This window comes from Coregonus lavaretus (assembly GCF_964263955.1).
Source record: "Coregonus lavaretus genome assembly, chromosome: 8".
Classification (NCBI taxonomy): domain Eukaryota; kingdom Metazoa; phylum Chordata; class Actinopteri; order Salmoniformes; family Salmonidae; genus Coregonus; species Coregonus lavaretus.
The window spans coordinates 31,431,088-31,502,433 of NC_139995.1; the positions used below are offsets into that span (position 1 = coordinate 31,431,088).

Sequence of the window (71,346 nt, forward strand, 5' to 3'; positions counted from 1 at the left end):
GTTCAGAAAGTGAAGCTTTACATTGCATAATTCTTATTGACTAAAATGATATTGTATTTAGTTGCTACAGTATTGCTAGCTGGTAGTGTTGGCTAGCTAGCAATGGCTGCGGTGTTGACTTTGTTTGAAAAACGGTGTCGCTGCGAACCAATGTAGTTGGCTAAAATGATATTGTATTTAGTTGCTACAGTACTGCTAGCTGGTAGTGTTGGCTAGCTAGCAATGGCTGCGGTGTTGACTTTGTTTGAAAAACGTTGTCGCTGCGAACGAATGTAGCTGCCTAGCTAACCTCGATAGTTTCTCTATACTACACCTTTATCTCTGATACAAAAACAACTATGTAGCTGTCCAACATTACACTAATCAAATCATTCCATTGTAATGTAATGTGTGTCATATTACCTGCGGAGCGAAGTACAGCATGACTACTCACTCCAACTCCAACTCCACAGACTTATTGAAAGTGACAGAGCCGAGCTTTAAGTTTATTGCTAACATGACTCACAAAATCCTGGGGCTCCTCTACCCTCCTAAGAAGTTAATGCAGTCTGAAGCTACTGATCCACACACCGGTATAAAACTTGTTCGCAGTACGTATGGGTGCGTTGAAAAACTGCGATGTGATGCTAAATTTGAAAAGCTTTGGGAGGCATGCCAGGAGGGCACGAGCACACCAGCTCCAAGCAAACGACGGAGACTCATGAGTAAAACTCTGCAAGAGTATGTAGTTGAAAGCACAGTGGGTCAGCATGATGATGGAGACAATTTTCAGCACTTTGGATGCTGTGCTGGGGGAAATGTCATCACGATTTAGCGAAGGAAATATTCAACTGGTGGAAGCTCTGTGTGCCATGGATCCCGAGAGCCCAGAATTTTTGGATGTGAACAAGGTCAAGCCATTGTTGGATCTAACCAAAACTGAACCAGTGGAAGCTGAGTTTATTGTGGCTCGCACATTCTTGAAAAGTGAAATCGCAACCACAGCCAGCAACAACAAATGGACCCCACTCAGTGTTCTTCAAAGATACGGTGGGCCTTTGTCAGCAATGCCGACTGTGCTGTTGGCACTGAAACATGGATTAACATTTGGGGCATCTACAAAAATTCCTTCTCCACCCTGAAGAACGTATTCAGTGAACACAGACAGACCATGTTACATCAACGAAAAGCCCAGCTTGTCCAGCTGGCATTTGAGAGGGACCTGAAAAGTAAATTTTGCCAGGAAGGAGAATGGAATCAGAAACTTCTCATGAGGTTCAGCACGTCATCAAGGAGGCTGCAGCTCTTCCTTGGTTTTCCCTCATGTAACCCTGGTTGTTTGGCTTAATGTATAGTTACTTTAGACCTTTGCTTCTTACTTCCATGCATGTTAAATTGATTTGGGATTCTTAAGGTCATTGCTTGCTTTTGCGGGTCTAATTGCTATTGATAGATATACAGCTTTGCATTATGTTATGGTATAGGGACAATAACCAATGTAACCTATTGGTTGTGCTCTGAGGTGAGGCCTAGTGCAGTGCTCCTATTGTCCTAGCTGTCCACTTTAGTGGGGCTGAAATTGGCAGAGCATCCTTTCATCGTGCTGACTGGCGGTAGCCTTCTGTCCATGGTCCTGAATCGATGGTTACGGTGTGTGCTGTTTTAATGAGTGCATCTTGGGCTACCAGTCTCCATGGGGCTTCTCTTCAACATCCCGTGCTTTCTTGTGTGCAAAATGACAGTTGTTGTGTATATGGCTGCATTTCAGATAGGCCTACATTTTGTGTGTCGCAGTAGTATAGGACCATTTAGTTTGCTTTTCTGAAACTCTCCCACAGAACATATTGCGCGCCTGGAGAAGTGGCGGCTTGGCTTACTGTAGGTTACGCTCATTGCATAGTGTCACAAATTAGACAGAAATGTAGCATATACAGTGGCGACTTTAGCATATAAATCTTGGTGGGGCAAAAAAAATTATGCATGCCAGCAAAGCCACTACACAACACAACACTAAACAAAACATTTATTACACTATAATGGTGACAAACGGTGCCCACAAACTGTTAGGGCCTACATAAAGCTGTACCAACAGCAGAGCTTTCCTTTCAGCACCATGGAGTGAATCCTTACCACCGCTACACCTGGCTATCAGCGGTGCCTTGTCTGGCAGCAAAACATAGCTGATATGGCTGACTTGCTTAAATAAATGTGGTTACTACTGACTCCTTGTGGATTTGTGTAAGTGGATAAGAACCGCATTCTCCTTCAATAATAACGAACGGCAAAATTAGTTTTGAGTTTTGAACCATACACAAACATTATTACATTTATTTTCCGTAAATTCATAATGTTTATTCTCATATCATTAACACTTAGATCTAAGTATAATTAAGTGCAAGCAAAGGAGCTGTGATGAGGTAGGCCTATTCGTTCAGCACTTTCAAAATGGACACCAACAGAAATTCAGATAAATGTTAGTTCAGATAAATTCAGCAAGATGTTGAGGCCTTAACTTTACTTAGGGTCGTTGTCCTGTTGGAAGGTGAACCTTTGCCCCAGTCTGAGGTCCTGAGTGCTCTGGAACAGGTCTTCATCAAGTATCTCTCTGTACTTTGCTCCGTTCATCTTTCCCTCGATCCTGACTAGTCTCCCAGTCCCTGCTGCTGAAAAAACATCCCCACAGCATGATGGTGCCACCACCATGCTTCACAGTAGGGATGGTGCCAGGTTTCCTCCAGACGTGACGCTTGGCATTCAGGCCAAAGAGTTCAATCTTGGTTTCATCAGACTAGAGAACCTTGTTTCTCATGGTCTGAGAGTCTTTAGGTGTCTTTTGGCAAACTCCAAGCAGGCTGTCAGGTGCCTTTTACTGAGGAGTGGCTTCCGTCTGGCCACTCTGCCATAAAAGCCTGATTGGTGGAGTGCTGCAGAGATGGTTGTCCTTCTGATAGGTTCTCCCATCTCCACAGAGGAACTCTGAAGCTCTGTCAGAGTGACCATCGGGTTCTTGGTCACCTCCCTGCCCAAGGCCCTTCTCCCTCGATTGCTGAGTTTGGCCGGGCGGCCAGCTCTAGGAAGAGTCTTGGTGGTTCCAAACTTCTTCCATTTAAGAAAAATGTTTGGTACCCTTCCCCAGATCTGTGCCTCGACACAATCCTGTCTCAGAGCTCTACAGACAATTCCTTCGACCTCATGGCTTGGTTTTTGCTCTGACATGCACTAACTGTGGGACCTTATAGAGACAGGTGTGTGCCTTTCCAAATCATGTCCAATCAGTTGATTTTACCACAGGTGGACTCCATTCGAGTTGTAGAATTATCTCAAGGATGATCAATGGAAACAGGATGCACCTGACCTCAATTTTCGAGTCTCATCGCAAAGGTTCTGAATACTTATGTAAATAAGGTATTTCTGTGTTTTATTTTTAATACATTTGCAATAAAAAAAAGTAGCTTTGTCATTATGGGGTATTGTGTGTAGATTTATGAGAATTTAATTTAATTTTAATCCATTTTAGAATAAGGCTGTAACGTAACCAAATGTGGAAACAGTCAACGGGTCTGAATATTTTCCGAATGCACTGTACATCATTTATGCAGCAGCATACAATGCATTTTGGACTCACTGTTGTTGTGCTGTCCTCACTTGAACAGGAAGGTGGTGAGGTGGTCCTTCTTGTGGGCAAATTTTGTCATCAAATTTTGTCATCAAGTCTTGCATTCTCTGGATTTATGGTGCTTTCAAGACAACTGGGAACTTGGAAAAAAAACAAGGTAGAATCATGACATCATTGCTCTTCAGGTCGGAGCTCTAGAAAGAGGCCTGAGTTCCCGACTTGGAATTCCGAGTTGGATGACCGTTCAAAACGTTTTTTTCAGAGGTCTTGAACTTGAACAGAGGTATTGAACTCACTGAAGTCTGAGATTTCAGAGTTTCCAGTTGTTTTGAATAAAATAAAATAAAATAAAATCAACGTGACAGAAGTCATGCTGGATTGACAGCATGGCCAACGTATTCAACCTTTTCTGGCCCATGTTGTTGCGTGTGAATGTGTATCCTTTTAAGCTGGGAAAGAGACCCTTTCAGACAGATGTTTTAAATCCTTAAACCCAGTCTTCACACCCTCTCCACCGAATAGCAGGCAGGGGAAGCAAAATAGTGATTGCTTTGCAACGCTTGCAGTTAGCCACTGATTCCTTCCAAACCACTCATTGTTAAATTTGCGATTTCTGACTTGTTGTGCAATGTTTATGCCCAATGGCCGATGAGCACCGATACGTTGTATCTATAATTTCTCTTCATATGACAAGGATTGAAAAGGGTTTGCCAGTAAATTGTCAACGTGATTCATGATGATGACTGCTTGTCTAGCTTGCTAGCTAAGATTTTGAAAGTATGATGTTGACATGTTCAGTCCAATCAAAGCTACGGTAGATACTGTATAACGTGATTTGACGTCATTTTATCTGTGGCCAATGACTTGAGCCTTCTTGGATGGGCACTTCTAATGTTAATCTATGGCAGCATCCAATGGAGCTTGAACTGCCTAGCTCTCCCTGTAGATTCTGCGGTGACGTAGTGTCCCCATGAGTGACAGAACACTTAGCCAATCACGGTGGAACTAGAGAAGATTACCAACACCTAAACTCTGTATTTTCCACTGGCTGCCCCTCCACCACAGAAAGCACTGTGCTAGGCTGAAACACCTCCATTTTGGAGCTGCCTTACTCAAGAAAGCAAGAAAGAGACCATGTTTGTATGCAGCGTTATTCACTCAATATATTTGTTTTTACATTGTTTGCAAACGGATATGTCACGAATTAATGCCAAAATAACATGCAAAACAGGTTCTGCCCCACCTGCCCTGAATGACGGGTCGCCACTGAGCCTACAGTTCTAATTATTGAAGTTTAAGCTATGAAGCCTGTAAGAATCTTTAATAGCCTAGTAGTGCTCATCCTGTCCATCTGATCTGTGCATGTTGGTAGGCGCAAATTATGTGTAGCACACTTAAGTAGTAGTGGGGCGCATATCTTGTGTTATTATATAAAACAACGATTGTTGATTTGTAAGTCGCTCTGGATAAGAGCGTCTGCTAAATGACTTAAATGTTAAATGTACGGCTACATTTCAGATAAATTTTTGTACATTTGAACAGCAGTAGGACCAATCTACCTTATTTTATTAGGGCTCTAAAGCAATACTAGTTGTTCCCCCCATGGATTTAAAATGCCCCCTCAGGCATGTCATCCTGGAGCCGTGCCTGTGTCCATACATAGTTACAATTAGTTTTAGAAACATCTACCCAATATATTTCATCTTCTTTATTACTATAACAAACATATCATGACATTAGTGATAGTCAAAATGTGTTACATTTGTGAACGTCTAAATAAATGTTGGCCATTTAAACAGCATGCGTCCTCCGTATCGACAAGGGGAGAAGGGCTGCAAAAATAGCTATTTTTCTTCTTTCTGTGCCATGTTTCTGCCTCTGACGTAAAACAATTTTTTTTGGGGGGGCTTTCACACAAAATTACTTCTTTACTTATTATAGGTTTAAGGAAGTCTGGGTCTCATTCTTTATCGCAGCCCATGAGCAGGTATTTTCTAAGCACCGCCCATTTGAGAATTCTGTTCGGTAACGTCATTTTAGAGGGTGTAATGACGAAGCCGACCACCTGAGGGAGACAACATTACATTTATTCAACAGAAGGGCTTTATTCAACAGAAGGGCTTTATAAACATAATATCAGTAGCCTACAGGTTTTAATAAAACATCCCCTCCTCCCTCTCCTTTCCCCTCAGACTTTCACTGGCTGTTGCAAACAGTTGTGCCTCCTCCTCCTAATCCCCCACCACCTCCCCCTCCTAATCCCCCACCACCTCCCCCTCCTCCCTCCTCTCCCTCGGCTGCCCCAGCAGCAGGTCTCTTGCGTCGCTTGTTGAGCAGTGGGTTATTGGACGTGTCCAGATCTTTGATCTTCACCTGGTCATAGTCCACACGCATGGTGGCCAGAGCACTGGTCATCTCCTCCTGGATCCAGACAGTACAGATACAGTGCCTTCAGAAAGTAATCATATCCCTTGACTTATTCCACATTTTGTTGTGTTACAGCCTGAATCCAAAATGGATTAAATAAATAAAAAATCTCACCCATCTACACACAGTAGCCCATAATGACAGTGAAAATATGTTTTTAGAAATGTGTGCAAATTTCTTGAAAATGAAATACAGAAATATCTAATTTACATACCGTACCAGTCAAAAGTTTAGACACACTCATTCCAGGGTTTTTCTTTATTTTTACTATTTTCTACATTGTAGAATAATAGTGAAGACATCAAAACTATGAAATACCACATATGGAATCATGTAGTAACCAAAAAAGTGTTAAACAAATAAAAATATATTTTAGATTCTTCAAAGTAGCCACCCTTTGCCTTGATGACAGCTTTGCACACTCTTGGCATTCCCTCAACCAGCTTCATGAGGTAGTCACCTGGAATGCATTTCAATTAACAGGTGTGCCTTGTTAAAAGATAATTTGTGAAATTAGAAGATAGCCCTATTTGGTAAAATACCAAGTCCATATTATGGCAAGAACAGCTCAAATAAGCAAAGAGAAACGACAGTCCATCATTACTTTAAAGACATGAAGGTCAGTCAATACGGAACATTTCAATAACTTTGAAAGATTCTTCAAGTGCAGTCACAAAAACCGTCAAGCGCTATGATGAAATTGGCTCTCATGGAGGAAGACCCAGAGTCACCTCTGCTGCAGAGGATAAGTTCATTAGAGTTACCAGCCTCAGAAATTGCAGCCCAAATAAATGCTTCACAGAGTTCAAGAAACAGACACATCTCAAAATCAACTGTTCAAAGGAGACTGCGTGAATCAGGCCTTCATGGTCAAATTACTCCAAAGAAACCACTACTAAAGGACACCAATAATAAGAAACTTGCTTGGGCCAAGAAACACGAACAATGGACATTAGACCGGTAGAAATCTGTCCTTTTGAGATGGTTTGGGATGAGTTGGACTGCAGATTGAAGGGAAAGCAGCCAACAAGTGCTCAGCATATGTGGGAACTCCTTCAAGACTGTTGGAAAATCATTCCAGGTGAAGCTGGTTGAGAGAATGCCAAGTGAGCAAAGCTGTCATCAAGGCAAAGGGTGGCTACTTTGAAGAATCTCAAATATAAAATATATTTTGATTTGTTTAACACTTTTTTGGTTACTACATGATTCCATATGGGTTATTTCATAGTTTTGATGTCTTCACTATTATTCTACAATGTAGAAAATAGTAAAAAGAAAGAAAAACCCTTGAATGAGTAGGCGTGTCCAAACTTTTGACTGGTACTGTAAGTATTCACACCCCTGAGTCAATACTTTGTAGAAGCACCTTTGGCGGGGATTACAGCTTTAAAGCGTCATTTCTGAATGAAAAAGGTAGAGGAAAATAATTAGGCAATTAGTAGGGAATTTCCCTTTAAGTCGACTTGGGTATGTCTATCAGTTTTGCACATCTGGATTTGGAGATTTTCTCCCATTCTTCCTTGCAGATTTTCTCAAGCTCTGTTAAGTTAGATAGGGAGCGGCAAACAGCAATATTCAAGTCTTTCCACAGATTTTCAATGGGATTCAAGTCTAGGCTTTGGCTGGGCCACTCAATGACTTTCCCATTCTTGTTCTGAAGCCATTCCAGCGTTGCTTTGGCTGTATGCTTGGGGTCATTGTCCTGTTGGAACGTAAATCTTCACCCCAATCTAAGATCGTTTGTACTATGAAGCAGGTTCTCATCAAGGATTTGCCTGTACTTGGCTCCATTCATTGTTCCCTCTATTCTTACTTTTCTCCCTGCCGCTGAAAAGCATCCCCATATTATGATGCTGCCACCACCATGCTCCAGGCGTGCTGTCATGTGCCTTTTTCTCAGGAGTGGCTTCCGTCTGGCCCCTCTCCCATAAAGCCCAGATTGGTGAAGTGCTGTAGAGACTGATGTCCTTCTGGCAGGTACTCCCATCTCAGCCAAGGGACTCTGTAGTTCTGTCAGAGTGGTCATTGGGTTCTTGGTCACCTCCTTAACCAAGGTCCTTCTTGCCTGGTTACTCAGTTTGGTCAGACAGCCAGCTCTAGGCAGAGTCTTGGTAGTTCCATGTTTTTTCTATTTCCCAATGATGGAGACCAGAAACATTCAACACTCTAGAAATTGTTTTATACCCTTCCCCAGATATATGCCTCATCACAATTATATCTCGGAGATCTACAGACAGTTCCTTGGACTTCATAATATAGTTTCTGTGGGACCTTATATAGACAGATGGGTTTCTTTCTAAATCATGTCCAAACAATTGGCCACAGGTGGACTCCAATCAAGTTGTAGCGACATCTCAAGGATGATCAAAGGAAATTGGATGCACCTGAGCTCAATTTTGAGTGTCATAGAAAAGATGTGTGAATACCTATGTAAATTAGGTATTTCTGTATTTCATTTTCAATATATTTGCCAAATGTTTCTAAAAACATGTTTTCACTTTGTCATTATGGGGTATTGAATCAATTTTGAATTCAGGCAGTAACACAACAAAATGAATTACATTTGGAATATGTCAAGGGGTTTGAGAATTTTCTAAAGGCACTGTAGATAGTTGCAGTATGGATCTTACAAATCTACTGTTTTAGCACCATCTAGTGGTTCATTTTTTCATACCACAGTGTCAGTGTTTTACAGCTCTCTAGTCTCACCTTGACATTGTCCCACAGATCTCTGTCCTCTGTCAGAACACGGGATGTGTGCAGAGGAGTCGGAGGAACCACCATCGACTGCTGTAATGTCAACAAACACACACACACACACAGTGTGAATGAGAGTCTCATATTATCCAACGCACTCAGACAGTGTTCTCAGACATGCAGTAGTAATACTCACATTGATCCAAGGGTGGTTCATGAACTGCCCGATGGTCATCCTCTCGTTTGGGTCTGTCTTCAGCAGCTGGTTGATCAGCTGTTTGGCTACAGAGGGTATGGTCAAAGGTCAACAAGCATATCAAATAAAACATGAACATCAGGTAAACTAGACAAGATGTTTGTCAAAGGACCTACAAATCACAACCGTAGACGAATCCGTCCAAAATATTTTGAAATTAGCAGAACATAGTTTGTATTGCAGTGAAGCCTCTACCTCTAGTATAGGCCATTCAAACCCACAGTATTCAATTGTCTCTAGTCTGACCTTCCTCCGACACTTCAGCCCACTCAGGGTTAGGGAAGTTGTACTGGCCCATCCTGATCCTCTGCTTCATCCCTGGGGAGATGGCCTGGCCCGTGTTAGAGTTGAACGGAGGGAACCCACACAGCCTGGGGATACTCTATATACTTTACCATGAGTATAGAGCAACTACAGCTACTGTATGCACTACAACTGGACACTCATTCAACAGCAATTTAACAGTCATTTAACAGTCATTCATTCATTCATTCAGAAAGCAAGTGGTGGACCATGAGGAGCCGAGTGTTGAAAGAGAGGGAGAGGAGAACCAGGAAGTGCAGAAAAGGGAGAGTAGGAATGAGGCCCAGGAGGGAACAGTAGGCAGAGTGAGAGTGAATAAGAAGCCTGTGACTTGATTCTCACATACACACTTATAGCACAAAGACACACTAGGTACTCACAGGATGTACATGATCACGCCCAGAGACCACATGTCACATGACTTGTCATACTTCTCTGGACCGAGCACCTCGGGGGCTGATGGACAGACAGACACACAGACATAAATAGAGACCAAGAGACAACTAGTCAGGCAGACAGACAGGCAGAGACAGGGACAATATGTGGGGAAAAGTAAACCATAAAACGTTATAGCCTATAGTCACATCTAAATAGTATACTATACCACTACTTGTGTAACAGACCCAACCACTCACCAACATAGTAAGGGGTGTAACAGGGTGTCTGGAGGGAGTTGTGGAGGGTGGTCTCCTTGGCAAAGCCAAAGTCAGTCAGTTTCAGCACACCATTGCTCTCCTTGGTGGTGTAGAGCAGATTTTCAGGCTGTTGTGTGTTTGTGTGTGTGTGTGGAGGGGGGTGTAAAAAAGACGAAAGCAATAAGTACATCATCACTAAAACCACCAGCGGTAAAGACATCTGTCAGCGAGTGTCAGATGAAAGAGATACAGGAGTGTACATGTCTGTGAGTGATGTGTGTCTAGGAGTATAGTCCCACCTTGACATCTCTGTGAGCTATGTCCTTGTGGTGGAGGTACTCGATTGCCACGCCTATGTCCCTCATGATCTCTGAAGCCTCTGATTAAAAGCCATGACATAAATCTGATTAACATAGAGCATACGGGGCACCGTAAATCACAGAGCACTGTAAATGACACAACACAGTTCCCCGTCATAACTCACCTCTCTCTGTGAACGCCTGGTCCCCTCTGGCCTGAATGCGACTGAATAGCTCCCCTCCCTCCATACTGAGACAGGAAGAAAAACAAGAGACACAGATCAGAGCTTCTCAACAAGACAACAAAGCTATTCCACTAAACAAGGCAAGCATTGTCCCTTAGTAGTTACTAGTTAATTACTGAGCCCAATCTACAGAGCCCAAACACAATGACCAAGGAGGAGAGCGGGAACATAATTTGATGTTTGTGTAGACTTTCATTAGGGCCAGGAGTTTTTTTCTGACCACGCGACCTGACCAGGAAAAACTCCTGGCCCTACTCATTAGCAATGTTTTTAAAGTCTAGAGACATGCTAGATAAGCTAAGAGAGAAGACATGCATCATACACAATGCATTCTGGTTTATGTAGTCTGTGTGGTCCTTACCACTCCATGATGATAACCAGGCATTTCTTCCCCTGGTGCATGTTCTCATACAGGCTGAGGATGCGAACGATGTATGGACCCCCCGACACTCTCCAATGAAGCTCCACCTCCCGCCGCGCCTTAGGACTATCATACAGAATCTGCCCCCACAGAGGAAGGTGGGGATAGAAACACAGAGAAAGAAGGGGAGAGAATAATGTGCAGGTTTCAGAAGCATACAGTATTTACAATGACAAGTTATGATGATGGGTGCAGCATGTATCTGTATTGGAACGTGAGTGTGTATCTATACAACATGTATGTGCTGTGAGTGTGTTTTTGTGTGCATGTGTCCATGTTGTCTATAGCCACTCACAGGTCTTGGAGGAATTGATCAAGGGCATAATAACAGCTTCAATCAGGTTAAAAGCCCTGTGACCAATCTTAGTCCCACAGCTCTCTCTCTCTCTCGCTCTCTCACCTCTCTTTCTCTCACTCTTTCACTCTTGCTCTCTCTCACTCTTACACACACACACCCGTACACAGTCTCTCCATACTCTCACATCAGTGATTCCATCATCCGAAATACAATCCGGACCATTCATTCATATTACAGTTTTTGTTCAATCAATTTGGCAAATTTTTCAGATGTAAGTGGTATATTTTCTAAACTCTAAGTACAAAACTCTAAACTGATAACACTTGTAATGCCGCTTATTTTATGTTCAGAACCTTTGATTTTGCATTCATTGGGGTTTCACACATCTTTCGTCCCTGAGTCAGTCATGCAAAATCTAAGTTTTCCATAAAATATCATGAGAACATTTTGTTTACCAATACATCAGATCAGGCTTACCATTTAGTCATTTTTAACTACCCTTTATTCCAATAGCAAAAAATGTAATATACACATTTCAAAACTGTTCTTTTCGTAGTGCTGAATAGAAAGAATAGTAGATGGTAAATATCATTTTTCATTTGATAATAATGTAACTTGACAAGCACAATTCTTTTTATAATGTGTATCCAATGGCAGGTTGTGGGTAATGTTGAGAAGTATGTCATTCTTACAGTTTCATTATCCTTAGAGAGTACATATGTAGGACAAATTGTAAGAAATAGAGGTATTTTAAAGCAGTTGGCTATTGTAAAAAAGGAGCACGGTGTTGTATTCCATTTCTGCCCCATTCAACATTGTACAAGATCACCTTTTCTACGTGACTTGTCAACTGATACAGTATCGCCTGTCTCTCTGCTTGAAATCTATCAGCTTACAGTGTATAATTGAAATTCAGATCATGAGTGGAATATATTGTTATATACAGTACAACCCAGGTATTTCAGTAGTGCATTGTACACTACACTACAGTATAATTCCAAATGGTAGCACATACAGGGCCGGATTAAGAAATCATAGGTCCCATGGGTATTTGTTGTACTCAGTATATTGGAAATGTGCTTTGAATTTTGAAACATGAGCCATTTTGATGATCTGTTTAGATTTTTGTGCTTAGAGTTTTGAATATGTAAGACATACTTGTTAAAATTGCACCAAAGTAATTGATAAAAACTGTAATTTACTTGGCAGGAGGATTCCATGCAGAACTTTGAGTGCATTCAAAATGTACCGATAATAACAACCTTGCAAAGGGATTGGATGTAAGGTTGGAAGGGATCCCATATCCCCAGACACCACAGTCAGAGAAACTAGCCTCTCCTCTGTCTATGACAGGAACCAGTGCATTGTGGGACAGGAAGGAGAGGGCAGGTTGAGATTAAACTGTTTATAGAGGAGGAACCTAATACTCAGCCTAAACATTGTCCATAACACAAACACTGACAGAACAGAACATCAGCATGTATTCACATGCGCCAGTATAACTGATCCTCCTCATCATCACATTTCATCCATCTATCTTTGGTGTCCCTGGAAAAAAAAAAAATTGGAACTATTTTGGAGATTGAGACTGATCCAATGAAAACATACCAAGAGGCTCATGGGGTTTCAGTTCTTGTTTTTTGTGGTTGCACTTTTTCCAGTTTTTTAAGAAAACTCCTGGTGACTGGTGGACATGCTAACTAACTGACTTTGCAGGTTTAGAAAGACTCTGTACACTTCGCCTTGTTTGTTGATACAGTAAATATATCAGAGGCAGGAAGTAGGCGAGACTCAGGTGACAGTAACTTCCCTGCACAAATGTCAACTTCTGCACATCAGACATGGTATACTGCAAGCATGTACACCGACGCCCATGTATGTAAATTATTGAGGATGTGACTGGCAAGCGTATGTTTTTAGCATTATATCCAAGGTGGGCGTATGTCCTTCATACAACCCCAACCGAAATCAGACAAAGGATGTGATTCCAAATAAAGGAGTGGTTCCATTGGTACTATCAAACAATTAAGAAATATGCAAGAGACTGAGCTGGAGACTGTCTGAGATGGAGGAATAGTGAATAATTGATTACTATTCTACCCCTTACCATCACCACTGCAAAGATATCCTCAAGTGCCCTGTCATTTACATCAGTATGTAAGGAAAGAAAGCAAGCAAGACCTAAAATACTTGGTGCCACTTGGGTCTGATGACCGATGGTCTCTCTCTCTCTCTCTCTCTCTCTCTCTCTCTCTCTCTCTCTCTCTCTCTCTCTCTCTATCACACACACACACACACCTTGAGCGCACATTTATCCCCTGTCTTCTTGCAGTAGCATTCCAGCACTTTCCCGTTCATACCCAGTCCTAGTACTTGAGTTGTTATTTTGTAGTCCTCTGTGACTGCGTTGCGTTTGAACTCCAGTTGGGAATGAGCGGGCAGTTGGAAGAGTGTGGGACTGCTTAGGGTGTCATTGCCTGGGATGTGTGGTCCGCTGAAACCAGTCGTCCCCTGGAGCTGAGATTCGGATTGGTTCGCCGACTGCCTCTCCTCCCCATTACCATTATGTTGCATGCTTTGTCTCTTTCCGTTCAAGTCCCCCTCCGTGCTCTCCAGAGGAACAGAGAGTGCAAGAAGAGGCAGTGGTGTCCTGGGGAATATGTCCCTCTTCCCCTCCCGTCCAATGTCCGGCCGCAGCCTCACTCCCCCTCCCTCTCTCTGAGACTAAATTAGATTTTTTTCAGATTCCTTCGTCGTCCTTCGATTTTACTTTAGATTATGGCGCGAAAATAGGCGAATTAATCCTCAGTAGTCTTATTTTTTCCGAGGAATAGCTACTATATACAATAATATTGGCACATTGACAGAATAATACGTTTTCAGATTGTATAGTTCTATGAAGCATTTTGAACTTCACTCTAAAGGACATTCTAATTTGTGGTATAGTTTACAATCGATTATGTAAAATATTATGTTGTATCAAAATAAATGGGACACAGGTCATTGTACCCCAGCAAATACATCTGTACCGGATGTCTAGTTTAGTTAATCAAAATGCGCAGAACATTTCCTGCAAAACCATATAAAAACCAAATAAAACCAGGATAACAGTCCTTATTCTCTTCGTTATTCTCCTCTCCTGTACCCTCTGGGGCTAAACCAAACTCTCCAAATCCCTTACGTCAGCGCAGCACCGCTCAAATTCATTCACACTGCGTTTATTTTAAAGGAGCCGCCACGCGTAAAGAAGCGCTGACAGTTTGTAACAAACAGGAAGAGGCGAAGCGAGAGGTTTCACTCTCGCCAAAATCTTTCCAAAATAAACCCAATGCGTTTCTATGGGCTTATTTTGGACCTAAACTTGTCGCCTGTTTTCCCGCCGTTGGGACAACTATTCCCATTGTTAGGGCAGAGACATGAGCATCTCGTCATTATATACGGATCTCTGTTTATAGGAACTCGTCAGGTATTACTAACCAATCACTAACATCCAATTCTTATCCTTAAATTTAAACAAAAAGTTGAAAAGGACAAAAATGCTGGTCAGTCAGTGGTAGTCTTTATTACCTTCACAGATAAAATAATGTCAATCGACAATAGCCCAGTGAACTGAAGAGGAGACCCTTGGACTGTAACCATATTCCAACAGCAAAAAAGTATTTGAACTACCCCATGCAAGTACAATATTATATCTGGAGCATAGAGTAGAGAGCTCTATAGGGTGTAGGCCTTGAGTCCATCTATATCTTCAGAGGTGGAGTAGCCCCTGTCGTTGACAGGCCAGTTGCCGGGGCTGGGGGCGGGGGAGTGGACGATGTGCTCAAAGAGGACCCCCTCAGGAGACAGGCCCACTCTGGGCAGGTACAGTCTTACGTGGTTGTCCTGACCAGGCCAGAATGAGTTAGGGTTGGCTCTACGGCTGGACGGCTCCCTCATGTTGCTCCAAACAAACAGCACATACACATTACACATGTAAAACAATACACATTGTTGTTGCTGTGGCTACTATTAGTGTGGCGGCTTGCCATAATAACACTGATGTCACTTCCTCCTCACCTTTTAATGTGGGCGTACTCCTCCCTGGTCAGCCAGCATTCTGTCTTGTGTCTGACCTCAGCACGACCTGTGGACAGAGTCATCATCTTGGACCTCCGACGCACAGACCTACGGGAGGGGTACAGAGCCCTGGGGGAGGAGGCAGAAAACATAACAGGTAATATCAGAGCTGTAGACTTCTCCCTCACTGTCAGAACTGCATATGGTATAATACAAACATATATCTCTATTCTCTGCCTGATGTGACTGTTACTGTGTGGTCAATTTGATAATCTATCTGCGGTTGATGACACCAACACTCACGTCTCCTTGTGGACTTTGTGTGGAGTGGTCTCTTTCTCCAGGCCATGCTCCTCTTCCTCCTTCTCCTCGACCCCCCGGGGGGTACTACTGCTGTAGCAGATCCAGGCCCTCAGACGGCCACCACGCCCCGGCACAGCGTTGGACCCTGCCTGCCTCAGCACGGGACACTTCGGACCCCCCAAGACATGGTCCCCTGGATGCAGCAGAACTGAGGAGGAGTAGGACACACACACGCATGCATGGACATACACACACAGATAGATTTAGTGCTGGACAGCATACTCCAGCACTATGGCTGGTGCTTTAAAGTGCTATTACTGGTGCTTTTAAGTGCAATCAAGGTCTTTAAAGTGCTATTACTCAGTAATGAAGGGTACTTGTGGGACATGAGGTTATGTGATTAGAATAGAAAAAGGGTCAACATCATCTGGAATTGTTTGGGTGTGTATAGCCAAAGGGGTATATGTGTGTGCTTTACCTAATGCCTACCTCAAGGTGTTTTCTTGTGTGTTTGTGTACTGTACTGTGTGTGTGAGTATATTTTCTGTATGTGTGTGTGTGTTTTCCTATGGTTCTCACCTCTCTCCAGTGTGGCCTGGTTGACTGTGACCCGCTTTGTGTGACACTGGTCCAGTGAGTCCAGGTACTCCCCCAGACACTGTCTCCTGAACCTGTCCACCGCTCGGGCCGTGTCTCCTCCCAGAGAGGACGGGTGGGAGTGGGTGTCCTGGGTGGGGTTCCCTATACACACCGTCCTCATGATGGCCAGCACCTCCTTATCCTGCATGCCCTAGTGCCGACAAGGTTAGAGGGCAGAGGTTAGGTCATGATAGGGCCAATGGAAAGAGAGAGTGGCCGTAGGAGCCTCTGTTGGATTTGATTGTAATGGTCCTGCCCTCACCTTGATTCTGTTGCGGCGGTGCTGCTGGATGAAGGCTTGATCCTGCTGCTCCTCCGGAGACAGGGGAGTCTGCAGACACAGCTCAGGGCTGGGGAGGGACAGGAGCTGAGCACCATGTCTCCCCAACCCCTGCTTGAGACCACGGCTCCACATTGGCCTCCGCGCTGAGAGGAGGGGAGGGAGGGGAGAGGAGAGTGGAGGGGAGGATAGGACTGCAGAGGAGAGGAGGGGGGAGACAATGGCAGGTATTTCTAGCACTGTATTTGTAGCCATTCAATCACATCATACAACCTAACACAATGCTACACAATGCTCTTTGGGTGATGAGCTGAGAAGATCATGTCTCCATCTTTACTAACCTAGGGGGCTCAGGGCCTGCTGCTCCCTGCCCCTCACTCGCTCTATGTCCCTGTTGCCCCCCTTCTCCAGCTCCAGGGGTGGTCCTAGCTCCCCTCTCTATGGCAGGCTCCTGTGGCCCCAGCTGGCCCTCTCTTCCCTCTCCCTCTCCTGGCTCCAGGACTTGATGCCCTCCGCCAGATCCTTCACTGTCACTGTGCCCCCCTCCATGCTGCTTGGACTGGACACCAGGTCATCCAGACGCTCTGGCACCACAGGGATGCCCTCCTGATGGGGTTGCATCGATGTTAATAAACACACATAGGCCTACACTCAGTCAGATAATGATTGCCATGATATTATTGATAGGATCACTACCTTCTCAAACACAGCTAGGGGGTCATTCTGACTGATGCATGGCTTGCCATGTTTGTCAAGCCATTTGGCCACTTCAGAGAGTCTGAGATCATGAGTGCAGAGGTACCTGTTTACCTCGCGCTGTGTTGACCAGACTGCGTGTGCACGAGGTACATAAGCCCGTCGAGAAGGATGGGTCAGGCTGGCACGTGTTCTGGACTGGAGAAGAGACAGAGAACAGTGATTCATATACTTTATATAATGGGGTCTATGAGCCATGGCAGCATCACTCATTGGTGATTTACCTTATAAGCCTAAAAGGGTGTCAAAGTAACACGCGGGACAAGTGAGGGAGTTCTCTGAATCTTTTTCTCTCTCTCCACAACCAACATCTCCAGCTCGGTCACCGTCGGCTTACTCTTAACCCACTTCGACAAATCTCAGAAACTATCGAACTCTTGACGAAAGGACCTCCTTTGGTTAACCCAGTCTTGGTGCTTGGCGTCATTAAAATCCAAAGGCATCTCTGGAGCAACACTGTCTCTGTCCCCTGCTCCTGATGCCATGGCCGCCACCGCCACTGACCTATGTCGACTTTTTGTCGGCACTTGGCTCGCAGGTTTAGGCATGCACACGGGCGGTTTGGGCATCCGTGGCGCGATGAAAACCCTGTCCCTTGTTTTAGCGGGACCGAACACTCTGCTTGCCGTTTTGTAGAAATATGTCTGCACTAAATCTCTCTTTTTAATCCGCACCAGTTGTTCGTCTATTTCCAAATCATCCATTTTTATGCTTTTGAGATTATAGACCTACTGAAATGAAACGGTTTTAGATGTATATTTTCCTTCTATAATGTACTTATATTGTAAATGGAGAAAGACCGACAGCAGTTTTGGTTTCAACATTTTGGTGACTTCTCATGGCCGTCGACTGTTGGGGAGCGCAGCTGGTTCCACTCGTGCATGTTTATGCATGGTAACCATGGAACCTTTTGTTGCATTGCGCAGTGGGTATTCCATGAGCGCGGGTTGTCACCAGTGGTTAAGTGGAGTCATCCTGGTCTCATAGACTAGACGTAACATAGCAAATGAAAATCCGGGACACTCAAATTATTAGGATGATATGTAAGTTTGGTATTGTTACATAAAACAGATGGTTACTTAAGGCAAAAACGAAAGTAGGATGATTGGTCAGGGTGGGGGTATAACGCGAATGTCAAGCAATCTCATCAAGGACAACTTTAGCATTTTAGCTAATTTGCAACTTTTCAAGTATTTACTACATTTTAGTCATTTAGCAGACACTCTTATCCAGAGCAACTTACAGTTAGTGAGTGCATACATTTTCATACTGCCCACCCCATGGGAAACGAACCCACAACCCTGGCGTTGCAAGCGCCATGCTCTACCAACTGAGCTACTACTTTTTAGCTACTTTGCATCTAAATTACTTAGCATGTTAGCTAACCCTAACCTTAACCCTTTAAGCTAACCCTTCCCCTAACCTTAACCCTTTTAGATAACCCTTTCCCTAACCCCAGCCTTAATAACCCCTTAACCATTTAACCTAACTCCTAAACTTAACCCTAATGTCTAGCAACCCAAAGGTTGGGAGTAGCATTTGAGCTAATTAGCAAGTTTTCAAGTACTACTACTTTTTAGCTACTTTGTAGGGCGTGTTTAAACCTAGTTTTCTTTAGCCAATGTCATTAAGAATCACATACAATTAATCATTAGATTGTTCTCTACAATATTGCAACCTTAATATGCTTGTACTTAACAGAGGTGATTAAATAAAAACGTTAGTTAGTTGTGACCGTTGCTAGTTAAGACCGGGCAGCTCTTGGTTGTATCTCTTCCATATTTCGGGGGTTGGGAGGTGGTAACATTAGGAGGCGTTTCCGCACTTTGGACCAATGACAATCAACTTGAAACACTTCTCATTTTTATCTCCAGTTCCCTGGGTTTCTATTCCTCTAACCCCGCTCAATCAATGCTGAGATGGGCTGTTTCTATCGCAATTTAAAGGGGAAGACTCAGTAATTCACAATGAAAACAGGAACTGATTTTTTGGGGGGAGGGTAGATATATATATATATATATATATATATATATATATACACACAGCGCATTCGGAAAGTATTCAGACCCCTTGACTTTTTCCACATTGCAGGGATAAGGTGCCAGGGAGTTATACAGTGCATTCAGAAAGTATTCAGACCCCTTGACTTTCTCCACATTGCAGGGATAAGGTGCCAGGGAGTTATACAGCTAATTCGGAAAGTATTCAGACCCCTTGACTTTCTCCACATTGTTTTTACATTACAGCCTTATTCTAAAATGGATGAAATTCCCCTCATCAATCTACACACAATACACCATAATGACAAAGCAAAAACAGGTTTTTAGACATTTTTGCTAATAAAAATAAATAAAAAAAGGAAATATCACATTTACATAAGTATTCAGACCCTTTACTCAGTACTTTGTTGAAGCACCTTTGGCAGCGATTACAGCCTCGAGTCTTCTTGTGTATGATGCTACAAGCGTTATTTCTTTTTTAGAATTTTTTGAAACAAGTTATTTTTTTCATTTCACTTCCCCAATTTGGACTATTTCGTGTATGTCCATTACATGAAATCCAAATCCATTTAAATTACAGGTTGTAATGCAACAAAATAGGAAAAACGCCAAGGGGGGTGAATACTTTTGCAAGGCACTGTATATGATAGAGACATAGAGTTTAGACTATTGTTTTTCTGATTGAGTTCTCTATTGAATGAACATATTTTCACAAGCATTGAATGAAATAATAATTTAATGGGTGAACACCCTATACCAGGGGTATTCAAATACAATTTGAGAAGGTCCAGTCACACACATTTCCTAAGTGGGAAAGGTCCTGATAGAATAGATATTGTCATTTATCGGTGCTCTAGTACAGCATAGTAACAAACATACCATTGTCCATATTATGATTTGGTATACATGGTTTTATATGAAATGTTTTCAGGACTACTATTAAATACATTAAATGAGACCAATCAGATACATTTTAATGAATTACAAACAACTTTTTTATTTTGACTGTGAAAATGTGCATTGTACAGGCTGTGCTGTAGTAGTAAGTAGGCTATTACTATTTGTCATGCTGCTTCAAATACATTTAAGAAATTAGTACAACAAAAAGTATTTAAAAAATGAATGGTTTCTCTCTTTACAAAAATATAATAAAGTTCACATTTGTGACAACATTGCTGAAAAACAAAAGTGGTTGCATAGTAATCTGTATGCAAAAAAGTCACTGAGCCAATGTACATGGGCCTTGCGTTTTTCTTAATTGAATAAATATTAATAATAAACTAAAGTGCACATTTTATGGAGAACAAAGGGGAGTCCAATAGAAAATAACATCTGAGTGTACAGACTGTGTTCCATGCATGCACAAGTCACTCTGGGCCTTGCATCACAGACTGTGTTCCATGCATGCACAAGTCACTCTGGGCCTTGCATCACAGACTGTGTTCCATGCATGCACAAGTCACGCTGGGCCTTGCATTACAGACTGTGTTCCATGCATGCACAAGTCACGCTGAGCCTTGCGTCATTGACTAATGAGAGAAATGACAGTTTTATTCTCCTGCCAATACTTTGAACGTTGGCAAATATGGTGTGAGTGCAATTCTAAGACACTGGTGCAGGTGTTCATTGGTGAGCCTGGTGCGGTATTTGGTTTTAATAATATTCATTGTGGAGAAGGCTGACTCACAGCAATATGTGGAACAAAACATGGTCAGGATGTGTAGTGCCATTTTGTTTAGAACAGGGAAACCAGCTGCAGGCACAATCTTTCCCCAGAAACTGACAGGGTCACAAACACCAACCTGCTATTTCAAGGCCACATTTTCTTGCAGTTCAATCAACTAAATTTGTAGTGATGCAACATTTACCCATCTGAAGGTCTGTTTTGCTTCCTCTGAAAACTTTGTGACATTTGTGACTAAGAAGAGGTTCTGTATGAACAGCAGCAGTTGTCTTCCAAGAGCAAAGTCATCAATGTGAGCCTTGAAGTTATCCATCAGGTTCTGTATGAAATCATCATGGTGGGGCACATCTTTCTCTCCCTGGGTTTGCTCCAAAAGTTTTGGGAAGTGGACAAGTTCTCCCTGGAGATCAGTCTTGAAAATCTCAAATTTCCTCTGGAAAGCCCGGACTGCTGTTATCAAATGTTCTGTCCCTGCAGCTTAACATTGAGCTCATCTTCCAAAAACTCTGTAAACTGAGTTGTCTTTTCCCTCTTTTGCTCTGATAGGAAAGATTTGATTTCCTCCTGAATGGCCCAAAAGCTCTCCAAAACCCTGCCTTTGCTGAGCCATCTGACATTGTTGTGCAGTAGTAAGTCATCATAGCTGGCATTAACCTCTGTCAGAAAGCCTCTTAGCAGATTGGTGGATGATGCAGTGGTAAGATGTCAGGTCAGGGTGGTCCTCTTTCAAATGTGCAACCAGTCCCCTCCCTCTTCCTATCATAGCTGGAGCTCCATCTATGGTGATGGAGACCACCGACTTCAGATCTATCCCCCTTTTTACATTTTAGTCATTTAGCAGATGCTCTTATCCAGAGCGACTTACAGTTAGTGAGTGCATACATTATTTTTTTATTTTTTCATACTGGCCCCCCATGGGAATCGAACCCACAACCCTGGTGTTGCAAACGCCATGCTCTACCAACTGAGCTACATCCCTGCCGGCCATTCCCTCCCCTACACTGGACGGCTCTGGGCCAATTGTGAGCCGCCCCATGGGTCTCCCGGTCGCGGCCGGCTACGACAGAGCCTGGATTCGAACCAGGATCTCTAGTGGCACAGCTTAGACCACTGCGCCACTCGGGAGTACAGTGTAGTCAGCATCCCTTTGATGGCCTCATGAATGTCCTCTCCTCGTGTGTGTGTTTCAAGAGTTGTTAAACCCAACAGGTCCTCACAGAATTCCTTTTTTGTTTCGTCATAAAATCTCACAAATACCAGAAGCTGGGCATTATCGGTGGTATCTGTTGATTCATCCACAGCTAATGAAATGCATGGTGCATTCTGAATGGCCTCATCAAGTTGTGAAATCACATCTTCAGCTAATATTTCAGTTCTTCTCATTGCTGTGGAATCTGACAGTGGGATCTGTTGGATATTTTCCTTCAGCTCATCTTTTTGTTTACCATCAAGTTCTGATAAAAGTATATGTTGTAGACCTATGCCAATTTTGTGCAAGTTGGTGTCCCAATATTATGAGAAAAGGATGTCAACATCATTCACCTACATTAGCATTTTATTCTAAGGTTTAAATTACAAATAAAAACCCTTAATAAATGACTCATTATCGACTTTTACAAGTAAATAGTACACATAGTTCATACTAAGACATGTACATATAAGAACACCATGTTAACTCACTGTTTTCAATTGATGATGGGCAATAAGACTTTTGGATATATATGACAAACATGATAAAGTGATCATCTTAGTTCTGCTGCTAATTCAGGACAATGTGGTATGGTGGATGGTGGTGTGGATTGACACAATGAATACTCTGTGTGCATCCTTGATCATGCTACTCTCTGTGACTAGCTGATTGACATTAGCTAGCTGTGTTGTGTTGTTGAGCTGTGTGCTGGTCTAGCCCTGCAGGGCCCTGTCTAACACATGTTCGTCCTGCACAGGGTAGGGCATAGTGACTCGAAGCTGCCTCTGCTCCTCCATGGTACGCTGGATGGTCTCATAGGCGTTGGAGTTCCCTGACCAGCACCGACGAGCCACCTGCAGGGATAAGGTGCCAGGGAGTTATACAGTGCATTCGGAAAGTATTCAGACCCCTTGACTTTTTGCAAAAAAAATTTAACATTACAGCCTTATTCTAAAATGGATGAAATTGTTTTTTCCCCCCTCATCAATCTACAAATGTTTGATAATTTATTACAAATAAAAAACAGAAATACCTTTACATAAGTATTCAGACCCTTTACTCAGTACTTTGTTGAAGCACCTTTGGCAGCGATTACAACCTCAAGTCTTCTTGGGTATGACGCTACAAGCTTGGCACACCTGTATTTGGGGAGTTTCTCCCATTCTTCTCTGCAGATCCTCTCAAGCTCTGTCAGGTTGGATGGGGAGCATCGCTGCACAGCTATTTTCAGGTCTCTCCAGAGATGTTCGATTGGGTTCAAGTCAGAGCTCTGGATGGGCCATTCAAGGACATTCAGAGACTTGTCCCGAAGCCACTCCTGCGTTGTCTTGGCTGTGTGCTTAGGGTCTTTGTCCTGTTGGAAGGTGAACCTTCGCCCCAGTCTGAGGTCCTGAGCATTCTGGAGCAGATTTTCATCAAGGATCTCTCTGTACTTTGCTCCGTTCATCTTTCCCTCGATCCTGACTAGTCTCCCAGTCCCTGCCGCTGAAAAATATCCCAACAGCATCATGCTGCCACCACCATGCTTCACCGTAGAGATAGTGCCAGGTTTCCTCCAGACGTGACACTTGGCATTCAGTGGTGTCTCTCTATCACGTGAAGGATCTTTTAAATGAAGAAAAATAGTTCTACAAGCAGTTGTTACAACAACAAGAAAATAGCTTCAATTGCTTTGTCCAAATACTAGTGGATTCTACTAAAAAAAGAATGGACGACCTGAACGAAGAGGTCAAGGACCTAAAGAACAGTTTGCAGTTCTCCCAGGGTCAGCTCGATGAGTTGAAACAGGAGAACGGCAAGATTACAGCAATCTGTAAGTCATTGAGAGAGGACATCAGTTCTGTGTGTGAATCCATGATAATGACGGATACATCAGATTATCTTGAGGGACAATCAAGGCGTAACATCATGGTTGTGGATGGAATTGCAGAATCTCCACATGAGACCTGGACGTAGTCTGAGGACAAAGTGAGGGTAAGGATCTCTGAGAAATTGAAGATGGACCACAGGAAGATTGAGGTGGAGCGCACCCACAGGAGTGGAAAACCCACCACCGGCCCAGGTGACACGCCCAGGCCGATAGTGGTCAAGTTCCTGAGGTTCAAGGACAAGGTAGCTGTTCTGGAAAGAGCCAAGAACGTGAGGGTAACGTATATCTTTCTCAACAAGGACAATCCTGAAGCTGTGCGCCAGAAGAGGAAAGAACTTATCCCAGCGATGAAAGCTGCCAGAGCGCGTGGGGACATTGCTTACATCCGCTATGACAGGCTCATTGTCCACCATCCCTCCCAGAAGCCTGGAGAGAGCCAAGCCTATGGGTTCGTAGCTTCAACCCAGCAGGACACACACACACCAATTGATTAATGGACTGCTGAATGTATATTGTTTTCTCTTGCTTTGTTTGCTCTTTTCAGTATTATGTCTATCTCTGATAAGCTACCCAGGAAAGGGCTGAAAATAGCCCATATTAATATATGTAGCCTTAGAAATAAGGTTCATGAAATCAATAACTTGCTAACATCAGAGTTCATTCATATATTAGCCATTTCTGAGACTCACTTAGATAATTCATTTGATGATACAACAGTAGCAATACAAGAATATGACATCTATAGAAGAAACAGAAATGCTTATAGGGGAGGTGTTGCTGTATATATTCAGAGCCATATCCCTGTAATGCTTAGAGAAGTGTTATTGAAGTGTTGTGGTTCCAGGTTCACTTGCCACATCTAAAGGATTTTATTTTGGGGTGTTGCTATAGGCCACCAAGTGCAAACAGTCACTATCTAAATAACATGAGTGAAATGCTTGATAATGTATGTGATGTAAACAGAGAGGTCTACTTTCTTGGGAACCTGAATATTGACTGGTTTTCATCAAGCTGTCCACTCAAGGGGAAGCTTCTTACTGTAACCAGTGCCTGTAATCTGGTTCAGGTTATTAATCAACCTACCAGGGTGTTTACAAACACTACAGGAACAAGATCATCCACATGTATCGATCCCATTTTTACTAATACTGTAGAACTTTGTTCTAAAGCTGTATCCGTACCCATTGGATGCAGTGATCACAATATAGTGGCTATATCCAGGAAAGCCAAAGTTCCAACAGTTGGGCCTAAAATAGTGTATAAGAGATCATACAAAAGATTTTGCTGTGACTCATATGTGGATGATGTAAAACATATTTGTTGGTCTGATGTGATTAATAAGGAGCATCCAGACGCAGCACTTGATGAATTTATGAAATTGCTTCTTCCAATTATTGAGAAACATGCACCTGTTAGGAAACTGACTGTTAGAACTGTTAAGGCTCCATGGATTGATGAGGAATTGAAAAACTGTATGGTTGAAAGAGATGGGGCAAAAGGAGTGGCTAATAAGTCTGGCTGCACATCTGACTGGTTGACTTACTGTAAATTGAGAAATTATGTGACTAACCTAAAAAAAAGAAGAAGAAACTGTATTATGAAGCCAAGATCAATGATATAAAGAATGATGGAAAAAAACTTTGGAGTACTTTAAATGAAATTATGGGCAGAAAGACATTCAACTCCATCTTTCATCGAATCAGATGGCTTATTCATCACAAAACCATTTGATGTTGCCAATTATTGTAATGATTACTTAATTGGCAAAGTGGGCAAACTTAGGCAGGAAATGCCAACAATGAACAGTGAGCCATCGTATTCATGCATAAAAAAACAAATAATGAAAGAAAAGCATTGCAAGTTAGAATTTTGTAAAGTTAGTGTGGGAGAGGTGGAAAAATTATTGTTATCGATCAATAATGGCAAACCTCCTGGCATTGACAACTTAGATGGAAAGCTACTGAGGATGGTAGCTGACTCTATAGCCACTCCTATCTGTCATATGTTTAATCTGAGCCTAGAGGAAAGTCTTTGTCCTCAGGCCTGGAGGCAAGCCAAAGTCATTCCGCTACCCAAGAATGGTAAAGCATCCTTTACTGGTTCTAACAGCAGACCTATAAGCTTGTTGCCAGCTCTTAGCAAACTGTTGGAAAAAATAGTGTTTGACCAAATACAATGCTATTTCTCTGTAAACAAATTAACAACAGACTTTCAGCATGCTTATAGGGAAGGGCACTCAACATGCGCTGCGCTGAAACAAATGACTGATGAATGGTTGAAAGAAATTGATAATAAGAAGATTGTGGGAGCTGCACTGTTAGATTTCAGTGCAGCCTTTGATATTATTGACCATAACCTGTTGTTGAAAAAAACGTATGTGTTATGGCTTTTCAACCTCTGCCATATCGTGGATTCAGAGCTATCTATCTAATATAACTCAAAGGGTTTTCTTTAATGGAAGCTTCTCTAATGTCAAACATGTAAAGTGTGGTGTACCACAGGGCAGCTCTCTAGGCCCTCTACTCTTTTATATGTTTACCAATGACCTGCCACTGGCATTAAACAAAGCATGTGTGTCCATGTATGCTGATGATTCAATCACATACGCATCTGCAAACACAGCTAATGAAGTCACTGAAACCCTTAAAAAAGAGTTGCAGTGTGTTTTGGAATGGGTGGCCACTAATAGACTGGTCCTGAACATCTCTAAAACTAAGAGCATTGTATTTGGTACAAATCATTCCCTAAGTTCTAGACCTCAGCTGAATCTGGTAATGAATGGTGTGGCTGTTGAACAAGTTGAGGAGACTAAATTACTTGGCGTTATCTTAGATTGTAAACTATCATGGTCAAAACATATAGATTCAATGGTTGTAAAGATGGGGAGAGGTATGTCCGTAATAAAGAGATGCTCTGCTTTTTTGACACCACATTTCAAAAAGCAAGTTCTGCAGGCTATAGTTTTGTCTAATCTTGATTATTGTCCAGTCGTGTGGTCCAGTGCTGCAAGGAAAGACCTAGTTAAGCTGCAGCTGGCCCAAAACAGAGCAGCACGTCTTGCACTTCATTGTAATCAGAGGGCTGATATAAATACTATGCATGCCAGTCTCTCTTGGCTAAGAGTTGAGGAGAGACTGACTGCATCACTTCTTTTTATAAGAAACATTAAAGTGTTGAAAATCCCAAATTGATTGCATAGTCAGCTTATACACAGCTCTGACACACACACTTAACCCACCAGACATGCCACCAGGGGTCTTTTCACAGTCCCCAAATCCAGAACAAATTCAACAAAGCGTCCAGTATTATATAAAGCCAATATTGCATGGAACTCCGTTCCATCTCATATTGCTCAAATAAACAGCAAACCTGGTTTTTAAAAAGAGATAAAGCAACACTTCACAGCACAACGCATCTCCCCTATTTGACCTAGATAGTTTGTGTGTATGTATTGATATGTAGGCTACATGTGCCTTGAATTTTTTTTAAATGTAGTTCTGTCCTTGAGCTGTTCTTGTCTATTAATGTTCTGTATTATGTCATGGTTCATGTTTTGTGTGGACCCCAGGAAGAGTAGCTGCTGCTTTTGCAACAGCTAATGGTGATCCTAATAAAATACCAAATACCAAATGCTGCAGACATTTTTTGGTACCCTTCCCCAGATCTGTGCCTCGACACAATCCTGTCTCGGAGCTCTACGGACAATTCCTTCGACATCATGGCTTGGTTTTTGCTCTGACATGCACTGTCAACTGTGGGACCTTATAGAAAGTGTGCCTTTCCAAATCATGTCCAATCAATTGAATTTACCACAGGTGGACTCCAATCCAGTTGTAGAAACATCAAGGATGATCATTGGAAACAGGATGCACCTGAGCTCAATTTCGAGTCTCATAGCAAAGGGTTTGAATACTTATGTAAATAAGGTATTTCTGTTGTGAATTTAAAAAAAACTATTTTCACTTCGTCATTATGGGGTATTGTGTGTAGATTGATGAGGATTTTTATTTAATTTAATTGATTTTAGAAGAAGGCTGTAACTTAACAAAATGTGGAAAAAGTCAAGGGGTCTGAATACTTTCGAATGCACTGTATGTCACTCAAGTATATAACATTAATCCTTTGTTAATAGGATCTGTCACACAATGGAATTGATATTACATGCACCCTTTCAACCTATTCTGTCGTAATAATTATATTAACAGTATTTAAGAATACATTCCAAGACAGCTTCCCCCTCCAGTACCCATCATCGCCCTTCTCTCACCCCGTTAGAGACGTCCCAGTTGAGCATCAGACTGGCTCTCTTTGCTGCCTCCTCCGTCCCGTCCAGGAGCAGACCAAACCCTCCGTTCATCACCTCACCCCTGGAGAGAGACAAGAGACAGAGAACACAGTCTGACTGAGGGGAGGAGGGGACATGACTGGGGCTCTAAACTGTGGTTCCATGTTCAGATTAGGTAACTGTATTTGACCTTCGGGGAGAAACAAAGACGTTGAAAGATTGTCCATCCATGAGGAAGACTCCAACATTTTGGTTATCAGGGGCACAATGTTTCCTAGTTAGTAATTGTCTCATAAGTTTTGGTCTCATTGATTTTTGTGTGCTATCCTATCCCTCTTTCTTCCATCCATCCTTCCCATCCCTAGTTTGAAGGGTGAAACTCAGATCTTACCAGCCGACCCCTCCACCGTTGTGCAGGGACACCCAGGTGGCCCCTCTGAATGCATCACCTACAAAGTTCTGGACCGCCATGTCTGTCAGGGGGCAAGACAGGCACACAGTGACAAAGTCACACTTTCACATACATGAGTTCAGTCAAAGTGGATGATTTCTAGCCATCTAGACTAACATACTGACTAATAATGTCTGTCCAAATGATGAGTGTGCTCTAGTGTACCTGCACAGAAGGCAGAGCCGTCGTACACGTTGGAGGTCTCTCTGAAGGGACTGTCTGTTCCACTGACGTCATGGTGGTCTCTACTGATGACCACAGGAGCCTGGACAAAAAACACACACAGTGTCAGTGGGTCTATTTGCCTACTGCTAGCTTCCTGCTGGTCTCCGGGACCTGGAGGAGAGGGTAGGCTAAGTGGTGAACACACACACACACACACTCTCACACAGTCTCTCTCACACACACATGCACCACACACACACACACTCTATCATCATAGATTTACCTACCCACTGACTGGACACTACAACAGAAACATCTAACTTTATATAAACATACAAACAACCATAACATAGAGATGGGTAACTAAGACTTACCGAAACTCTCCCATCTGCAATAGCTTGATTGATGGCCAAGGCAATACACACACGGCCTTTCTGGTCTGAGTAGAGGATTCTGGCTTGGGAGCCCACCACCTACACACAGAGAACATTCAGAAATAGCATTGGCAGTTGTATAATACATTTCTTATTTATCTAGAATGGGGATGTTAATGGTTAACATTGTGTCCTATATGTGTCATATTAATTAGTACCATGCTGTGTTTTCCCGCCTCACGGATCCAGCGGATGTTATCGTTATACTGCTGTCGCACACGCTCAGTCACATTGGCGCTGATCTCCTCCAGGACTGTGGCGGCGATGTCATCAGTCAGTGCCAGGTCACAGGGGTCACCAGAGGTGCAGACCCAGCGGAACGGTCCGAAGCCCAGGGAAAAGATGTCTCTGCAGAGGGGAGGGGTCAAGGGTTAGGGCCAGGAGTTTGACCTGATAATGTGACCTGATCAGAAAACCCACCCTGTCACTCACCCCATGATGTGTTGGACGTAGGACGGGTAGCGGAACTCTGTCGCTCCGCCTCCCTCCTTCTCTACCTCCGCTCCTGAAGAAAGAGAGATGAACACAAACCTAGATGTTATCAAACTGGAGATGACTCTGCTGACATCACTAGACATGCTGTGATCAGTCTATACTTCAGCATGTGTATCGGGACCTTAACGTTTTCCCTTAGCATTAACCACAGATCTTGGATCACATTACCCTACTCCCAATCCTAATCTTAACCATTAGGGGGGTGATATAATATCTGACCCTGTGTCAGTGACTCAGTGTCGTGGTGGTGGTGGTTTAACTGTAGGACTCACCTGCTCTCTGGGCCTCCAGGAGGAAGGCGTTGCCATAGTCCCAGAAGAACATCCCTGCCTCAGATAGCTTGTTGATGGCAGCTACCTGTCTACAGAGGCTGGGGGAGAGGATGGGAAGATCACCACAGGTTAGAGAACAACCCCCTCAACCTTAACCACAATCAGATCAGGGGTCTCCAACTCAATCATGGTCGTTCTTGATGAATAGATGATTTGCTGAATCAGTTGTGTGATGTGTGACTGGGATGGAACCATAGCCGGCATACCCAGTAGCTCTGCAGGACCAGAGTTGGAGGAGAACCCTGAATTAGACCAACTGCCTTCAAAAAAGGTACAGCATCAAGCTCTAACCTCTCATGGACCATGGTTTTGAAGCGTGCTGGGTCTGTAGCCATAAGCTGTTTGGCCTGGTGGAGGCTGAGCTGAGCTGGGTAGTACCCTCCGCTGAAGGGGTTGTGGAGGGAGGTCTGGTCTGAGCCCAGGTCCACCAGCAGCTCTCCTGTCCTCTCATACTCTGTCAACAGACGCTCCCTGTCAGAGAGGGAAACAAGGGATCCCAAAGGTATTTACACTAATAGTGACTGAGGTATAGAGTAGTAGTACATGGTACTACTACATGGTACTACTTAAGTCCAGCCCTTGGTTGACATTCTACACTTACCATAAGTCCACAATGTTGCCATGGTAACCCAAGCTGAGAGGAGTCTTGGATCTCTTGGCCTCTCTGTAGAATACAACATCAGAGGGACGATCTGATTAAGCACATAAGGTGCTAAAGTCATGACGTGTGCCCTGTGTGTGTGTGTGTGTGTCTTTATCTGCTATTACCTAATGCGTTGGATGCAGTGTTCTATGTCACTGGTGACCTCCATTAACCAACCCTGCTCATGTCTCTTTCTCAGGGGCACCTCATCCACCTGAACAGGATCCATGCAAAACACAATCACATATCACATTAACACACACCCCAAAGCTCTCCATCACACAAAAACTAAACAGACATCGCTACCATCACATAGGTACCTCACAAAAATGTACTGCAGGGAGGATGTTATTGGCCAATAACAAAGTAAACACACTGACCTCGGCAATGACCCCCACACAGCCAGCGATGACAGCAGCCTTGGCCTGTGCCCCGCTCATGCCCCCCAGCCCCGATGTCACAAACACCCGGCCCCTCAGGTCATCAGACCCCAGATACCTCCGCCCTGCATTCAACACTGTCAGCTACAGAAGGAGGGAGAGAGAGCGAGACAGGAAGGAGAGGAAAGAGAGACAGACACATTGTTAAGACAACATCAATGTGAGTTTCAAAGGGGATAGTGCCCTCTACTGTTGACTGTGAGGACGTACCATGGTGCCATGGACAATGCCCTGAGGCCCAATGTAGCAGTAGCTACCAGCGGTCATCTGACCATACCTAGGAAAACATAAACAAAAAATATTTTGGGGGTTAAAAAAACTATGAATGGGTTAAAAAACGAAACAAATTAATTACTGGGTTACATTTGTTACTTACATTGATACACCCAAAGCAAACATTTTCTCATACTGCTCTCTGGAGGAGTAGTTTGGAATGACCTGAGAGAGAGAGAGAGAGAGAGAGAGAGAGAGAGAGAGAGAGAGAGAGAGAGAGAGAGAGAGAGAGAGAGAGAGAGAGAGAGAGAGAGAGAGAGAGAGAGAGAGAGAGAGAGAGAGAGAGAGAGAGAGAGAGAGAGAGAGAGAGAGAGAGAGAGAGAGAGAGAGAGAGAGAGAGAGAGAGAGAGAGAGAGAGAGAGAGAGAGAGAGAGGAGAGAGAGAGAGAGAGAGAGAGAGAGAGAGAGAGAGAGAGAGAGAGAGAGAGAGAGAGAGAGAGAGAGAGAGAGAGAGAGAGAGAGAGAGAGAGAGAGAGAGAGAGAGAGAGAGAGAGAGAGAGAGAGGAGAGAGAGGAGAGAGAGAGAGAGAGAGAGAGAGGATAGAGAGAGAGAGGAGAGAGAGAGAGAGAGAGAGAGAGAGAGAGAGAGAGAGAGAGAGAGAGAGAGAGAGAGAGAGAGAGAGAGAGGATGATCAGAGGGAAGGAGGGAGATAAGCTCAAATCAAACTGAGAAAACCTAAATGGTATGGCCAAATCAGCATCTAACTGAAATGCTGTAGAGTACACTCTTAGAAAAAAAGGTGCTATCTAGAATCTAAAAGGGTTCTTCGGCTGTCCCCATAAGAGAACCCTTTGAAGAACCCTTTTTGGGTCCAGATATAACCCATTTGGTTCCAGGTAGAACCCTTTTGGGTTCTATGTAGAATCCTTTCCACAGAGGGTTCTACATGGAACCAAAAAGGGTTCTACCTGGAACCAAAAAGCATTCTACTGTGGGGACAGCTGAAGAACCCTTTTGGAACCCTTTTTTCTAAGAGTGTAGTAAGGAGAGGCGGAGGGAGGAATGTGTGGTTACCAGGCCATTGGTAATGATGGCGCGGGGGGAGGAGGGCAGGCTGGGGAACAGCCCCGCTGGATGACCACTGTACATGACCAGAGTCTGCTCTTCTGTCATCTCACTCAGGTAGTGCATCACCAGACAGAACTACACACACACACGCAAAGATATATAGCGATTAATTAAATTCTGCAAATAAAATTACACACACTTTACCACACACAGATATCTACATAATGCCATCATAATCGCATCTGTGCTTACCTGGGCCCAGTTACTGAACACCTGTCCATTCCCCCCATAGGTAACCAGCTCCTGGGGAAACTGGAGAGCAGAGCAAGGGGAAGATGATAAAGCAGCCATAGACAGAGTGACTTAGGTGGATTAATTACATTGTTTTAGTTAAATTAAAATATAGTGAGCTGTTGTGTGCAGTGTACAGTATGTGAGAGTGGTGGTTACCTGGGCAACTGTATGGTCCAGGTTGTTCATGATCATGAGCATGATGGAGGCAGCTTGGCGTGTACGACAGGGGTACTGATCTATAGGATAGGCCCTGATGACGCACACACACACACACACACACACACACACACACACACACACACACACACACACACACACACACACACACACACACACACACACACACACACACACACACACACACACACACACACACACACACACACACACACAGGGACTGATCAGGGTGTGGTAGACCATATCATGGCATCAACAGAGAAAGAGGAATACTACAGATGGGGAGATGAGAGGTGGTGTTAGGTGATTATACTGTACGTACCTCATATGTATGAGGGGGCAGAAACGGTACATGTAGATGTGTCCATACTGCCTGAGCTCCTGGGCAAATTCAGCAGCAAGGATGCTGTGGTGGGAGGGGGGAAAGTAGCGCAGGGCATTCCTCAGGGCCAGCTAGAGAGGGGGAGGAGGTGAGGGGGTGAGATAGGAGGTCAGAATGGGGTGGCCCTCTTCTACTTTTGCATCCTCTCTTTCCTAACTTTCTGGTCCTTCGTGTTTCGCTCCCCCTCTCTAGCCATGAAAGCACTCACTCTTATCTCTCTTAATCATTGACAGTGCCCTTTGCTCCCAGTCCTGGCAAACATTAGTGAAGCTGATAGAAGGTTCTGAGGAGATGAACCAACACTGTCTCCTACCCTTAAGCCAAAAAATTCCACTGTGCTGAGCATGACATAATGACATTATGGACTCCCAATATCTTTAATAAAACAATTCACATGCACTGTGCTTTGTTATGTTCTTTGTCCCCAACTTTCTCCAACAATATTTGGATACAAATTTCACAAGCTTGAGTCTCACCCCCTTTCACTTTAAAGAGTCACTCTCACTGAGTAATATAACAGTCGGTATTATTTGACACATTAACTGCCAATTCCTATCTTTATTACATTCATAATCACTCTACCTCCGTCTGGATCAGGTAAGACAAGCTAATGCCTTTTTATAGTGCCAAAAAGCAATCTACAAAAAAGATGTGGGGATTTACGCTGAGTATACAAATCATTAATAACACCTGCTCTTTCCACGACAGACTGACTAGGTGAATCCAGGTGAAAGCTATGATCCCTTATTGATGTCACTTGTTAAATCCACTTCAATCAGTGTAGATGAAGGGGAGGAGAAAGATTAAAGAAGGATTTTAAACCTTGAGACAATTGAGACATGGATTGTGTATGTGTGCCATTCAGAGGGTGAATGGGCAAGAAAAAAGATTTAAGTGCATTTGAACTGGGTATGGTAGTAGGTGCCAGGCACACCGGTTTGTGTCAAGAACTGCAACGCTGCTGGGTTTTTCACGCTCAACAGTTTCCTGTGTGTATCAAGAATGGTCCACCACCCAAAGGATCTCTACCCAACTTGACACAGCTGTGCGAAGTATTGGCGTAAACATAGGCCAGCATCCCTGTGGAACGCTTTTGACACCTTGTAGAGTCCATGCCCGACGAATTGAGACTGTTCTGAGGGCAAAAGGGCGGGGGTTTGGTATACTCAGTGTAGATGTATAATCATCTTGTGAAGATATGCGTCTTTGGTCTAGTTTACTACTAACATACCACATTAAAAGCATTATGGTTTCACTCACAGATAAACAGAGAAGCCTTAAAAGCAAACGTGCTTATCAATATTGCAATACTCAATCTGCAGGTAAATCCCTGAGTGTGACGTCAATGTTCGTTGACACATTCTGCATTCAGAGATGTGACAGTATGTCGGTGTACTCACCCTCTCCTCCTCTGGAGTGAGGTTGGGCGTCCTGACGGGTGCATGTGGCACACTGGGATCCCGGCCCCGATTGGGTGGCATGGGGTCCAGGGGCAGGCCGCTACACAGCTCTTTCAGGTTCGACATCCTGTCCACTGTGTCCTGTCACACTATGGGGGATTTAAGCAGGATCAGAGGAGAGACAAACCCAAAGAGAGACACACAATGTCTGGGAACACAGTGAAAATGGGCAGGCAGCTCTGTAGCTCACTGCTGACCACTGTTTATCAGAGTAAAGGGTCTGTAGTCTGTGGGACAGCTACCTGTGTAAGGTTGAGATGAGGGTCACCCTCCTCTCGCCACTCCCATTGGCTATCTGGCCTCTTTCCCCTCCTCACCCCACCAATAGCAGGGCAGAGCCAGATAAGGGTGTGTGGTAATCATTTATCTTCTAGTGAACATGATGTGGCACACGCTTCAGTCGACAAACACAGGAGCTGTATCCCAAAAGGTATCCCAAAAGGCACCCTATTCCCTAAGTAGTGCATGACTTTTGACTAGAGTGCACTACTTAGGGAATAGGGTTCCATTTAGGATGCAAACTGGCACTGAGCTCTGACCTCTCAGTTAAAACATGTAACTCAGTTACACAAAAGAAAAACACACTCACATATGCATCTCAGAACCTTTGGCCAGGCCATGTTCACCACACAAACACACCTTAATAAGGAAAATACAATGGAACAACCTATAATAATACCTAAGTGTTAACCACCAAAAATAGGTAGTTTGAGAATTAATAAGGGTAGGAAGCAATTATGTCCGGGATGCAATCAACTTAAAAACATTTTCTCCTTCATTTTACACCCCAACAAAATGTCATGGTCACCTGTCTTCATTTAGCCTGCACATGCTCAGAACTGACAGGGTTCCTTTCTGTAGAAGTAGATAGTTCACGGTCACACACTGCTGATCCAGAGTCTATTGACGCACCCATGCGTCAATCTAAGTAACATAATCAAAATAATCCCAATCAAAATCTGTCAGTTTAAGCTAGAGATATCCGTTTTTTTGTTTGGGCTCCGTCTCAATCCACCACATCCGCCTATGTCGGCCTTCAGCATCTGCAATGGAAGGTGGCCGAGCTACAGCGCTGTTTGTCAGACCATGAGACAGGGGAGACTCTCACGAACACGATGGTGTTCTCCGTTTTGCTCTACGACCCCCACAAGTGTCACTGGACTCGTCTGAAGTCGGTAACACTGATGCGCAAACTTCTGTCTGTAGCGTCCTAACCGTTTGAGCTACAAACTAATATGACCCCACTATGGAAAGGAGAGACTCTCACGAACACGATGTACTCCGTTTCGCTCTATGACCCCCACAAGTGTCACGGGACTCGTCTGAAGGTTTTTGGGGCACAAAACTACCTCCATTTGTTTGTATGGGTATGGGTATACAAACAAATGGAAGTATGGAGGTAGTTTTGTGCCTCAAAAATATGGGTTTAAATATGTGTGTCCCCAACGGCTTAGACTTTTAGAAGTTAATGACTGTGAATCGTGGTCATGTTCAGTTTTGCAATTCTAGGCTCATTGTCATGTAATGCTGTGACCTTGTTTTGAGCGACTTAAGATAGCTAGGTGAGACAACCACTTATCACAGTCGTAAGTACAGCAGAGTCAGTGCTAGTAGGAAAGTGCAGTTAATATAAAATTCAACAAAAACATTTTTTTTGGGGGGGGATAAATGACCTGAAAAGGAGACTGGAGTAGGACTTTAAATAATGTACACTGCTCAACAAAAATAAAGGGAACACTAAAATAACACATCCTAGACCTGAATGAATGAAATAATCTTATTAAATACTTTTTTCTTTACATAGTTGAATGTGCTGACAACAAAATCACACAAAAATTATCAATGGAAATCTAATTTATCAACCCATGGAGGTCTGGATTTGGAGTCACCCTCAAAATTAAAGTGGAAAACCACACTACAGGCTGATCCAACTTTGATGTAATGTCCTTAAAACAAGTCAAAATGAGGCTCAGTAGTGTGTGTGGCCTCCACGTGCCTGTATGACCTCCCTACAACGCCTGGGCATGCTCCTGATGAGGTGGCGGATGGTCTCCTGAGGGATCTCCTCCCAGACCTGGACTAAAGCATCCGCCAACTCCTGGACAGTCTGTGGTGCAACGTGGCGTTGGTGGATGGAGCGAGACATGATGTCCCAGATGTGCTCAATTGGATTCAGGTCTGGGGAACGGGCGGGCCAGTCCATAGCATCAATACCTTCCTCTTGCAGGAACTGCTGACACACTCCAGCCACATGAGGTCTAGCATTGTCTTGCATTAGGAGGAACCCAGAGCCAACCACACCAGCATATGATCTCACAAGGGGCCTGAGGATCTCATCTCGGTACCTAATGGCAGTCAGGCTACCTCTGGCGAGCACATGGAGGGCTGTGCGGCGCCCCAAAGAAATGCCACCCCACACCATGACTGACCCACCGCCAAACCGGTCATGCTGGAGGATGTTGCAGCAGAACGTTCTCCACGGCGTCTCCAGACTCTGTCACGTCTGTCACGTGCTCAGTGTGAACCTGCTTTCATCTGTGAAGAGCACAGGGTGCCAGTGGCGAATTTGCCAATCTTGGTGTTCTCTGGCAAATGCCAAACATCCTGCACGGTGTTGGGCTGTAAGCACAACCCCAACCTGTGGACATCAGGCCCTCATACCACCTTCATGGAGTCTGTTTCTGACCGTTTGAGCAGACACATGCACATTTGTGGCCTGCTGGAGGTCATTTTGCAGGGCTCTGGCAGTGCTCCTCCTGCTCCTCCTTGCACAAAGGCGGAGGTAGCAGTCCTGCTGCTGGGTTGTTGCCCTCCTACGGCCTCCTCCACGTCTCCTGATGTACTGGCCTGTCTCCTGGTAGCACCTCCATGCTCTGAACACTACGCTGACAGACACAGCAAACCTTCTTGCCACAGCTCGCATTGATGTGCCATCCTGGATGAGCTGCACTACCTGAGCCACTTGTGTGGGTTGTAGACTCCGTCTAATGCTACCACTAGAGTGAAAGCACCGCCAGCATTCAAAAGTGACCAAAACATCAGCCAGGAAGCATAGGAACTGAGAAGTGGTCTGTGGTCACCACCTGCAAAACCAGTCCTTTATTGGGGGTGTCTTGCTAATTGCCTATAATTTCCACCTGTTGTCTATTCCATTTGCACAACAGCATGTGAAATGTATTGTCAATCAGTGTTGCTTCCTAAGTGGACAGTTTGATTTCACAGAAGTGTGATTGACTTGGAGTTACATTGTGTTGTTTAAGTGTTCCCTTTATTTTTTTGAGCAGTGTATATAAAAAGGATCACCTTGACACATCCATAAATATAAGTACTTGTACTGACAACAGCTTTTGCTTCCATACTTCCACAGAAAGGGCTAGTGGTGAATCACTCAGCTTGATGCTGAGCTGTCTGAGGGGTGTGGTGGTGGTGTGTCAGCAGGGGTGGAGGATAAGGGGGAGGGGCTAGAGTCTTGGACAGGGGCTGCAGGTCTAGGGGTTGGTTCAGCGGCAGAGTCGTGGTTGAAGGACTCCATTTCAGACGGCCACTCTGGGTCTCCTTGTCATCCTCCTGGGGGTAGAGTTCTGGGTACCTCTGCATACACTCCTGCATGCCCCTGCACTGCTCCAGGCACTCCGAGCCCCTCACCTCCTCCTTGCTGTAGTGGAAACAGGAGAAGACCTCCTTGAATAATGCTCCACAGGGACCGCTGGCCATCCCTCCTAAACATGGGCAGTTCCAGTTGATCTCCCCATTGGGCAGGCTCAGAGAGAAAGAGAGAGAAAGAGAGAGAGGGAGAGAGAGCCCACAAAATGAGGTGGAAACTGAGCTGCACTTCCTAACCTCCTGCCAAATGTATGACCATATTAGAGACACATATTTCCCTCAGATTACAGAGATCAACAAAGAATTCGAAAACAAACCCAATTTTGATAAACTCCCTTATCTACTGGGTGAAAAACCACAGTGTGCCATCACAGCAGCAAGATTTGTGACCTGTTGCCACAAGAAAAGGGCAACCAGTGAAGAATAAACACCATTGTAAATACAACCCATATTTATGTTTATTTATTTTCCCATTTGTACTTTAACTATTTGCACATCGTTACAACGCTGTAAATAGACATAATATGACGTTTGAAATGTCTTTATTCTTTTGGAACTTCTGAATGTAATGTTTACTGTTAATATTTATTGTTTATTTCACTTTTGTTTATTATCTATTTCACTTGCTTTGGCAATGTTAACATATGTTCCCCATGCCAATAAAGCCCTTAAATTGAATTGAATTGAAATTGAGAGAGAGAGAGAGAGAGAGAGAGAGAGAGAGAGAGAGAGAGAGAGAGCGAGAGAGAGAGAGAGAGAGAGAGAAAACGGTTAACGGACTTACACGGACTGACTTACATATATATTTCCCCCATTGCACATAATGCTGTAAAAACATCTCTACATGCATAGTTATAATGTAGTTTATTGTGTTTATAGTGTAGACTGTAGTTTTTTAGCTAATACCAGAAAGAAGTGCAAATCTATGATTTTACTGGGTATAGCAGAGGTCAGCAAGTCTGGCCAATGTTACAACAGATCAATGAAAACATGTAAGGCAGTGGGACATTAGGCTTTGTCCTCATGTCAATCTAGTAAGTAATTGAGATAATCTGGGCCTAATCTAATCTAATTGAGCTGCATTACTCCTCTCTGCCCCTCTCCACTCACCTCGTTCTTCATAGGGGTCATCAGGATCCTCCTCCACCAGCTCAGCGTTGCTCGGTGTTCATGTTCCTCCGTAGTCACAAAGATGACACGGTTCTTACCTGGTGTGGAGAGGAAAGAGGCAGAGGTCAGTGAGTTTACAGTCCCCACTGACTCAAGTGGCATGAATAGGATTGTGGACTGGAGTTTGTCAACTCTAATATGTCCAATAAAATTACTATTCATTTATACAGTGTGGTCAAAAGTTTTGAGAATGACACAAATACTAATTTTCACAAAGTCTGCTGCCTCAGTTTTGATGATGGCAATTTGCATATACTCCAGAATGTCATGAAGAGTGATCAGATGAATTGCAATTAGTTTCCATGAGTTTCCTGGAGATAATTTTGGTATGGTATAGCTGTTTCACAACTAGGTAGCTAACAAAGGAGGTTTGTGTGCAACTCAATTGGGGAGAACGGGCTCGTGGTAATGGCTGGAGCGGAATGAGTGGAATGGTATCAAATACATAAAACACATGGTCAATTGCCATTCCATTTGCTCCGTTCCAGCCATTATTATGAGCCGTCCTCCCCTCAGCAGCTTCCACTGGTAGCTAGCTCCTTCATATACACTGCTCAAAAAAATAAAGGGAACACTTAAACAACACAATGTAACTCCAAGTCAATCACACTTCTGTGAAATCAAACTGTCCACTTAGGAAGCAACACTGATGGACAATAAATGTCACATGCTGTTGTGCAAATGGAATAGACAACAGGTGGAAATTATAGGCAATTAGCAAGACACCCCCAATAAAGGACTGGTTTTGCAGGTGGTGACCACAGACCACTTCTCAGTTCCTATGCTTCCTGGCTGATGTTTTGGTCACTTTTGAATGCTGGCGGTGCTTTCACTCTAGTGGTAGCATGAGACGGAGTCTACAATCCACACAAGTGGCTCAGGTAGTGCAGCTCATCCAGGATGGCACATCAATGCGAGCTGTGGCAAGAAGGTTTGCTGTGTCTGTCAGCGTAGTGTCCAGAGCCTGGAGGCGCTACCAGGAGACAGGCCAGTACATCAGGAGATGTGGAGGAGGCCGTAGGAGGGCAACAACCCAGCAGCAGGACTGCTACCTCCGCCTTTGTGCAAGGAGGAGCAGGAGGAGCACTGCCAGAGCCCTACAAAATGACCTCCAGCAGGCCACTAATGTGCATGTGTCTGCTCAAACGGTCAGAAACAGACTCCATGAGGGTGGTATGAGGGCCCGACGTCCACAGGTGGGGGTTGTGCTTACAGCCCAACACCGTGCAGGACGTTTGGCATTTGCCAGAGAACACCAAGATTGGCAAATTCGCCACTGGCGCCCTGTGCTCTTCACAGATGAAAGCAGGTTCTCACTGAGCACATGTGACAGACGTGACAGAGTGTGGAGACGCCGTGGAGAACATTCTGCTGCCTGCAACATCCTCCAGCATGACCGGTTTGGCGGTGGGTCAGTCATGGTGTGGGGTGGCATTTCTTTGGGGGGCCGCACAGCCCTCCATGTGCTCGCCAGAGGTAGCCTGACTGCCATTAGGTACCGAGAAGAGATCCTCAGACCCCTTGTGAGACCATATGCTGGTGCGGTTGGCCCTGGGTTCCTCCTAATGCAAGACAATGCTAGACCTCATGTTGCTGGAGTGTGTCAGCAGTTCCTGCAAGAGGAAGGCATTGATGCTATGGACTGGCCCGCCCGTTCCCCAGACCTGAATCCAATTGAGCACATCTGGGACATCATGTCTCGCTCCATCCACCAACACCACGTTGCACCACAGGCTGTCCAGGAGTTGGCGGATGCTTTAGTCCAGGTCTGGGAGAAGATCCCTCAGGAGACCATTCGCCACCTCATCAGGAGCATGCCCAGGCGTTGTAGGGAGGTCATACAGGCACGTGGAGGCCACACACACTACTGAGCCTCATTTTGACTAGTTTTAAGGATATTACATCAAAGTTGGATCAGCCTGTAGTGTGGTTTTCCACTTTAATTTTGAGGGTGACTCCAAATCCAGACCTCCATGGGTTGATAAATTTGATTTCCATTGATAATTTTTGTGTGATTTTGTTGTCAGCACATTCAACTATGTAAAGAAAAAAAGTATTTAATGAGATTATTTCATTCATTCAGATCTAGGATGTGTTATTTTAGTGTTCCCTTTATTTTTTTGAGCAGTGTAGTTCTGACTACAGGGAGTACAGCGATGACCTGAAGTGACTTTTTCATGGCAGGTTAGGATAATTTATGCAGTAGGTTAGGATAATTAACGTGGCAGGTTAGGAGACTTAGGTCAAGGTTAGGAAAAGGGTTAGGGTACATGTCTTTTGCCTCAGAGTGCATCTGATGACGGCAGCACAGAGTTTCTAAACCCAGAGGCGCAACATCGCGAGATCCTTGCGAAAAAACCAAGCAGACCAGGACGGGTTTGAGAAGGCAATGAGAGAAGTGAAAAAGTATTCCTTAGTTGCACATTTTCTCGAAATCTAAAGGCACAACCTAGATTCGAGCCAATGTCTTAAGTTGTTGAACATGTTATTACTCCAACCTCGTGAAAGTGACAAACTGACACGTTTTCATTTCTGTAAAGTATACTACTTTATATCAAAGGAGTGCCTTTGATTTGACGACATGCACGTGCGCAGTTTGGCGCAAGACGACCATTAGACGAGTCCTCTCGTGCCGACGTGTTTCTGCGCATGAGCTCAGCTAGCCAACGTTGCCATGACATCGCCTACAAGTGTGATCGGCGATTTCTATTGGAGAAGCAGTTTCTGCCTATCTTGTACTGTCACAGATAGAACAATGAGCCACATATTTCACCTTTGTAATCCTCCTGAGACCCAGCCCATTGACTTATGTCCACTGTAGTGGACATTTGAGTTTCATCCCTCTTCTTGGAATCTTTTGTGCAAGTCTCTTAATTCCTGATGTACTGTACAGAGGACATCCTGGGCTTTTCAGTGATATGTCATTTGATTGGCTGGGAGGCCGGGAACCGCCTCTATCTTTCCTTTCAAAATGACGAACATATCAAGACTGTTTCAAGGACAGCTGTTTCAAGGACAGCTTTTTTCCATCTACGTAACATTGCAAAAATCAGAAATTTTCTGTCCAAAAATGATGCAGAAAAATTAATCCATGCATTTGTTACTTCTAGATTAGACTACTGCAATGCTCTATTTTCCGGCTACCCGGATAAAGCACTAAATAAACTTCAGTTAGTGCTAAATACGGCTGCTAGAATCCTGACTAGAACCAAGAAATTTGATCATATTACTCCAGTGCTAGCTTCCCTACACTGGCTTCCTGTTAAGGCAAGGGCTGATTTCAAGGTTTTACTGTTAACCTATAAAGCGTTACATGGGCTTGCTCCTACCTATCTTTCCGAGTTGGTCCTGCCGTACATACCAATACGTACGCTACGGTCACAAGACGCAGGCCTCCTAATTGTCCCTAGAATTTCTAAGCAAACAGCGGGAGGCAGGGCTTTCTCCTATAGATCTCCATTTTTATGGAACAGTCTGCCTACCCATGTGAGAGACGCAGACTCGGTCTCAACCTTTAAGTCTTTACTGAAGACTTATCTCTTCAGTAGGTCATATGATTGAGTGTAGTCTGGCCCAGGAGTGTGAAGGTGAACGGAAAGGCTGGAGCAACGAACAGCCCTTGCTGTCTCTGCCGGGCCGGTTCCCCTCTCCACTGGGGTTCTCTGCCTCTAACCCTGTTGCAGGGGCTGAGTCACTGGCTTGCTGGTGCTCTTTCATGCCGTCCCTGGGAGGGGTGCGTCACTTGAGTGGGTTGAGTTACTGACGTGATCTTCCTGTCTGGGTTGGCGCCCCCCCCCTTGGTTTGTGCTGTGGTGGAGACCTCTGTGGGCTATACTCGGCCTTGTCTCAGGATTGTAAGTTGGTGGTTGGGGATATCCCTCTAGTGGTGCGGGGGCTGTGCTTTGGCGGAGTGGGTGGGGTTATATCCTTCCTGTTTGGCCCTGTCCGGGGGTTTCTTCGGATGGGGCCACAGTGTCTCCGGACCGCTCCTGTCTCAGCCTCCAGTATTTATGCTGCAGTAGTTTATGTGTCGGGGGGCTGGGGTTAGTTGGTTATACCTGGAGTACTTCTCCTGTCTTATCCAGTGTCCTGTGTGAATTTAAGTATGCTCTCTCTAATTCTCTCGTTCTCTCTTTCTCTCTGAGAACCTGAGCCCTAGGACCATACGTCAGGACTACCGGGCATGATGACACCTTGCTGTCCCCAGTCCGCCTGGCCTTGCTGCTATTCCAGTTTCAACTGTTCTGCCTGCGGCTACGAAACCCCTACCTGTCCCAGACCTGCTGTTTTCAACTCTTTAATGATCGGCTATGAAAAGCCAACTGAGAGACCTGAGCCCTAGGACCATACGTCGGGACTACCGGCCGTGGTGACTCCTTGCTGTCCCCAGTCCGCCTGGCCTTGCTGCTATTCCAGTTTAAACTGTTCTGCCTGCGGTTATGGAACCCCTACCTGTCCCAGACCTGCTGTTTTAAACTCTAATGATCGGCTATGAAAAGCCAACTGAGATTTATTCCTGATTATTATTTGACCATGCTTGTCACTTATGAACATTTTTGAACATCTTGGCATGGTTCTGTTATAATCTCCACCCGGCACAGCCAGAAGAGGACTGGCCACCCCTCATAGCCTGGTTCCTCTCTAGGTTTCTTCCTAGGTTTTGCCTTTCTAGGGAGTTTTTCCTAGCCACCGTGCTTCTACACCTGCATTACTAGCTGTTTGGGGTTTTAGGCTGGGTTTCTGTACAGCACTTCGAGATATTAGCTGATGTAAGAAGGGCTATATAAAATAAAATTGATTGATTGATTGAAAATGGACGGCATAGGAACAAGCACATTTTATGGAAAGATGAGAGGTAAGTCAAATATTGTTTGTCTATGGTTTTGTTACTATGATAATCATATATTTTCTTGTTCATGAAGGTGTTAGGAATCATATATTTAGTTCTGATAGCAACTAAATTATGTATCTTTTGAAAGATTTGCCATTTTATGAATGTCAATTATAGTGGACATCAGGACTATCTTCATGTAAATAATGACTCCACATTGTCGTAGGAAACAGAACTGAAGCAGAAAGAATTCTTTACCGAATAGTCGAGGGAGATTCAGATTTGGAGTTGTCAGATGATGAGAGAGATGAGGATAAGTTTCAACCAGTGATACAAAACGGTGATGAAGAAGAGGAAGACAATGCAGAAGGCTCAGTTGAAGGGACAGATGCAGACACAGACACAGATACAGACAGGGATGAACAGGAAACTCGTCGCCCTCTGTGGGCCAGGAGTAACATGTATGTTTGATGCAGTTCCACAATTTTAAATTCAGCTGCATTGAGTATTTAAACTGTTATTACTTATCATTTATTATTCTTTTTTCCTTCATATCAGATTTGCACCTGTGTTACCTGGGCTTCCTGTGTGTCAAGATGACCCTACAACACGTGCAGACTGGAGTCCAATTGAATACTTTTCACAGTACATTGACAACAAGGTCTTTGAAGATTTGGCAACATACACAAATCAAAGAGAGCTGCAAATCAAAGGAGTGTGCATGAACACCACGCCACAAGAAATAAAAATCTTCTTGGGCATTTCAGTCCACATGGCCTGCCTTGGCTATCCCAGAATTAAAATGTTTTGGGCCAACAAAACTAAAGTGCCAGTCATAAGTAGCAAAATGACTAGGGATAGATTCTTCAGGATAAGAAATTCCCTCAAGATTGTCAATGACCTGGCTGTAACAGAGGAAACAAAGAAGGCAGATATTCTTTGGAAAGTCAGGCCAATACTCGATCGTGTGCGCCAAGGCTGTCTCAGCCTTGCAAAGCCAGAAAGGGTCTGCATTGATGAGCAAATCATCCCATTCACAGGCCGTTGTCCAGTCAGGCAATATGTTCCCGGCAAGCCAAACCCTACTGGCCTAAAGGTCTTTGTCCTTGCATCCCCAAATGGTCTGATGCTTGATTTTGAAGTCTACCAAGGGAAGAATACCTTTACAGTCCAAAGGTTAGGAGTTGGAGCTGCAGCAGTTCTTCGCATGGTTGAATCTGTTCCAACAGGAAGCCACATATTCTTTGACAGGTACTTCACAACCATAGATATATTGGATGCATTGCTGGCAAAGGGCCTTCCTGCAACTGGAACTATAATGAAGAACCGTGTCCCAAAGCTGTGCCAGCTGCCAGTAGACAAACAGTTGAAAAAAGAGGGGAGAGGAACATCAGTGTCAGTGGCCAGAAAGAGTCCTGAGCTGGCCATCACAAAATGGTTCGACAACAAACCAGTGCTCATGGCATCCACTGTACATGGGAAAGACCCAGAAGACATCTGTACCAGATGGTCCCAGAAAGAAAAGCACCTGGTCCAGGTTAAAAGACCAGCAGTAATTAAGCAGTATAATGATAACATGGGTGGCGTAGATCTTTGTGATCGCATGCTTAGCTTCTATCGTATGTCAAGCAGGACCAAGAAGTGGACATCGCGCGTGATCAGTCACTTCTTTGATGTTGCCATCACCAACTCCTGGATACAATACCAGTCTGACAGCAAAGCTCTGCACAGACCATCCAAGAACACACATCAGTACCTGGACTTCAAACTACTCCTAGCTGAGGAGCTGTTGGAGAGTCCGGAACTGGAAAACAGCTGTGAAGAGAGTGAGGATGAGTATGAGCCACCATCTAAAATGAGGATCCCACAACCAGAGCCATCTGTGCGCAGACTAGGAGCCATGCACATGCCTGAGATTATGGATACCAAGCATGCAGAAAGATGCAGAAATAAGGGCTGCAAGAGCAAGACGTACATGAGATGTACCAAATGCAAGATGTTCCTCTGCATTACCAAAAAGAGAAATTGCTTCCAGGACTTTCACCACTAACAAAGAAAATACTAAGAACAAAATGAAGAGTGAAGGAAAAAGCTAGATTGGATTCAGTTTGACAGAAGGAAAAAATCCAAAATAAATCTGTTACACATTAGTTATATGTTCATTGTTCAAATAACACTGAAAGGATTCAAGGGGACCAATCAAAGGATATGGACATAACAAAGTGTTAAGCTTTAATAGTAAAGCTATCCTTGCGAAATGTAAGGAAAAGGATTCAAGAATGATTAATGTGTATTGTATAATCAAAATGTCTGTATTCTTGGATAATAATCAATCTACAGCCCAAAATGTATGTATTCTTAGTTCATAAAAACTCTGTAATCTGTAAGAACTCTGTAAAAATTTGTATCTACCAAATGTGTCTCTTTTCGTACTCAAATGATCCTGTTGTCCACTACAGTGGACATGCTGTAAAATAAAAAATAAAAAATAAAATTAAAATGTGGAAATTGTAGGATGCTTTTTTTAACCCTAAACAGTTATTGAATCACAAAAAATATGATTAGGAAAAAAAATATTTTCCTTGGTTCTCAGGAATATAAATGCGAAGAATCCGGTTGGCGTTTCCACTCAATATCAAATATGGTGATGAGAGGAAGCCAGTGGCCGGCAGTGGAAGAAGATGGAGCTAAATGGATTTTGGCCGATATTCCGTACATTTTCTCATCGATTAAACATTTGATCTCAATACAGTTTTCTGTTTCCAAAACTAGAATCTGTTACGAACAGAGTGGACTAAGTTTTGTAGACTTTACCTTTTGCCAAAGTTGTACAAATTGCGTTCTTTAGGAGTGCAAGGGCAAATTGAAGGGCAAATTGAATTAGTGCACACGCGCACTTCACTGAGTAGGCGTTCCCTAACGGAAATATGCAACTATATGCAAGAACGCGCCAATAACGTCTCGTTAGCTCGTGCTTGGCTCTGCCTGCTCTTGTCTGCCCACAATGATTAATTTGCTCCCATTGGAAACGACAGGCCGTGGTCTATCTTGGGTTAGTTATAAGCATCTTTGACGGCAGGACATTACATATACATTTTAGTCATTTAGCAGACGCTCTTATCCAGAGCGACTTACAGTTAGTGAGTGCATACATTATTTTATTTTTTAATACTGTCCCCCCGTGGGAATCGAATCCACAACCCTGGCGTTGCAAATTGCCATGCTCTACCAACTGAGCTACATCCCTGCCCGCCATTCCCTCCCCTACCCTGAGTACGAAGGACCCCTTTTAGCTGCCCCTCTTAGTTCCTGATGTAATTCATAGTGAACTGTCACACTGATTGAGAAGGGGGTAGCTGCATCCCAATATGGCGACCAGAGAATGAAATGAAATGAAATCTAATTTTATTGCTCACATACACATTTAGCAGATGTTATTGCGGGTGTAGCGAAATGCTTGTGTTCCTAGCTTCAACAGTGCAGTAGTATCTAACAATTCACAACAATACACAGAAATCTAAAAGTTAAAGAATGGAATTAAGAAATCTATAAATATTAGGAGGAGCAATGTTGGAGTGACTAAAATACAGTAGAATACATTATATACATATGAAATGAGTAAAACAGTATGTAAACATTAAAGTGACTAGTGTTCCATTATTAAAGTGACCAGTGATTCCATGTCAATGTACATAGGGCAGCAGCCTCTAAGGTGCAGGATTGAGTAACAAGGTGGTAGCCGGCTAATGATGGTCCCAGCTTTGATGCACCTGTACTGACCTCGCCTTCTGGATGATAGCGGGGTGAACAGGCCGTGGCTCAAGTGGTTGATGTCCTTGATTATCTTTTTGGCCTTCCTGTGACATCGGGTGCTGTAGGTGTCCTGGAGGGCAGGCAGTGTGCCCCTGGCGATGCGTTGGGGAGACCGGACCACCCTCTGGAGAGCCCTGCGGTTGCGGGCGGTGCAGTTGCCGTACCAGGCGGTGATACAGACCGACAGGATGCTCTCAATTGTGCATCTGTAAAAGTTTGTGAGGGTCTTAGGGGCCAAGCCGAATTTCTTCAGCCTCCTGAGGTTGACGAGGCGCTGTTGCGCCTTCTTCACCACACTGTCTGTGTGTGTGGACCATTTCAGATTGTCATTGATGTATACACCGAGGAACTTGAAGCTTTTCACCTTCTCCACTGCGGTCCCGTCGATGTGGATAGGGGTGGGCTCCTTCTGCTGTCTCCTGAAGTCCACGATCAGCTCCTTCGGTTTATTGACGTTGAGGGAGAGGTTATTTTCCTGGCACCACTCCGCCAGGGCCCTCACCTCCTCCCTGTAGGCTATCTCGTCATTGTTGGTAATCAGGCCAACTACTGTTGTGTCGTCTTGATGATTGAGTTGGAGGCGTGCGTGGCCACGCAGTCATGGGTGAACAGGGAGTACAGGAGGGGGCTGAGCACACACCCTTGTGGGGCCCCTGTGTTGAGGATCAGCGTAGTGGAGGTGTTGTTTCCTACCTTCACCACCTGGGGTTGGCCCGTCAGGAAGTCCAGGACCCAGTTGCACAGAGCGGGGTTCAGACCCAGGGCCCCGAGCTTAATGATGGGCTTGGAGGGTACTATGGTGTTGAAAGCTGAGCTATAGTCAATGAACAGCATTCTTAGATAGGTTTTCCTCTTGTCCAGATGGGATAGGGCAGTGTGCAGTGCAATGGCGATTGCATTGTCTGTGGATTTAGTATGGGGCGGGTAGGTATGTCGAAAGGAATGTAGTGGGCGTGTGGAAAGGAGTGGGCGTGTGGAAAGGAGTGGGTGTGTCGAAAGGCGTTAAGACGGTTTTGATTGAGCTGTTTTTTTTCCTCCGTATCTTACCGTGCAACTACCGTACATTGAGCTACCGTACCGCTGTGTCCCGATGTTGCTGTTCATGCCCTCCCCATTGAGTAGTAGACGCAAAATGGTCGAGTGGCAACAAATCTGCTCAATTGGCTAATTCAATTTCCATACACCCACTCGCCCATACTCCGGTCGCCACACATACTTGCACTGATACAGTAACAGAGGTCACGAGTAATAATCTTGACTGGAGTAGCTAGACACATAAAAGCAAGTTGGTGTACACTTACAGATATTGGAAAGCTTTTTTTATCATATGACACAAAAATACTTTGCTTGAAGTGTGTGTGATGAATTTATCCAGACAATAATTAAAGTTATCAGTAGTCTTCACCCAAAGAAAAAACTAACCTTTCCCCAAAATGAGTTTTTATTGAGAATGATCTTTTTTATTCTCAGAATACATTTGTTCGGAACAGCATTTTTACATATTCTAAAAAACTGTTATTTTACACTGTAGATTAATTCAATGCATGGTATATATATATACAGAAAACCAAAATTCACGATGTGTGAAAGTGTTTAATACAGTCCTGCTCAAAGCAGACAATGAAAAAAAAAAAATATCTTTCCTCACCCAACAAAATGGGCAACAGGTATGAACGTGGCATACAAGTACGATTACATCTCCCTAAATGTACGCCACTTCCCTTTAGCCCAGTTTCAACAGAGAGGACCTCCTGCTATGAGTGGTTAACTTGATAACTCTTCCAATGCACACTTTCACAAAAATAAAAAGCAAACATTTGACAAATCTGCACCACATTCTAAGAGCCCTACGCTCAACTTCCTGACCCTACAGTATATTGGAACACGGCTTTAAACAGTCACGTCTGGCGAACAAACATGGTTATATTCTGAAAAATTCTGAGAGTCTTGACCAAACCTTTCCTTGCTACTCAATTAGTGAAATGAGTGGCCATTAAGTCAAAACCTGATGGCCACTCAAAAGATTGTACCAAAGAGCCCAGTTGTAAAGGTATACTGTACACTCATGCCTATATCCTCCAGGTAATCGAGGTGATGGAATTTAAGCAGAAAACCAAAGCGTTCCTATGTATACTGTGTTGGGTTGTATGAAATAAGTCCAGTAAGAGAGGGACTGCCCTCATCCCAGTGCAGTATACATGCTTGCATACCACAGAGCTGTTGTCTCAGTCTGAAAAGGGCCATCTGTTGATCTGTGTGTTGTGAGTGTCAGGATGTAGTCAGTCCCACCACTTCACTACACAAACCATTCTGTTTGGGCTGAACCTCCTGTAGGCCATGTCAGGGGGAGATGCCAGAAAGCATCCGGAAAATGACACAGGAGAGAACAGATTCATTGTGCAGATTTAAAAAATCTAAATGGACATAAAATAATGTGAATAATAAGAGGTTGGTAGGACTTGGTCTGATCTGGGGCATGTCCATGTGCATTAAGAGGGTGGTTACATAGCAGGTATTGTAGCCAGGTGTCTGTCTAGAAGAGCAGGGCTCCCATGCTGCCCACTTCACTCTGCTCCTTGACAAAGATCTCAAAGTACTGGTAGATGATGGTGACGGCCAGCAGGATACCTGTGCCCGAGCCGATAGCACCCAGGAAGTCCGCCATGACAGAAAGGCCACCGATACAGAGACCACCAAAGGCCGCCGCTGTGGGGATGTACCTGGAACACACAGAGGCAAGATTTCAGCTTGATACAGAAGGCAAACTCAAGTAGTAGTGCACCAATCATTACCTGAATAAAGTTTATTTGGAAAAGTGTCATCAAACCCTGTTAAAGCTACGATGACAAGGATTGTTATGGCTAAAGGTTAGAGTGATGGCTAAGATTGTTTACCTGTTGAGTTCATGAACCATGGAGGTCTCTCTGTGTCCCCTCATCACCATCTGCTGCTCCTTTAGCTGCTTAGCCACCTGGGAGAGCAAACACACACTCATGGTTTACATTACACATATACAGTTCCTCTGAAACCTGCTACTCTCAAAAGCCATAGAAATGTTTAGTTAAGGAGATTTCTACATCAAAATTATAAATGTATAATTACATAGTTTAACAAATGTACAGCACATGTGGTAGAAGGACTTACATCTTTGGCAGAGGAGCCAGACACCTCGATCCAGGTCTTGGAGAAAAATGCACAGGAGCCCAGCATGAAGCAGATGTAGATGGCAGCGTGGATGGGGTCATCTAGGACCGAACCAAACGACTCCGGGGGAGAGAAGTAGTAACAGAGCCCACCCACTGGGTAGGCACGAGCTGGACCGCCTGACGATGTGTCCTACAAAACACACAAGTCTGGTCAGCTCATACATTATGTGTTGCTGGATATGTTCAAATCGAATCAAATTTGATTGGTCGTGTAGACATATTTTGCAGATGTTATCACGGGTGTATGTTCCTAGCTCCAACAATGCAGTAATACCTAACAATACACGCAAATCCCAAAAATAATGTCAGAGTAATGTCAGAGTCCGGAATATAAATATATACTGTATGTATATGATGGTGTGTATAGACATTATGGACAGTATATCAATATAAAAAGTTGTGTAAAGCAGTAGTTATATAGGATGAGCCTTGACTAGAATACATTATATACATATGAAGTGGGTAAAACAGTATTTAAACATGATTAAAGTGACCAGTGGTCAATGACTATGTAGATAGGGCAGCAGTCTAAGGTGCAGGGTTGAATACTGGGTGGTAGCCGGCTAGTAACAGTGACTTAAGTTCAGGGCAGGGTACTGTGCTGATGTTAATGTGACAAACCTGCCAAATGTAGTTAACTTGAGTTTAGAGTTCAGACATGGTAGTTCAGGGAAATTGTTTAAAATGGTGTGTACTTACAGACCAGGTACCCAGCAGGTTAACCAGGAAGTTGCCACTGAAGCGAGTGGAGAGCATCTGAGAGATGACGTACAGGTTGGACACGAGGGCAGACTGGAGGATGATGGGAATGTTGGAGGTGTAGAAGAGCTTGATGGGATAAGTGTTGTACTGGCCACGGTAACGGGCAGACTTGATGGGCAGGTCCACCCTGAAGCCCTATAGAGAGACGGGAGGAAGAGACAGACGTGAGAGAGGGTAGAACATACCCATATTATAAATATATAAAGTCTAATTGGTCATTACTAAAAAGGTAAAGAAAGAAATTACTGCATTGTGTTGTTTTTCGGGGGACCAATTCTCTGACAATAACAAAATGTGTTCAACTCCTTTAACAGGTTTTAAAGAAGAAAGACAGTAACTAACCTGGAAGTATATGACTACACCAAAGACGAAGACGGTAGCGAGGAGGTTCAAAAGATTGGGCAGGTTCTGGCGGTAGAAGGCCTCTCTCAGGGCGCGCACCTTGTCTGTCCGTGTGGCCAGCAGATGGAAGAGGGCAATGATGGCTCCTTCAAACTCTGTGCCTAAACACAAGAGACTCAAACATCAGCCTCACATCTAGAGACCACCTGACCTAACCTTGACCCCTGGGGTTTTCAAGGCCAACACGATCTATAGGAGCCATCTATAGGATTACCACTTGCATATAACCAGGTATGTTTATCTCTGATAGTGGAAATTAGTAAGTCTGTCCTAAATGTACAGCCAGACAGGGCACATCAGTTTCAGTGCCCCAGTTTAGCCCCTGTGAGTCCTAATGTCCTTCTCCCACAGCCATCTGGACTGGTGTCTTACCTCTGCCAGTGTTGACAGTCGTGGGGCTGAAGGCCTTCCAGACAATGGTCTCACAGATGTTGGTGGCGATGAACAGGGAGATACCAGAGCCCAGACCATAACCCTTCTGCAGCAGCTCATCCAGCAGCAGCACGATCAGACCTGCCACAAACAGCTGGAGGGGGAAAACAGGTGGGTTAGAGACACAGAGACAAACCACTCACACTGGAGCCCTGTTTGACTTCCTTTAAAAATAACCTTTATTCATACATTCATTGAAGTAAATCGGAGAGGAATGGATTGGTAAAAAATTTGGATGTGAACCTCGCTTTAAATTATCCAATCACTTACAGATTCATATATATAACCTCTGAAAAGGTAGCAAGAAAGGAGTGTTTTGGAGAGGGGGGGGGGGCTCACCTGGATGATGATGAGCAGACAGATCCCAGCGCCCATATCGGAGGGATCTCCGTACATTCCAGTCATCACATACACAATGGCCTGACCAATGGTGATGATCATACCAAACACTGTAGGAGATAGCAAGGGGTTAGAAATTATATGGCCTCATTCACACTAATGCTTAAACTTGACAAAATTAAGTCAAACTAAGATCAAGAAGTGGGGCTTGTGGTCTTACATTTCTGTGCTCCGTTGAAGAGGGCCCTGTCTTTGGGGGTGTCTCCCACCTCAATGATCTTAGCCCCGGCCAGGAGCTGCATGATTAGGCCAGAGGTGACTATGGGAGAGATACCCAGCTCCATCAGGGTACCTGGATGGACAGGAGAGACCCAGGGGATGTTAACAGGAGAGCAGAGGTATACAGATGTTCAGCCATTCAATCGGAAATAATACCAATCACCCATTTAAGTCAGAGATAAAGTTATCACTCCTATTGATTAACTCAGCATTCACTCAACACTTTATCAATTCACACACTCAGTTACTAATTGACTCATTCATTGCCATGTCCCTTGATTGATTTATGAGTTCACAGAGCCATTCATTTATTCACTTGTCTCTACATTGCAAAAGTGACAACCCACCTCTGTTGGAGGCCAGAATGACTCTCATCCAGTAGAAGGGATCTGCAGAGTCTGAGGACATGATGCCAAACAGGGGAATCTGGAAGATAGAGGTGACAGACATTCAGGTGTGAAAGTATTTATTATACCAGTTTCAAATGCTAGAAAAGAGAGTGTTGTGTGAACAAAATGGCTGATATTTACCTGGCAGCACACGAGGAAAATGAAGAGAGTGATGGCTGTCCATAGTACCTTCTCTCTGAACTGGATCTGTTGAACACAGCAATTACAGTGAGACATGGAAGCAGGAACAGAGGTTTATAAAGTTGAAAGTAAAACATACTTGTCTTCATAAAGTAAATACTGTACCTTTCTTTCAGGTTTCTGGATTTCAGGTAAGACGGCGCAGAATGGCTTTATTACCTCCAGGAATTTGACTGAAAAACAGGCAAAAGGAGGGATGTTATTCAATAGACTCGCCATAATAAACATCAATCAAGGCCAGTGAATGACATAACTATTTATAGGTGGACGTGGCATAACGGTACATTCATAGCGGATTGGATCTTTGGCTATAAACTAAGCGAATTCACTATGAAAACAGATCTTACTATACACAATTGTTAATCCAATTTAAAACATTTTCATACTAGCAAATGTGTTTCAGTAAACATTTACTGCTTATGATACGAGATATTTAAACCTGTGTGTCAAACACTGGCTGTTAGCTATGCGTCGTCATCACTAGTCTGGATGTGCCTGTATGCATCCAATATATAGCTAGCTATATTAGCTAGATAAGTACTGCATTCTAGCTAACTTGTAAAGTTATCAAGCTCCGAGATATCAATTACCATGTAACACTGGTTGATATGATATAGTTATATATGTAACGTTAGCTGACTGTACATAATAAAAAGTAGTTAACACATCTGTACAGCTAACGTTAGCAAGCTTGCTAGCTAGCTAGCAAGTTAGCAAGTTACACTGACAGCTAACGCGCTAGCTAGCTAGCTAGCTAGCTCGCACCTTTAAACGTCATATTCTTGACAACTGACAAAACTAGCCATTTTATTGCCGACATTGCTGTTAAAGACAGGAGTTAAACATATGCTTGAAACAAAGAGCACTTGTCGTCCAGCTAGCTAAAAGTTAGCTAGTTAGCTGTAGCTTCAATGAAAATGGCCTTCAGAGATCCAATCATTTAAAAATTACATCGCTTGCATCTCATTAATCAAAAGTTCCCTGATTATGTGAAATCGTCCTTTACTTTAGCTAGCTACTTTATTCTGGGGGATACTCACTGCCCATGATGATTTCCCAAGCGTTACGATCTTTGAGTGTGTGGTCCTTATGTGTCAATAGGTCTCTCCAGTTTTCGTTCTGACTACCGGCGAAAAAACTCTACTACAGCTGAGTAAGAAAGCGCTTTAGAGACACGTCAACACTACACAAGCGCTTCAACAGAGACGGAAGAGGAAGCGAGACACACACTCGCTGTTTTTCCCTGGTTCAATGAACTAAATATACCTGACCCAGTTACTATTGCATTGGTGTCACACCCAGTTAAGTAGACCGGAACTTACCTTTTTTATCCAACGGTAAACGGCGGTTGGCAATCAATAAATGTTGCATTACTGCCACCTACTAAACTGGAGTATAACTCCCCTTTTTAAAAATTATATATAAGCAAATAAATCAATAAATACCCTACCATCTAACCCTACACTCATTAAAAACCCACCACCCTACTCCACTATTTAAATGTATCTAGTCCTACCTCAGGCCTAGAGCCTGAAAGGACAGGACACCACCACTCAACACACCCTGTAACTCTTCGGACGTCAAGTCTTGTATATCCAAATACTTCTCTGCAGCTGCCACCACAACCTACATTTTCTGTGACTTACATTTCATCCCTGCAGTACAGTTGATAACCATTGCTATAAATCCAAAAAATCCAATCTTACTGAAGCATATATCACTTGTTACCCTATCCCTCTGTACTGGTACAGATCTACTACTCACACCACTCCTCTCAGGATCCCTCCACCTTGACCTATCTTCCTCTAATTTCTTCACTGCCTCAGCAAACGACAACTTCTGCTCTACTCTAACCCTGGAAACCTCAACCTGCCTCTCTTGCACTGGACATTTCTGATCCCCAGCCCCATGGGCACCCCTACAATTAACACATACCGCTTCTTTCCCCAATGCGACACATTCCTTTGTCTCATGCCCTTCTGCACACTTCTCACTCCTAGGAACCTCCCTCCTACACACTGCTGCCACATGCCCATAAGTTTGACACCCGTAACAACGTAATGTATTTGGCACAAAAGCTCGTAAGGGATAACTTGTATATCCGAGAACTTCACCACACCTACCACCTCCGATAATTCACCCTCACTCACTTCCATTTCTCCTCCTGTCTTCAATCCAGTGTACAGCTCACTCTGCTTACACTTTCTACCATTCTTCTTTAACAAACCATCTCCCTTTTTCTGACCATTTTTAAGTTCACCCTCTTCGTCCCTCTCTCTCTTCGACCTCCTCTGCCTCTCTTTTTCACTCCATTCCAAGTATACGTCTCCTTACGATAACATTGTACTTCCCAGAACATACATCTCGTTCTTGGCCTCTCAAGGGACGCCATTCCCCTCGCTACCTGGGAACCCCCTGATAGCAAAGTTAAATAATCTCCTGGTAGAATATTTGTTGATAAACTTTGGAGCCCTTTCAAAAGAACCGTGCGTCCACCATCGACCTGCCACGTCTCTTCGCCGGCCCGCCTAAATGGCTAAACGAGTGAATTATCTTCATTTATCCACCATCTTTGGCTTCAACAAGTCAGTTCAACAGAAATGGGGTGTATCTTTAGTTTCTAGAGTGAAAAGTGAATTGAAAACGATGCAGTAGGTACAATCTTTTTATTCTGTTCCCCCTGGTCTTTTTAGCACTGCACTGGCCCTTTATGCGTTGGCCAGACAGGTGTGTACTGTAGCCTACAGTATAGTACAGTGCAGGTCAGTTTTTTTCATCATCTCACTGAAATCTCACTGTCTCAATGAAAAATGTGACGTCTTTGATGGATATTATTATTATTATTATAATTATTATAATTATTATTATAATATAGAGACATACAATAAAAACATGGACATGTCGTTGGCATTAAACAATAATAGATGACTTCCTGCAAAAAAATAAAAGTGAATAACTGTATTTCAGTGAAGCACCCGTCATGGGACTAAAATTAAACTGTTCTGTTTATTCTAGTGTACAGTCGTGGTCAAAAGTTTTGAGAATGACACAAATAATAATTTTCACAAAGTCTGCTGCCTCAGTTTTTATGATGGCAATTTGCATATACTCCAGAATGTTATGAAGAGTGATCAGATGAATTGCAATTAATTGCAAAGTCCCTCTTTGCCATGAAAATGAACTTAATCCCCCCAAAACATTTCCACTGCATTTCAGCCCTGCCACAAAAGGACCAGCTGACATCATGTCAGTGATTCTCTCGTTAACACAGGTGAGAGTGTTGACGAGGACAAGGCTGGAGATCACTCTGTCATACTGATTGAGATAGAATAACAGACTGGAAGCTTTAAAAGGAGGGTGGTGCTTGAAATCATTGTTCTTTCTCTGTTAACCATGGTTACCTGCAAGGAAACACGTGCCGTCATCATTGCTTTGCACAAAAAGGGCTTCACAGGCAAGGATATTGCTGCTGGTAAGATTGCACCTAAATCAACCATTTATCGGATCATCAAGAACTTCAAGGAGAGAGGTTCAATTGTTGTGAAGAAGGCTTCAGGGCACCAAAGAAAGTCCAGCAAGCGCCAGGACCGTCTCCTAAAGTTGATTCAGCTGTGGGATCAGGGCACCACCAGTGCAGAGCTTGCTCAGGAATGGCAGCAGGCAGGTGTGAGTGCATCTGCACGCACAGTGAGGCAAATACTTTTGGAGGATGGCCTGGTGTCGAGAAGGGCAGCAAAGAAGCCACTTCTCTCCAGGAAAAACATCAGGGACAGACTGATATTCTTCAAAAGGTACAGAAATTGGACTGCTGAGGACTGGGGTAAAGCATTTTCTCTGATGAATCCCCTTTCCGATTGTTTGGGGCATCCGGAAAAAAGCTTGTCCGGAGAAGACAAGGTGAGCGCTACCATCAGTCCTGTGTCATGCCAACAGTAAAGCATCCTGAGACCATTCATGTTTGGGGTTGCTTCTCAGCCAAGGTAGTGGGCTCACTCACAATTTTGCCTAAGAACACAGCCATGAATAAAGAATGGTATCAACACATCCTCCGTGAGCAACTTCTCTCAACCATCCAAGAACAGTTTGGTGACGAAAAATGCCTTTTCCAGCATGATGGAGCACCTTGCCATAAGGCAAAAGTGATAACTAAGTGGCTCGGGGAACAAAACATCAACATTTTGGGTCCATGGCCAGGAAACTCCCCAGACCTTAATCCCATTGAGAACTTGTGGTCAATCCTCAAGAGGCGGGTGGACAAACAAAACCCCACAAATTCTGACAGACTCCAAGCATTGATTATGCAAGAATGGGCTGCCATCAGTCAGGATGTGGCCCAGAAGTTAATTGACAGCATGCCAGGGCAGATTGCAGAGGTCTTGAAAAAGAAGGGTCAACACTGCAAGTATTGACTCTTTGCATAAACTTAATGTAATTGTCAATAAAAGCCTTTGACACTTATGGAACGCTTGTAATTATACTTCAGTATACCATAGTAACATCTGACAAAAATATCTAAAAACACTGAAGCAGCAAACTTTGTGAAGACCAATACTTGTGTCATTCTCAAAACTTTTGACCACGACTGTACTTAAGCAAACTTGTTTTGTCTGGCAACATTCAGCTGTGGGTTTGTCTGAGAGCCTCAGATAATGTCATCAAAGTCGCCAACAGGCAACAGCACCACACTTGTAACCCCATTATTACAGCAGTACATCTACCAGATTCTAACCAATCAGTCTTTCAGTGGATAGGCCATCTGGCAGATTTAGGTTCAGTGTTTGAAATACTTAATGAATTATGTGTATATGATTATGGGCTAACCATTACATTACTGATGTTACTGATGTTACTAAAACATGAACAAATATGCCTAATAATGCTTACAAACAATAATGTATTAATGGACAAGGAGTAGTTTAAAAGCAGACTATCAATGTTACTCCAAAAGTGTAATTTATTTCCATACAACTGTATTCCATACATCAGCAGTCCACATGTTTTCTGTCACCAGCAGGTGTCCCCATCACTCTATAATGCAAAGGGGTTGCGCTGTCAAATAGTACTAAATATATCAAACAAGGGGCAGATTAAGTATGTAATGCAGGGGACTTCAACATTTTCTTGCCCAGGTACCCCCTTCCAGGCAAACCGGCGACCCAGGGACCCCCATCAAACATTAGCAAAAAATGATATCAGGTGAATGAATATGGAAAGGAGAAGTAATCAACTTAGAGTTTACAGAGTAAGTGTGAACTCTAACGTAGCCTATTAGCTAGAAGGTAACTCCAAACACATTTTCGCTAAGAACAGCTGTTTGACTGGTTAAACAAAGGTTAGCCATGTGTTGACAAAAATGTATGCCCAAGTCAAGAAAGCCTACCAGCAGCCTTCGGCACTTGCCACACTGGTAGCCTATTCGCGGGTGCTTTATCAAAGCCTATGTCAGATACTCCAGTGCAGGGGCTTCCAACAGGTAGATCACTAGCTACCAGTAGCTCGCAGCCCACCTATGAGTAGCTCGCCAATCAATTCTGAAAGTATGCATTTTAAAACATAAAGCTCCCGGCTACTATACAATGAAAGCCACATTGACATTATCCCACCTCTGGTTTTCCAATATTGCCATAAAAAGCCAAATGTTACACAAAATCTGCCAATTAATTTATATGAATTGCCCCTGTCTGCATAGCCGCAGGAAGTAAGGGTGCTCAGGGTGAAGAAGAAAAAAACAATATATAAAATAGGTTGAAGACCCCTGCTTCAGTGTAATTGGCTACAAAGAGTGTAATTTGCTCAATATTAGGAGTTATGACGTTTACATCTTTAGAAATAAGATATTCCCCTCTAGGTATGTTATTCAAAATGTGTTAAGTATGTTGTTGCTCGCGATATTCATACAAATATTGAACAAAAAAAATAAGTTATTATTTGTCTTAGAAAAAAACATACGCAGACCCCCAGTTGAATTCCCCTGCTGTAATGTAATATTGTGGATCAGGAAGCACAAACAGTTGTGAAATAGGAATATGTGAAATGTGGAAATGTGTATGTAAATGTGAAATAGGCACTATCACCAAATGACACAAACAGTTGTGTGATTATTTCCTGGAATTACTTGTGATATTCAAACTTGACAGGATATTTTAGTCGAACACACACACACACTTCCTTTTTCATCCTCCTTGCCTTTCTTTATTTGTCTATAGGGGACATTCCAGCACCTTGCTGCTGATGCAGGTGATTCTTTCATTCTGTTTCTCCACAGATCAGCTAGTCTGTCCTCCGTCTAAACTAGGTCATAAAGCACACGCCTATGTTACGGTCCACTGTACATTACCTCTTTCATGCATTTCACACCCTTCCTGTCATTCATGGTGTGCTACAGTACAGTATTTCAGGCCTTCAGTGTAATACAATTTTGTTTTCAATGCCTGAAGGAATTATTGGAATAGATTATCGTTCTACAGAATGAAACATTGGACTACAATAAATATATTGGTTTTACTACAATGTTTTATCTGTACTGATTTTGTTTATCTTCCTTGCCGTCTTCCTGGCTGGGCTGATTGAGGGTTTGTTTGGCTTGTTCTTGTTGTGTTTGTTCTCAGACAGCCACCGTTTAAACCAGGAAGTGAAAGTTGGGGTTAATGAGGACAGTATGAGGCATGTGGCTGAGAAACAGAGGAAGTCAAGGGGAGAATTTAAATGGCATACTCCTCGAGTCCTCTCTCCTTCTCAAAACCCATTGGATGAGAAAGCTACCTTCTCTTCCAATGGGTTTTGAGAAGGAGGCGAGGAGAGAGGACGCGAGGAGTATGCAATTGAGATTCTCTCAAGGCAAGGCATTAGGGGGTTGTGGTAGGGACAGGTGCAGTGAAGGTTAGATAATGAGAGTATGGGGTATATTTCATTTCATACACAGATGCAGTCACGCAGACGCACGCACACACAGTATACCACACCACGCTGTATTTCTGCACCGGTAGAAGTCTCTCTGTGTGTGTGTGTGTGTGTGACTAGTGGGAGTAGAGATCACAAGACCACCACGGGACTGAGCAGTGAGTCACTCCTCCCTGCTCTACTCTGCTGTTTTATCCTCCTGTAACGACCACAGGTTCTAGGGTAGGGCAGGGTCAATAGAGACCTACTGGGTACCGGTATCGAATACACACACATATGATTATAGAAATATCACTTTTATAACAATGAGCTAAGGTTAAAATAGCACAACAGGGCTGTTGTGGGTGGGCTTGGAAAAGAGCACAAAGGTCATTTACAGTGAATCTCAAGTCTTCAATACAAATGCAATAATTCAGTGTTTACATGCAATGTTCTGTTCTTAAATAATCAACGCATCTCAAAAGACACAGCAAATCTCCAAAGTAGACAGGGCAAACTTCACACACAATACTTAAAGTAGGGATAAATAATCAAAGACTGCTCTTGCAATAAATAAGGCCGTTGTACAAATACACAGTAAAACACAAGCAATACCTTTGCTGGCTGTCTCCAAGTCCCACACAGCCACCAAACAAGTTGTACTCAGAAAGAATATTTACAATTAGCACTTTCAAATACAGATGGACTGAAAAAGGACTGTCAACAGCAAACTGGAAATGTAGATTTGCAGACTATGGCCATGTTCCCCTGCTCAGACATTGCATGCATCAACCAATGGTTGCGTGCCACATCATCGTCTGTGCCAGATTTCTATAACATATTATGTGGTTAGCTGGTACGTAAAATACTTATCTAGGCGGTGTAAGATCTGGCATGCGCCAGCAACGTCTGAGCAGAGGAACACGTCCTACGGCTGGTGCAGCCTTGCAAGGACTTGGAGACATTCCCTGTCCTTTCCCTTTCCCTGGCTCGTCTTCTTCTTCTTCTTCTTCTTCTTCTTCTTCTTCTTCTTCTTCTTCTTCTTCTTCTTCTTCTTCTTCTTCTTTCTTCTTCTTCTTCTTCTCTGAGGTTTATTGGCAGACTACACTCATAAGGTGTATTGCCACCACCTACTGTACGGGGTAGTAAAAAATACCCCAAAAACAAACAAATGTGTTGGATGAACAAATCATACTAATAAAATAAAATAAAATAAAATATTAACACAAACCAAATTCACGCCACTACCCTGAATTTCAAACAAAAACTGTACTATTCAGATCCCTACACAGGCTCAAGAACCTGGGAGGGGGGAACCTCTTCATTCAGTACTCCCTGTAACATTTTGTCTGTAAAGTCCTGGAGATCCAGAAATATATTTGCTGCCTTCACAATGATGAGCTTCTTAGATTTTTTATTAGTTAGACTAGTGCAATTTATCACTTGCGCTATAAACGCAACAAAGTCCACCTTCTTCATTATTAGTATGTCGGGATTCTTCTCCTGCATGGCATGCACTGGAGACTGTGGGCCATCCACTACCATCTCCTCTCTACTCACTCCTTCAACTATTTTCACTGCCTCCACATAGGGGACCGGCTGGATGGCCCTGATCCTAGCTACTGCAACCTCCTTCATCCTTACAGGGCACTCCGGAAACTCGGGAACGTGATTCCCATCACAATTACAACAACATGCTTCATCTGACTCTTCAACTACTACATATTTATTCCTTCGACAAACACTTGCCACGTGTCCAAACTTAAATCGACGTGCGTCTACCACTCCTGGAATGTTATCCCTAAACCACACAGCCTCTATGTCCAACGAAACACAAGAGATAACACCTTTAACCGGTGCCCTACTCTGAAAGTCATAGCTTTCCACATCATACGTCAACATCTTGTTGAGCCACAGAGCTTTCTCCTTTTGCGCTGTTGACACACACGAAATCAGCATCATACTACTCTTGGTCACTCTAACCGATTTCATTTTACCCAAATCGTCCTTCACCATCTTTGAGACCGCAAACGGGTCACCCAAAAAAACATCCTTGCTCGTGAATCACACTCCAACCATAAACTGCTGTTCATTTCCAACTTTAGCCCTTTTCACTCTACTCTTCTTCACCATCATCCACTCATTCTCACCAAATGTACTTGCACCAAGAGAATTGCACAATACTTCCGCTTCCACCATTGCTCCTCCAGTCATCCCCCGGACTCCCTCGCTCTTTGCTGTGAAAGATGCGAGAGTTTGTGTTCTCGAAGTAGCACCCATATTGTTCGCACTCCAGCACAGCTGTTGCTTCACCAACTTTTTCTCCATTTCCTCCATTTCGTCTGCACTACTCGCCGCCATTTCCCTTCCTGACTTCCCTCTCCAAGCCTCTTAGCTCATCACCAACCAAGCTAGCTAACCATCTAGGCCCTTTCCCTGGCTCCAGGAAATGCAGCCATTTTAAGATAACAGGTGGAGATGCTGGTCACAATCACACCTGCAATCAATTAACACAAACACAACCAATTACTTCAAATAAACCGATAGTAAGCTCACAGTTCACAATCTCATGACTACCATATTTCTCTCATCTAATAGAGGCACCTACTCCTCCTCTTCCTCCTCCTCTTCCTCCTCCATATGTCTGATGGCTAACTGGAACACACCAGGAACAATGAAACAATGAAACAGCCCAGGACATGACCCTACTCAAATGACTTTCTCTCTTTCTTCTACCGGTCTTTTTCTCTCTTCTCCTTTTCTCTCCCTACCTCTCTCTCTCTCTGACTAACTAACTCTATTCTCCCTGTCTTTCTCCCTACCGCTCTCTCTCTCTAACTAACTAACTCTATTCTCCCTGTCTTTCTCCCTACCGCTCTCTCTCTCTAACTAACTCTATTCTCCCTGTCTTTCTCCCTACCTCTCTCTCTCTCTAACTAACTCTATTCTCCCTGTCTTTCTCCCTACCGCTCTCTCTCTCTAACTAACTCTATTCTCCCTGTCTTTCTCCCTACCGCTCTCTCTCTCTAACTAACTCTATTCTCCCTGTCTTTCTCCCTACCTCTCTCTCTCTCTCTCTAACTAACTCTATTCTCCCTGTCTTTCTCCCTACCTCTCTCTCTCTCTGACTAACTAACTCTATTCTCCCTGTCTTTCTCCCTACCTCTCTCTCTCTCTCTCTAACTAACTCTATTCTCCCTGTCTTTCTCCCTACCTCTCTCTCTCTCTGACTAACTAACTCTATTCTCCCTGTCTTTCTCCCTACCGCTCTCTCTCTCTAACTAACTAACTCTATTCTCCCTGTCTTTCTCCCTACCGCTCTCTCTCTCTAACTAACTCTATTCTCCCTGTCTTTCTCCCTACCGCTCTCTCTCTCTAACTAACTCTATTCTCCCTGTCTTTCTCCCTACCGCTCTCTCTCTCTAACTAACTCTATTCTCCCTGTCTTTCTCCCTACCTCTCTCTCTCTCTGACTAACTAACTCTATTCTCCCTGTCTTTCTCCCTACCTCTCTCTCTCTCTCTAACTAACTCTATTCTCCCTGTCTTTCTCCCTACCTCTCTCTCTCTCTCTAACTAACTCTATTCTCCCTGTCTTTCTCCCTACCTCTCTCTCTCTCTCTCTAACTAACTCTATTCTCCCTGTCTTTCTCCCTACCTCTCTCTCTCTCTGACTAACTAACTCTATTCTCCCTGTCTTTCTCCCTTTTCTCAATTTTCCCTTTCTCTCTGCCCTCTCTCTGACTGCTCTTTTGTCTGACAGTAATAACACCAGAGATAACGATATCTTATTATTGTCACCCTAGTCTGTTCTTATCGGAATTATATTATATTATGTACGTTGAAATCATTAGCCCAATCAAGCAGTGTTCTTTTCTATTATTAGGTAATATAATATCCCCTGTTGCTGGGTCAAACATATTTATATTTTCTGTATTACAACATCTAACTCATAACAGATTATCTCTGTTCTATTCTTGGCTTTGGTTATTACTTTTGCATGCAGACTGAAAGACAGAGACTTCTCTGATTGACTGTGTACTGTACAGTATAGGAGGAATGATAGGTTGCTCTAGTGTATTGTGTGTACTGACTAGGGTTTGCTGCTCTATGATTGGTTAGCCCCTGCATAAAGCCTTTGGACCCTGCTGTCTGTTTTACCCCTGGGAGCTTTCAGGGGAACATACACCACATGACCAAAAGTATGTGGACACCTGCTCGGCAAACATCTCATGGGCATTAACATGGAGTTGGTCCACCCTTTGCTGCTATAACAGGCTCCACTCTTCTGGGAAGGCTTTCCACTAGATGTTGGAACATTGCTGCGGGGATTTGCATTAGTGGCCTGGCTCGCAGTCGGCGTTCCAATTCATCTCAAAGGTGTTCGATGGGGTTGAGGTCAGGGCTCTGTGCAGGCCAGTCTAGTTCTTCCACACCGATCTCGACAAACCATTTCTGTATGGACCTCGCTTTGCGCATGGGGGCATTGTCATGCTGAAACAGGAAAGGGCCTTCCCCAAACTGTTGCCACAAAGTTGGAAGCATAGAATCGTCTACAATGTCATTTCTGTAGCTTTAAGATTTCCCTCCGCTGGAACTAAGGGGCCTAGCCCGAACCATGAAAAACAGCTCCAGACCATTATTCCTCCTCCACCAAACTTTACAGTTGGCACTATGCATTCGGGCAGGTAGCGTTCTCCTGGCATCCGCCAAACCCAGATTTGTCTGTCGGACTGCCAGATGGTGAAGCGTGATTCATCACTCCAGAGAACGAGTTTCCACTGCTCCAGAGTCCAATGGCAGCGAGCTTTACACCACTTCAGCTGACGTTTGGCACTGCGCATGGTGATCTTTAGGCTTGTGTGTGGCTGCTCGGCCATGGAAACCCATTTCATGAAGCTCCCGACGAACAGTTGTTGTGCTGACATTGCTTCCAGAGGCAGTTTGGACCTGGGTAGTAAGTGTTGCAACTGAGGACAGATGATATTTACGCCCTTCAGCACTCGGAGGTCCCGTTCTGTGAGCTTGTGTGGCCTACCACTTTGCGGCTGAGCCGTTGTTGCTCCTAGACGTTTCCACTTCACAATAACTGCAATTACAGTTGACCGGGGCAGCTCTAGCAGGGCAGAAATCTGATGAACTGACTTGTTGGAAAGGTGGCATCCTATGTCGGTGTCACGTTGAAAGTCACTGAACTCTTCAGTAAGGCCATTCTACTGCCAATGTGTGCTCTGGCTGTGTGCTCAATTTTATACACCTGTCAGCAACGGGTGTGGCTGAAATAGCCGAATACACTCATTTGAAGGGGTGTCCACATTCTATTGTATATAGTGTACGTCAAGTAAACAGCCCCCATGATCTTCCTGGTAACCCGCAGAGACGAGATGTGTCCCATATATGATCAGCTGTCTGTCAGTCAGACCACAGTCAGCCCAGTCTGCCAGTCAGACCACAGAGGTCAAGGCCAGAGTGATTCACTTCAATGGGCTTAATCTGTCCAATAATCCTCGGCAGCAGTGGTCAGTCAGACAGAGGAACATTGTGTCCCTGACCAGCTGACCTCACGTCCCTGGGGTTATGTAAACATCTTAGAGATCAACAATCCCTCCCATCTGCTTTCTGTCTGTCCCTTTCTTTTTCCTGCTAGCATTACTATTAATGAAGAACATTGTGTTCCTTTGACGGACTGCAGTGTGTGTTTTTATTTTGTTTATTTATTATTATTATTATTATTGTTATTATTTTTAGGGGGTAGATCAGCTTTAATATTGCAGATAGATTGTAACTTCCATCAATGTAATTGTCTGCATCACTTCCAATCCCCCATATATGTTTTTTCTCTCGCAAATATATATATATATATATATATATATATATATATATATATATATATATATATATATATATATATATATATATATATATACACACACCTACATACATACACATACATACATATATACACATACATATACATATCCTTTAAAAAATATATATTTCCCTTTATTACTTTCCAACCCCACCACCCCTTCCCTAATTGGAGTAAACTAGTGAACAACAATGTTTAGGCCTCTACTTCCAGCTTATACAGTGCTATGAAAAAGTATTTGCCCCCTTTCTAATTTTCTCTACTTTTGCATATTTGTGATACTGAATGTTATCAGATCTTCAACCAAAACCTAATATTAGATAAACAAATAACACAACAATTACATATTTATTTAATAAACAAAGTTATGCAACATCCAATTCCCCTGTGTGAAAAAGTAATTGCCCCCTTACACTCAATAACTGGTTGCACCACCTTTAGCTGCAATGACTCCAACCAAATGCTTCCTGTAGTTGTTGATCAGTCTCTCACGTCACTGTGGAGGAATTTTGGCCCACTCTTCCATGCAGAACTGCTTTAACTCAGTGACGTGTGGGTTTTCAAGCATGAACTGCTTGTTTCAAGTCCTACCACAACATCTCAATTGGGATTAGGTCTGGACTTTGACTAGGCCATTCCAAAACTTCCAATTTGTTGCTTTTTAGCCATTTTCATGTAGACTTGATTGTGTGTTTTGGATCATTGTCTTGCTGCATGACTTCAGCTTCAGTTCACAGACGGATGGTCTGACATTCTCCTGTAGAATTCTCTGATACAGAGCAGAATTCATGGTTCCTTCTATTAAGGCAAGTCATCCAGGTCCTGAGGCAGCAAAGCTTCCCCAAACCATCACACCACCACCATGCTTGACCTTTGGTATGATGTTATTACTGTGGAATGCAGAGTTTGGTTTTCGCCAGGCTTTACTGTAACCATGTCGCCTGTTTAATTTTGTCTGGCTTGCCATTCCAAATAAAATGGAATATTTTTTTCTCATATAATTTAAAAAACTGTTCGCTAGGCGTAGGCAAGACCATAAGCAAATAGGTAAACTGGGATAATACTAAAGAGTTAATCAGGGTGATTTTTCCACAAATTGACAGGTACAGTGAGGGAAAAAAGTATTTGATCCCCTGCTGATTTTGTACGTTTGCCCACTGACAAAGAAATTATCAGTCTATAATTGTAATGGCAGGTTTATTTGAACAGTGAGAGACAGAATAACAACAACAAAATCCAGAAAAACACACGTCAAAAATGTTATAAATTGATTTGCATTTTAATGAGGGAAATAAGTATTTGACCCCCTCTCAATCAGAAAGATTTCTGGCTCCCAGGTATCTTTTATACAGGTAACGAGCTGAGATTAGGAGCACACTCTTAAAGGGAGTGCTCCTAATCTCAGTTTGTTACCTGTATAAACGACACCTGTCCACAGAAGCAATCAATCAATCAGATTCCAAACGCTCCACCATGGTCAAGACCAAAGAGCTCTCCAAGGATGTCAGGGACAAGATTGTAGACCTACACAAGTCTGGAATGGGCTACAAGACCATTGCCAAGCAGCTTGGTGAGAAGGTGACAACAGTTGGTGCGATTATTCGCAAATGGAAGAAACACAAAATAACTGTCAATCTCCCTCGACCTGGGGCTCCATGCAAGATCTCACCTCGTGGAGTTGCAATGATCATGAGAACGGTGAGGAATCAGCCCAGAGCTACACGGGAGGATCTTGTCAATGATCTCAAGGCAGCTGGGACCATAGTCACCAAGAAAACAATTGGTAACACACTATGCCGTGAATGACTGAAATCCTGCAGCGCCCGCAAGGTCCCCCTGCTCAAGATACATATACAAGCACATATACAGGCCTGTCTGAAGTTTGCCAATGAACATCTGAATGATTTAGAGGAGAACTGGGTGAAAGTGTTGTGGTCAGATGAGACCAAAATCGAGCTCTTTGGCATCAACTCAACTCACCGTGTTAGGAGGAGGAGGAATGCTGCCTATGACCCCAAGAACACCATCCCCACCGTCAAACATGGAGGTGGAAACATTATGCTTTGGGGATGTTTTTCTGCTAAGGGGACAGGACAACTTCACCGCATCAAAGGGACGATGGACGGCGCCATGTACCGTCAAATCTTGGGTGAGAACGTCCTTCCCTCAGCCAGGGCATTGAAAATGGGTCATGGATGGGTATTCCAGCATGACAATGACCCAGAGCACACGGCCAAGGCAACAAAGGAGTGGATCAAGAAGAAGCACATTAAGGTCCTGGAGTGGCCTAGCCAGTCTCCAGACCTTAATCCCATAGAAAATCTGTGGAGGGAGCTGAAGGTTCGAGTTGCCAAACGTGATTCAAGTTGCGGATTTAAAAGAAAACATTAGTCATCAGCGTACAATGACACCTTTGTTTTTAAGCCCTGGATTTCTAATCCTTTGATATTATTGTTGGATATGATTTTAATAGCTAACATCTCGATGGCCATATTAAATAAATATGTCGATAGTGGACAACCTTGTTTCACTCCTCTTGACAGTTTAAAACTTTCAGAGAAATAGCCATTATTTACTATTTTACACCTAGGGTTACTATACATGATTTTAACCCATTTTATAAGAGATTCTCCAAAATTGAAACGCTCCAGGCATGTATATATAAACCCCAGTCGTAATTCATGAAATGCCTTTTCGAAGTCTGCTATGAATAGCAGGCCTGGTTTCCCAGATTTTTCATAGTGTTCTATTGTTTCCAATACTTGCCTTATATTATCTCCCATGTATTTTCCATGTAAAAAACCTGTCTGATTAGAATGAATAATGTCCGACAATACCTTTTTAATTATATGCCCTATACATTTTGCTAGAATTTTTGCATCACAACACTGAAGTGTAAGGGGCCTCCAATTTTTTAAATGGACTGGATCTTTATATTTTCCACTTGTATCCTGTTTCAGTAATAATGAAATCAGACCTTCTTCTTGAGTGTCTGATAATCTACCATTTACTTAGGAGTGGTTAAAACATGCTAATAACGGTCCTCTGAGTATATCAAAAAAGGTTTGGTATACCTCGACTGGTATCCAACCCTGGAGTTTTCCCAGACTTAAAGTCTTTAATTGCATCCAGAAGTTCCTCCTCTGTAATTTCACCTTCACATGAGTCTTTCTGTATGGCTGTTAATTTTACATTATCAATAGAAAAAAATATCTCTACAATTAGCTTCAGTTAGAGGAGATGGAGGCGACTGAAACGATATCCTTCAAAATATCATTTGGTGAATCATGGGTGACTCCGTCATTTGTAACCAGTTTCAGTCAATTCTTTTTGGTAGCATTCTTATGTTGAAGATTAAAAAATAATTTGATGCATTTTTCCCCATATTCCATCCAGTTTGCTTTATTTTTATAATATATTACACCTGATCTTTCTTGAATAAGTTTCTCCATTTCTTTTGTTTTTCCTCTAATTTATTCTGAGCCTCTATGTTACAGTTTTTATTGCTATCGATCTGTTCTGTTAGACCTTCTATTTCCTTTGTTAGTATCGACTCTTTTGACCTAAATTGCTTTTGTCTTCGAGATGAGTACTGAATTGCATGGCCTCTAAAGGCACATTTAAAGGTGTCCCATACAATAGGGGGATTTGCTGTACCTATGTTATGTCAGAAAAAATCAGTTATAGATTCCTCTGTCCTAGTTAAAAATAAGTTATCATCCAATAGGCTTTGATTACATTTCCAATATCCTCGCCCACGTGGAAATTCAGTAAGAGTAATGTATATGCCAATTATATGATGGTCCGACCACATTCTGTCCCCTATCAACACTTTTTAAACTTTTGGTGCCAACGAGAATGATATAAGAAAGAAGTCAAGACGACTAGCTTGATTGAGTCTCCTCCATGTATACAGTGGGGAAAAAAAGTATTTAGTCAGCCACCAATTGTGCAAGTTCTCCCACTTAAAAAGATGAGACAGGCCTGTAATTTTCATCATAGGTACACATCAACGATGACAGACAAAATGAGAAAAAAAATCCAGAAAATCACATTGTAGGATTTTTTATGAATTTATTTGCAAATTATGGTGGAAAATAAGTATTTGGTCAATAACAAAAGTTTCTCAATACTTTGTTATATACCCTTTGTTGGCAATGACACAGGTCAAACGTTTTCTGTAAGTCTTCACAAGGTTTTCACACACTGTTGCTGGTATTTTGGCCTATTCCTCCATGCAGATCTCCTCTAGAGCAGTGATGTTTTGGGGCTGTCGCTGGGCAACACAGACTTTCAACTCCCTCCAAAGTTTTTCTATGGGGTTGAGATCTGGAGACTGGCTAGGCCACTCCAGGACCTTGAAATGCTTCTTACGAAGCCA

At 43.5% G+C, this 71,346-nt stretch overlaps 3 protein-coding genes, 1 long non-coding RNA gene and 1 pseudogene across 5 annotated transcripts; 1 reads left to right on the forward strand and 4 right to left on the reverse strand.

Moving 5' to 3' along the window:
- Positions 1-5,664: 5,664 nt before the first annotated feature.
- On the reverse strand, positions 5,665-14,337 carry LOC311133458 (MAP kinase-activated protein kinase 2-like). Its single transcript, XM_084166939.1, has 10 exons — positions 13,475-14,337; positions 10,819-10,958; positions 10,398-10,462; positions 10,213-10,292; positions 9,914-10,040; positions 9,659-9,734; positions 9,222-9,346; positions 8,916-9,001; positions 8,732-8,812; positions 5,665-6,016 (listed from the first exon to the last, which is right to left on the reverse strand). The coding sequence occupies exons 1-10, from the start codon at positions 13,748-13,750 to the stop codon at positions 5,792-5,794; spliced, it is 1,281 nt and encodes a 426-aa protein (XP_084023065.1). The 5' UTR covers positions 13,751-14,337; the 3' UTR covers positions 5,665-5,791.
- A 553-nt stretch (positions 14,338-14,890) lies between these two features.
- LOC311133453 (EF-hand calcium-binding domain-containing protein 12-like) lies at positions 14,891-17,914 on the reverse strand (annotated as a pseudogene). The gene is made up of 8 exons: positions 17,435-17,914; positions 17,151-17,348; positions 16,796-17,060; positions 16,437-16,600; positions 16,115-16,325; positions 15,536-15,743; positions 15,233-15,340; positions 14,891-15,140 (listed from the first exon to the last, which is right to left on the reverse strand). The product of its transcript is annotated as an EF-hand calcium-binding domain-containing protein 12-like (transcript).
- Positions 17,915-22,431: 4,517 nt separating this feature from the next.
- On the reverse strand, positions 22,432-35,010 carry uroc1 (urocanate hydratase 1). The gene is made up of 19 exons (XM_084166934.1): positions 34,732-35,010; positions 33,272-33,402; positions 32,929-33,022; positions 32,731-32,790; positions 32,485-32,613; positions 31,575-31,636; positions 31,409-31,475; positions 31,139-31,282; positions 30,884-30,972; positions 30,717-30,779; positions 30,407-30,586; positions 30,056-30,153; positions 29,721-29,793; positions 29,447-29,636; positions 29,229-29,327; positions 28,855-28,954; positions 28,630-28,711; positions 28,221-28,320; positions 22,432-22,937 (listed from the first exon to the last, which is right to left on the reverse strand). The coding sequence occupies exons 1-19, from the start codon at positions 34,855-34,857 to the stop codon at positions 22,797-22,799; spliced, it is 2,028 nt and encodes a 675-aa protein (XP_084023060.1). The 5' UTR covers positions 34,858-35,010; the 3' UTR covers positions 22,432-22,796.
- Positions 35,011-44,381: 9,371 nt separating this feature from the next.
- On the forward strand, positions 44,382-45,292 carry LOC311133464. The gene is made up of 2 exons (XR_014613594.1): positions 44,382-44,419; positions 44,954-45,292. It is a non-coding gene; the product is annotated as an uncharacterized lncRNA (long non-coding RNA).
- A 4,350-nt stretch (positions 45,293-49,642) lies between these two features.
- LOC311133455 (protein transport protein Sec61 subunit alpha-like) lies at positions 49,643-55,509 on the reverse strand. The gene is made up of 12 exons (XM_084166935.1): positions 55,259-55,509; positions 54,324-54,391; positions 54,159-54,224; positions 53,976-54,054; positions 53,570-53,701; positions 53,350-53,459; positions 52,951-53,104; positions 52,519-52,679; positions 52,114-52,311; positions 51,353-51,544; positions 51,103-51,179; positions 49,643-50,928 (listed from the first exon to the last, which is right to left on the reverse strand). The coding sequence occupies exons 1-12, from the start codon at positions 55,263-55,265 to the stop codon at positions 50,742-50,744; spliced, it is 1,431 nt and encodes a 476-aa protein (XP_084023061.1). The 5' UTR covers positions 55,266-55,509; the 3' UTR covers positions 49,643-50,741.
- Positions 55,510-71,346: the final 15,837 nt, after the last annotated feature.

What these genes read in the sequence shown, in the direction of transcription:
- uroc1 (XM_084166934.1), bottom strand. Translation starts at nt 34,857, where the DNA reads ATGTCGAACCTGAAAGAGCTGTGTAGCGGCCTGCCCCTGGACCCCATG. An exon ending in TTTGCTTTGGGTGTATCAAT is followed by an intron (nt 31,476 to 31,574) that starts GTAAGTAACAAA and finishes ATGTTTTCCTAG; the next exon opens with GTATGGTCAGATGACCGCTG. An exon ending in AGGCGGGAAAACACAGCATG is followed by an intron (nt 29,328 to 29,446) that starts GTACTAATTAAT and finishes CTCTGTGTGTAG; the next exon opens with GTGGTGGGCTCCCAAGCCAG.
- LOC311133455 (XM_084166935.1), bottom strand. An exon ending in GTGTAGTCATATACTTCCAG is followed by an intron (nt 52,312 to 52,518) that starts GTTAGTTACTGT and finishes GTCTCTCTATAG; the next exon opens with GGCTTCAGGGTGGACCTGCC. An exon ending in CTGGCTCCTCTGCCAAAGAT is followed by an intron (nt 51,180 to 51,352) that starts GTAAGTCCTTCT and finishes TTGCTCTCCCAG; the next exon opens with GTGGCTAAGCAGCTAAAGGA.
- LOC311133458 (XM_084166939.1), bottom strand. Translation starts at nt 13,750, where the DNA reads ATGCAACATAATGGTAATGGGGAGGAGAGGCAGTCGGCGAACCAATCC. An exon ending in CCAGGCGTTCACAGAGAGAG is followed by an intron (nt 10,293 to 10,397) that starts GTGAGTTATGAC and finishes GCTTTTAATCAG; the next exon opens with AGGCTTCAGAGATCATGAGG. An exon ending in GGCGTGATCATGTACATCCT is followed by an intron (nt 9,347 to 9,658) that starts GTGAGTACCTAG and finishes GAGTATCCCCAG; the next exon opens with GCTGTGTGGGTTCCCTCCGT.